The following is a 72089-nucleotide window of genomic DNA, read 5'->3' as shown; positions in this document are numbered from 1 at the left end:
TCATTTTCAACATTGTTTCAAAAGAATTTAAAATTAAAAAAAAATTCAACACATCCATTTTAAAATCATTGATTAATTTTTCTTATCGAATCGACATTGCCAGAAAATATTATCTCATCAGTACAATATCAACATTATAAAAAGCCAAAGAACTTACATGGGGTTCTTTCTTTCTTAAATCCCCTATTTTTATCGAATGCCTCTTGCTCCATTGTTTTTCGTTATGATCCTCTATGATCCATACTTCCATGAAATTACTTTCTCTATCAATGCAGATCATGACAAGCTTTTCTTCATATTTAACAAGTCTGATTTCTTTGTTATCATTGCCCTCAGAGGCTAGTAGGGGAAGTGGAAACAAATAATGACTCTCCATTTTCACATCAAATGCAAAGATGTTTTTCTTCCAAGTGAGCCATTCACGGATACTTTTGTCATGCGATGAAGGGACTCTTCATGAGGTAACTTCACTTCATCCAACAACTTTCATTTTCAAGTTGCTGATTCAAACAACTCAACTCTAATACAGTGGTACATATAGAATTTTTTTTATCATATAAGCGAAACTTGGGATTCAAGAATTTCACAATCTTGTAATGTAAAGGCTTTGACCTTTCAATCATTAGGCCAGATTTTATAGTATCATATCGTGTTTTTAGAATCAGGATCTTCTACCATTGTTTGATAGAAGGGTTACACATATAATAACATGGTCCATTGCATGTATGGCAAAGTAAAACTCTTTGATTTGTTAATGACACAATTTCTATATGGTCAAGAAGAAAATCAAATGATATTTTAGGATGGTTCTTCAAAGTGTCAGTCCAAACAAAGGAAACATGATATTGATTATACTTTGGATAAGGAAACCAGAGAGAATGTTAGTTCTTTACCTGTGTAACTTTGTGAAAGTAGACTCATAGGTTAACTTGTTGTATTCCTTATAAAGAAGCCTACATTTCCCCATAGTCTCTTTTAATGAACGTGTCAAAACTTCATAGATTACGTCCCAGTATAGGTCACAAGCTGAGTCCATGGTAAAGCAAAGACTTTTATTACTACAAGCTATGTTTCTTGATTGGAAGTTTGAGCAAATCCTTAATACCATCAGATGTCGGCAACTCTAGACTTTGGAGAGGAAAACAGAATTAGGGGAATTTTATTTCAAACTTCAAGCATGCATGTTTAAACGTATGAGCATGTTTTATATGATGAACTCATCTTTCAAGGGGTGACATATGGTCGTGACTCTTGCATGATGAAACAAGAATTTTGATTCTTGATCAAACTCTACAACAACAATTTCCTGAGTGATGACCATTGTGTCACTCGTAAATCTTGATTTCAAGATGCTTCAAAAAGGGCTTGTCTTAATGCAAAATAAAGATAGCACATATAATCTAAGGACATGTTTTATTCATTAAGTGAGCATGGGTAGGTTTTCTACCTGGTTTCAAAAGGATCTCATATTTTCCTAGTGATAATCTTTGTAAAGACAGTATAGGAGCGTTGCAAGAAATGATTAAGGCACGTGTTGCTACCCAATTTTTGATCCATATTTTGATAAATTTTCAAATAAAAAAAATTAATAATAAGGGTTTACATGTGGCGATAACATAAAGCATCAAGGCTAATATCAAGGAAGCAATATGTCAAGGAGATAATTATTGAATCATATATAATTACTGCAATATAAAATACCATATATATATGATTTGATTCGTGCTGGTTATGGAAAATAATCATACCATAGATATATGATTTGATTTGTGCTGGTTATGGAAAATAATCATACCATAGATATATGATTTGATTCGTGCTGGTTATAGAAAATAATCACTGCAATATAAAATACCATATATATAGTATTTGTTGGTGCTGGTTATAGAAGACAATCTCTGCAATAATTATTGCAATATTTCCTTGAATAGCACGTGTAGAGATTTTCTATATAAATGAACCTCCAACCATAATAATGAAGGAAAAAAAAATATTGACGAGGGGGTAATTTTCTAGAATGAGAAAAAACACAAAGAAAAACCTAAACCTATCCTCTCTAGCAAAGAAGTCGTAGCCCTTCCCCCCTCTCATCTTTTTAAAAAACAAAGCAGCCACCCCCCTTATTTTAAAAAAGAAAACAGAGATCTCTCTCTGGCCACACACTGTCCTCTTCAGCTCTCATCAACACAAACCTTTTTCCCTCACTGGAATCGGCTCCCTCTTTGGTTCACCCGTTGCTCTCCCTCTCAGCCACAAGACAGCCACCACATACTCCTTTCTCCTGTCACAGCCCCATCTCTCTTTCCATAGACCTTCCCCTTCCCTCAGCAAAGTTTTCCCTTCCCGTCAGTCTAAAAAAACAGCCCATAGCCGCTCATCAACACAAACTTTCAGACTCTCTCTTGACCACCCACCTTCAGCAGCACACTGCCCTTTCCATCTCCATTCTCAAAACTGAAACACATCTTCCCTCTATCACCCGAACAGCAAGAAAACCAAAGCCTTGTCCTCTCCTTCTTTCTTTTTGGCTTCTCCCCATCACCACCAGATTCTCCCCCCACGGTCCAACAACCTCTCTTAAGATCAGCCAAAACCGTGAGCCACAAGCAGCGTCAGGAGCTTTGCTTCACATTCCAAACAAACAGTTCTTCTCTGAGTCCTGCACCAGAACGCAGCCGTCTCCAGCTTCAACAGCAACATCGTCTTCAGCCCCGGCAGCCATCTCTGACTCGCAGCCAGCAGCAGCAAAGGGGATTTTCACTTCTGCCATAGTTTGCTCCTCCAGCAGAATCCTTCTCTTCCCTGCAGAGGCTGCACTGGTCGTAGTAACACTGAAGGGCCACCATTGAGACAATCATCTTTCAGCCAGCAAACCTGTCTCCACCGAGAACAGCGAGGAGGGTCGTCCTTCGTGAGCAGCGCCCGACCGTCTCCCTCCACTTCTCCTCTAGCCGCTGCCTCGCCAGGTAAGCCGTCTCTCTTCTCTTTCAGTTTTTTTTTTTTTTAAGTAAAGGATTTGGCACTGTGTGAAGGTAAATTAATTACCTTCGCACTGTGCAATGCTGCAAGCTGCAACAGTGCCCAGCCGGGTCACTGTTTTGGGCCAATGACCCGGCTAGGCTTGCTGGGTTCAACCCAGCCACATGGGCCGAGCTGGACCCAGCCCAAAAAAAACGAGTAATATTGTTGGTTTTCTCGTGTATTTATTTTATGGTTTTGTTATTTTTTTATATTGTGGAAATACAAATCTGGTATTAAAATACCCGGTTTTTCCATGAAATGTTGCAAATATATATATGTCTGAAAAACAAAAAATATTTTTTTGTGTGTTGCATACGGCCAATACTCTAACATGTTTTGAACGTTTTTATATATATATATAAAAGAAACATTTGAAGCTTTGAAAATGTGTTTTCGCATGGATTTCTTAAACACAACAAAAAAATTTATTTTCTTTCATTTCTGGATTTTACAACATGTTTGTAAAATTCCAAAGGGTATTGGCCGATATTCTAAAAAATACAAAAATCTTATTTTGAGGGAATTCATCTATTATTCACCGTTAATGTTTGGATAAAGAAATCTTAAAGGGATGAATATCCAAAATATTATTGGGACTAACTTGTTATTATTCACCGAAAGGGATGAATATCCAAAATATTATTGGGAATAACTTGTTATTATTCGCTGTTAATGTTTGGATAAAGAAACCCTAAGTGGTTAAATATCCAAAATAATTCTCTAAGAATAATAAGTCATCACACATCCTTAAAAGAAGCCTCGATTAGAATCGAAGACATTTCAATTTTTGACTCCACGGTTTACGAGCCACGAGTATGAAACACTAAGGCAAAAATAGGCTTTTAAAGCGCTCTGAATTTCCTTAGATTTCTAAATTTTTGTCCCTCCACCTTGCAATTTACGAGTCGCAAACTCTTGAAATACTAATGGGAAAATGAGCTTTTAAAGCACATGGAACCTCTTTGGATTTCTATCTTAATCAATTTAATTTGAATCAAACCTAGGAAAACTGATGGGACCAGAAAACACCAACATCATAGCAATTAAAGCAAACCAAACACCAAACAGCTTATCTTAGGTAGGGCGTAGTAGGGGTGCTAATACCTTCCCTTTACGCAACCAGTCCCTTGCCTTAGAATCTCTGAAATACCAGTTAGGGTTCCTAGTGACTAAATACTAGGTGGCGACTCCCTTATTCAAAAATAAAACAAAAGACCCCGAAACCAATCGAGGATCGCCGCGACGCCGCGCTCCGCTCGCGAGGGTGCGACAGCACGTATGCCCACCATGTGCGACGACACAACGAACGTCCTCCTGGTATAATCTAAGTGTATATGGTGTGTATTGAATGGATAGGACAATGAATTCTTGTCTTTTATCAGTGGAAAGAGGGAATAAGAGTCACCACCTAGTATTTGATCACTAGGAACCCTAACTAGTCTTAGAGATTGGGCACGGGGACTAATTGCATAAAGGAAAGGTATTAACACCTCTAATACATCTTACCTGAGGTAAACTACATTGTTTAATTATCTAATTAAACTACTTGTCTGATTGTTGGGTTATCTAAGGTTGAAGACAAATCCTCCTCAATAAGGAGATCCTTATCTTATCAGGTAAAAACCTAACCGTTCTAATGTCAATAAAAAAACAACTTTTTTAATATTGGGAATACGTCTTACATATAAGTTTGTAATCTACTAGAAGAAAACAAAATATTTTTTTTGGTATTTTTGAAATATGGGCCTAATTCTTATGGTTTTAATAAACTGGTTATTAAAGCCCAAAATGCATGCTAACACACATTTGTTTTTGAATTTTTATTTTGTATGAAAATACGATATGAAATTTCATATATTCTTGAGAAACTTTATCGTATGCATGAAAACAAGATATTTTTTTGTTGTTTTTTCTATATAATGTTTTTGCAACATTTCGGAGAAAACTAAGTATTTTAATACTGAATTTGTATCTTTATAGTATAAAATTACAAACCAATATTAATCAAAATTGGTAGAAAAATACGCGAGAAAATCACAAATTTTTTGAAAGGATGTTTGGAATTTTTTTGTTTGTTTTTTTATATATATAATGTTATATATAATTATAATTATATATTAAAATATATTAGGATGGGCGTGTCCCAGTTATGCGGGTTGAGCCCACCCTAGTTGGGTCGAGATTGGCCTAATAGTAATTGGGTCGAGGTCAGCCCAAAAAAGCCAATATCGGCCCAACAGACTCTATACTAAAGGGGACGGAGTCGGGCCCAGCCTAGACGTTTCGGTTTGGGCCAACATTAGTCTGGTCTAGGAACAATGGATTTCCACTGTTCACGTGAATAGTGGAGAGTGAATTAATCCACTGTCCACTATTCACATGCTACGTGAACAGTGGAGAGTGAATTATAATTCACTCTCCAGTGTTCACGTAGCATGTGAATAGTGGACAGTGGATTAATTCACTCTCCACTATTCACGTGAACAGTGAGAGTGAATTAATCCACTGTCCACCATTCGCATGCTACGTGAACACTGGAGAGTGAATTATAATTCACTCTCCACTGTTCATTAGCAAAACAATGGAGATGGGGCGAAGAAGAAGAAAAAGAAAAAGGAGAGGTTGACTTAGTGATGGTGGTATTGTAGTTGACGGTGGCTTATGGTGGTGATGTTGTGGCAGTAAGGAGGAAAAGCTGGTGGTGGTTGCTGTTGTTTTTCTTCCATATACAGAGGCACAAGTTTCTTCTTTTTCTTTCTTTTTTTCTGTTTTTGTTTCTGTTTTTCCTCCTCTCTTGTTTCTTTTTTAGTTTATTTTCTTTATCCCCGGTCTTTTTTCTTGTTCTTGCCTCTGTTTTTTTCCTTCCTCTCCTTCTTTCCCTCTTTGTTTTCCCCTATTTTTTCTTCTTTTTTTCACTTTTGTTTCGTTCCTTTTTTTTTTTGCCCCTCTGTTTGTTCTTTCTTTCTTTTTCATTCTCACTTCTTGTCTTTCTTTCTTCATCTTCTCGTCCCCCAAAAGGGGGTATTTATAAGGGGGAAGGGGGAGAGAGCCATTCTACCCCTGTCCAATCGCGCTGAACGGGTAGGGTGGCTGGACAGCTGCCCCAAAGCTGTCTACAGGGCTTATCCCCTCTGTTTTTTCCTCTCGATGGTAGACCATGAGAGGGGTGTGGGTCGTGTTGGTTTTTAGGTTTCTAGAGAGAGAGAGAGACAAGTGTTGCAAAGGAGGGGAAAAAAAGCTTTCTTCCCCTGCCTTTACGCGTCCAGGGAAGAAGATGATGGCAAACAGTGCCATTAAAACGACATTGTTTGCAGCTCTTTTTTATTATTATTGAATAGCAAGTGAAACAACGTCTTTTTGTACAAAACATGTCGTTTCATATAAAAGAAAAGGGTGCTAAAAAGTGTATTTTTCAAATCAGTCCTCAATGTTTTATTTGTGCAATCCAATCCTCAATTAATATTTTGATTTTAACAATCAATTCAATTGCATCCCTGTCAAATTCAATTGTCAGCCCTGAAGTTGGCCGCCTTTTTTTTATTTTGGTCATTGGTTTTGAATTTGTGCATTTTGACCCTCAATTGTTCAACAAACTTTCAATTTCTTCAATTTGGCTCCTGATTCGATCAATTTCAACCTTTATATTTACGTGTCTTTTCCAGTTTGGTCCTTGGTTTTGGATTTCTTCAATCAAGTCCTTAATTGTCCATCAAACTTCAATATTTATGCAATTAAGCCATTAATTTGACCGAATTAACTCTTAAAATTGTAATTCGACCTCTAAACTTTAATTTATTCCAATTAAAGCCTAAATTGACTTAAAAATTAATTTTTCTTGCAGTCAAACCCTTTATAAACTCAATTAACCTTTCAACAAAATCTAATTATGTCCTTAAACATCTGATTTTGGACTTTTCTTTCTCAAATTGAATTTTCTTTGTTAATAGGGCCTTCATCAGTTAAAAATATACTATCAAATTTCAATCTTTATATTTTTAAACTTTCTCAACCAATCTTGGGCCATTTTTTGGGCGTTCTTGTGTTCTCTTCTCACTACTATATATTTTTTTGTTTTCTTCCGACAATTTTTTTTCTTTTTTTCTTTTCTTCTTCTTCTTCTTTTTTTTTTTTTGTGTGTGGGGACTCAAAAATAGGTAACAACAAAGATGGTCTGAGATAAGGTTCAAGAACAAATGACTGGAATGAAAGCACAACTAAAAGAAAAAATAAGACTAGATGTCAAAAAAAAATAGAAAATTGGAGGAAATACGTGATTATTTAGCTTTATATTTTCCTCCCCCTCTAGAAGTTTTTGATTCAAGATGTTTTCCTCCCCTTCCATCTTTTTATAAATTTTAATCTATTTAAAATCTTTTTTGTATGGAATTCATTTTAATATAATTTTTGTTTATGATTTTTTTTAATATAATTATTGTCGAACAAGTTTTTTGTTGCTGATGTTGGTGTTGTTGTTTTGAGTTTTTAGAATTATAATCTCAAATGAATTTTGGAATTATAACAAAAAAAAAAAAGTAATCATTGGTGTTTTTGTTGGCAATGTTAGGTCACTTTTCATCAAAATGTTACAAAATGTGTTTGAATTTCTAGTGAAATCATCTTTAAAAATATTTCATCGATGATTCTATAAAAAATAATTGCTCAAAATCTAAATAGGTGACAAAAAAAATTTGATGGAGTATGTGTCATAAAATTTTCCATCAGCAATTAAAGTGCATTTCTAATGGAATATGTGATGGAATATTTTGTCGATAATTAATTTTGCTGAAAGAGTTCTTGATAAAAAATGAGTGGTAAAATCTTGTTTTTTGGTGCTAATATTCCATTGATGGTGCTGTTAAAAAATAATTGTCAAATTGATGACAAAAAGCAAATTCCCTACGACGACATGTTTTCATCAGCTATTTAATCAGTATAGTAATTTTCTATTGAAGTTTTTCTTAATGCCAATAAGATACTTCGTTGATTTTGTTTTCAATTTTCTGGTGGTGTAGCAAAGGTATTTCGGCTTTTAGAATTGGGTATGAAAAAAGAGTTATTGCCATCTTTCGTTAGTTAAATTATAGCATGGGAGCTCGTAGAACTGGAATCCACATGACAAGTTCACGTAGGAATAATACAATCATCCAAATTAAATTTGATTGGGGAAATATAAGAAATTTAAGTTTGAAGCTACAATATTAAAATAATTTTGATCAATTATGAGAAATAAGAAGAAAAAAAAGAGTTGGAGGATTAATTTATTCAAATTAAATTAAGGCAAATTTTAAGTAAGGAAATAAAAATAAAGGCTAAATTATCAAGAAATACCCTGAACTTGGTTAAATTAAACTTGGCATTTGAACTTAAATATGTTTTATTTGAGTATTTTTTTCTGTTAATTTTAACCACAAATGATAATTTAGAAATGCATCACCCATTGTGAAAACATGCAATTTTTTAAATAAAAAAAATAGGAAGGAAAAAAACCTGGAAAAAGGAGCCTGTGTTTTACCCAAAACTCAAATAAAAAATTTAAAATTCAGAGGCTAAATTTCGTATCACCAAACATTTAGGATAATTTTAGATAAATTAATCATAAATAATTCCAAAGTTTAAAAGAAAGAAAAAATCTAGTGAAAAAAAAGTTGCATTGGTTGGGTACATTTACGACGAATGAATGTAGATCTGGAATATAAAACCTAGGTCGCTAGTATCATGATAGAAAGCGGAATCATCCTTACCTTTAGAGTTGCCAATCTCAAGTAGACAAGCTCTTCTTCTGGTTCCAATCGAAATCTAGGTCCATTATTGTCTGTCTTTTCTCGGTGGGACCAATGATCGATCTTCTTGGTAATGAATATTCTTGATGTGTGCAGACCAACGAGCCCACCATGAGGGTCCTTGTCTGGTTTGGTCTATTATTAAGTTCATGCACCTGCTAACTTTAGAAAAAAAGGTTCGGCATATCTCCAGACCACCTGGTTTCGTCTACTAAGACATAAATCCAATGACGCTCCCTATCATCATAGTAAAAGATCAAAAGGTTTATTATGGCCGCTAGCTAGCTCTCTAATCAATGCTTAGTACATAACTAGTTTACTTTAATGGAGAGAGAGGAAGGAATGAAACAAAAGTTAATGATAAGTAATAAAGTACTCAATTGCAAAATAAGTTTTCGATAGATAAAAACTATATTCAATTAGCCATGTAATAGAAATTGTTTGGTTATGTTGATTATTTGCAAATATAAAAGTTTTCCTATCTCATCTTTGATCTTACTACTATGTATTGTGACAGCCAGAATTCTATTTAAATTGCTCACAACTTGATTTTTCATAAACAAATTAAGTATATTGAGATCGATTTGGACAAGCTAATTTACATGTGTTCTCTGACCTTATATAATCTCATACATAAGAAAATTATGTTTCCTTGGTACATCATATGTTAAAGCTCCGACTAACCATAACTGATTTAACTCATCAATTAACGGTAAAAAACAAACTATATTCTCACCTCGAATGTAAGGACTAGGTATGACCATATATAAGAACACGAATTCTGGTTTTATACAAATCTCTGGGGCAAATTATATATTGTTAGCATGACTAACGAACAAGAATAAAGTGTAGCAAAGGATCTAAGTGGATTAAATTCATTTATACACAAGCTAATATGTATGTTCTGTGATTCCATTAAAAACTGAAGATGCACCTCATTAAATTGCTTCCAAGCTTCACCATTGAAAATGTATCTCATGACTCCATCCACCTCATCATGTGATTGGTGTCATGTCATCTGCTCAATAGTCTTTGGAGATGTAAATAACCTTTGCAGTCTAGGAATGATTGAGAAGTATCTTATTTTTTTTGTATATAATAAGTGTCCTTCCTCTACCATTATTAGGTTTATACTGAGCATGTTGACAAGTTTTGCACTCGATAAAAGTTGCATATTCACCATGGTACAACACTCAAAAGTTTGGATACATATTAATTTTTTGGTATCCTAAGCCAAGAGGTTTCATCATGGATTTTATAGTATAAAAGTTATCTTGCATCCTATTCCTTTTAGGTAACATGCTTTTATTCCAGAATCCTATCATAAATAGCCTTATTCAACCCATAATTTGACTTGATGGTAAACATTTGTGCAATGATTGACAATTTATTATGAGTTGTACATCTATCTCATAATGGTTTATTAGAATATTTCAAAAATTCAAAAAAATGTAGATGCATCTATATTTGTTTCTTCATCTAAAGAGATGTTAAATGAACCTTCGACTAAATAATCATGATTCATTCTCATTTCATCTATCATCATACTCCTATAATAATTACTATTATCATCCGTAAACCCATATATGTTGCTAAAACTAGAAGTTGAGTTAATCATTCTTTCTAACATGGTTTTGTAAGGAACATAGGGTTATTTGTTTGCAAGCCAACATAAGTATTTTTCAACAAACTTTTTTTTTTATTAGATGCATCATCACAATATTCTTAGTGAAACTTTTTATTCATACACTTCACACATAGACATCTAATTTCACTTTCATTAATATTATTTAGATTAGAAAGTAAGAAATTAATAAAACCTTCAACCCCTTTAAGATAATCTTGTCTATACAACCTTTTAGAAAAATCTCGATACATCCAAGGATGATCATCCATTACTTATAAAACCTATATAGAATAACGATGACCAAATGTATTAATAATATAACTATCAATTCAAAATTCATCTTTTAATTCAAAATAAATTCACAATCCAATAACTAATTATCATTTCTACACAAATTCAATTTTGCATCAAATTATAAACTAAACAATAAAATTAACAACAAATAATTGGTACCCAACTAATTATCCATTATCTATAAAGTTCAATTCAAACTTATTTAACATAAATTATTACCTTTTAATTATTTTCAATTTCATAAAAAAAATCAATTTCCCTAAATTTTCAACTTGGTCCCCTTTAAATAACTCATCTTTTCTTCAATTAAAACATATTTAAGTTACAAAATATAACTCAATTTCATCAAATGAAAAATGAAATCAATTTCACCTAAATTTTGAACAAACCCTAACATACAAATCATACATTAAAGCTATAAAACACTTAAATATAAAAAAAAACTACAAATGATACAAAGAAAACTCAATAAATCACCCTACAACATAAATGGGTTACAAAAACAATTGGTAGGTTTGCTGACTAGGTGTAGCAAATCTTCACAAGAAATTAAACCAAGAGAAGAATGTTGACACTGTTAATAGATTTAGATCGACACCAACAATTTAAGGTTGATGAATTTGTGAAAATGGTGGCTGGATTTAGGAGCAAATAGTTAGACGGGCTGTAATATTTTTAGGTAGGAAGAAGAAAAAGAAAGTCGAGGGGAATAAAGAACTATCAATAAGAAGAAAAAAGAATGTCTATCGAAAATTTTGTTAGAAAATACAAACGTGTCATATTTTCGATGAAATTTTTATTTTTATTTTTTATTTTCTCCATTCCATTGAAATTTATGTCAGAACATATTATGTCACAATTTACATCAGCAATTATTGACGAAACATATTTCTTCACAATTTACATCACTAATTACCGACAAAAAGTTTTCATCGCTATTTATATTAGAAAGTGTTGATGAAATGTTTTTCATCATCGTTTCTGTTGCTATTTGCTAATTTTCTGGTTGTGCTACTTTACCACTTCAGTAAGGCAGATTTCATCATCATATATATGTGAAGAAGAGTAAGGCTTTTGCATGAAAACAAATTAGAGTTTTTTTCGAGTTTTATGGCTTATACTATATCATACACTTTCATAATGTTGTTTTAAAACATAGTATATCACTATGTTTGAGGATAAACAATCCTTTGTGTAAGGAAAATACTTGTCTAAGTATCTTGGGCATACCACCCTAACTAGTCACGCAGGCAAGAAGGCTAATAAGGTTCACAGGAAGGCTACATTAGTAGTGAAAAAAAAGGTAGGCATGGAGTATACGAAGTGAAAACTAGATCACCTAAAAAGGCATCCTTGACTAGTAGCCCTTGTTTCAGTATGAAAAGAAAATTAGAATGCATAAAAGTGAGAAAAATCAATGCATGTAATTTTTATTTGTATGGAATGTAATTTTGCTTATATTTTCTTTATTCTTTATTATTTATTGATATGAATTGTTGCAGGGACTCCTAAACAAATTAAGGGCACAAATGTAAAATAGGAGTTTATGATAACTAGGAATCCTAACTGATCTTCAAATATTTTTGGGTAAGAAGGTGGTTATGCTAAAGAAAAGATTTTAGTCATCCTAAAACATTCTACATCTAAAGTAAGTTGCATTGTTGTTTGTTTTATGATACAAGTATCTATTATGCTCTTCCTAAAAACTTGCCTAAACTGGTATATGTAGATGTTTATGTTAAAGGGTTAACCTAAGATAATGATTTGAGACCTAATCTTGACAATAAGACTCAATCTTGACTTTCAAAATACTTGCATTCGACCCGAAAAAAGATGGTAAATTGTAAATTGGTCTTCACTCCCATTTTCTTTTATTATTTCTAAAATGAGCCTATAGGCCTCCATTCACAGTCAATAGGTATTGATAGGGTCAAACCAACCCAACCCAAATCTTCTTCTCATAACAAATGAAATATTCCTAAACAAGTATTCCAATAAAATAATTACAAATAAAAACCAAATAATTACTTGATATATATAAAGACACACACACACACATAAGAAAAAAGGAAAATAAAAGGGTATTGTCAAAGGCACCTTTAACTCACAAATCCATATTCATATGAAAATGATTTTTTTTGTATATATATATAAATATATAATATATTTACAATAACACAAACACATTTTTATTATTTTTTTACATATTTTATTTAATAATGTATCAACATTTAAATGGTAGAACCTTCTTTTTTTTATTATTATACTAGATATTGATTGATCCTTTGATAAAAAATCAAAATTCACAAAACTAATTTTTTTTATGTTAAATAAAAATATTCCTACCATGTTATCAAAATTTTAAAAAAATATTAAAAATATTCCAAACTCACATTTACACAAATTACATCCCCACATGAAAATTTAAAATCCACTCACCATAATCATATATGAAATTAAGCACAACAATACAATAAAAAAAAAAATTAAACACTAACAATACATAAAAATTAAACATGTACATATGCTAAATTAAACATGACCTCAAAACAAACATCATAAACTTGTTCACACATGAAATCAAACCAATAACATACTAAATCAAACCATACATATGCAAAACAAAACCAAACACATTATATGCCAAAAAGAATTTATTCAAGATAAAATAAATAAAATAAAATAAAAACCTTAGAAGCTACAAAACCTAACCAAAACATGCTGAAAAATAGGAGGTAATGTTGGCACGTGGCTCACGCGTGTTGGCAATTTGATAGCATCTAGGTCAGGCGGCATGTTAATACACACCAGAGGTTAAACTTGAAAAAAAAAAAAAGGAGTAAAATCAGGACTTTTCTTGATTGTGATGTCTAGTTCATTTTGGAGGGGAAAAGTTATAGTTTCTAAATGGTTTTGAGTTGGGGTTGGTTTGAAAAGGGAAAAAGTGTTGTGATTTTTCCTAGGTTTTGGGCAGAGTCAGGTTGGTTTTGGAAGAGATTTGTGGCTAGAAAGAGGGGTTTTGTTGTGCTGGTGAATGAGAGAAAGAAAGGGCAGTAAGGCAAATCAAATTATGATGGCTTTCAAGTTAAAAAAGGCTTGATAATGTGTGAGTTTTAGGTGTTTTTTGGCTAGGATTTTGGGTGTTTCTTTGGAGGATTAAAGCTGTGATTTCTATAGAACATAAGAAGGAAAGAGAGGCTATAGGTCTTTGCGGTAGAAATTCAGGGAGGTTAGGATTTGTTTGGTCATGGTGGGATTGGTTGTTGTTATTGGCAGTATGGAGAAGAACAATAAAAAAGGAAGCTAATTGGTAGGTTTATGTTTTGGATGTGACTAGTGAAAGAGAATGGAAGACGGGTTGGTGGTCAGACTTATAAGAGGAGAAGATTGAGGGTTATGTACACTGGCAGTTTTTAGCTGTTAGAGGTAGGAGGCTCGATAAACAGTAGCGGCTAGGGTTTTTTTATGAGAAAAAAAGAGATTTCTTATGGCTTTTTTCTTTGGTGTTTTCACTCTAATCACCCATGAGACTTTTTTTTGTGTATGGACTGATTTCTTAATTTATAATGTTTATTTTCCATGTCAAATTTTAATTTCTTAATCCCTTCCTTATCTCATTCTATTTATTAAATTTTGGATTCCTTTTATATTTTGTCTTTTCATCTTTTATCTTGAATTTTCAATTCCTTCATATCTTTTATCCTTTAAGTTTAAAAATTCATAAATGTTTTTTTAAGATTTCAAATTTCTTTTATTTCTCCTAATAAATTGAAAATGGGTCTAAACTTTACTTTTGTCCTTTTTTCTTTCATCCCTATTATCTTACTCCCTTCTTTTCCTTTTTTTTTTAATTTTCTTTCAAATTTTTGTTTTTTTAAAATATGCTAAAGAGGGTAAAAACAATTATAACAAATGCCCTCTCTTCACAATACTTATGGTACAAAAACATTAAAAATTTATTTTTCTTTGATTTTGTATAGTAAATTTGTAAAGAAATTAAAGATATTATCGAAAAGCAAGATTTTCTCTCTTTTATAGAAAATAAGACATGGCGTTAAATAACACCACGATCATAGCAAAAATAAATGAAATGATCAACTTGGGATCCATCTTGCTTGTGAATGGAAGGATTAGCTTAGGATCCACACAAATGAAAAATGAAAGGATTAACTTGGAATATATGTAAATAAAGGGATTAACTTGAGATCCAAATAAATAACATGATTAACTTGGGATCTGTTCGATAAAAATAGAAGGATTAACTTGGGATCCATTTAAATGATATTATCAACTATAAATTTGTGTGATAAAAAATAAATGGATCAACTTGGGATCCATTTAAAAATGTATCAACTAAGGATCCATGCATTTAAAAATAACAGGATCAACTTGGGATCCATATAAAAAAGGATCAACTTAGGACCCACACAAATAAAAATGATAGGATCAACTTAGGATATGTCATAATAAAATGAAAGGATCAACTTAGGACCTACACAAATAAAAATGATAGGATCAACTTAGGATATGTCATAATAAAATGAAAGGATCAACTTGAGATCCATGTAAAAATGGATCAACTTAGGATTATCACAAAATAAAGGATCAAATTGGGATCCATGAAAATAAGAAAGAACTGATCAATTTAGGATCCATACAAATGAAAAATAAAAGGGTCTCATTATAAGGTAACCAACCTCAAAATTAAAACAATTTTTCATGAAATGTATGAACTTCCCTACATCACCTTATACTCTTAACTTTATCAACATATCTTTTTATCATGATATCAGGCTCACTTAGTTGTTTAAGTTTGATTTCTAAATAGATGTCCTAGTTTTGAACTTTTATATCATGGTCTTTATCTCCTATCCATGAAGGCTTCATTTATGCCTAAAATTGCCCCCAAGGTTACCTTACACAATTCTATATATTTTTATCAAACCATCTAACTCTAGTTTCTTGACTATGTATCATTCTACAATTCAATCCTTTGACATAAATCCTTTAACATAAATCCTTTTGATACCTTGACATAACTTCTTTCATTGTTAAACATTTATTTTTTTCCTCAAGTCCATAATTGTTTTTGGTATCCATGTTGTTTATTAATTTTAGAAATAAAATGTATCCCTTTGTTTTTTTTTTTTTGTTCTTTTTTATTTAATTTTTGCAATTAATATCAATATTGATTATATAGTGGACCAAAAAAATATGATTTATTTTTTAAAAAATATAAACGGTCGAGTCAAGGAGAAAGGATGACCATGACTAAATAACACTTTGATTAGAATCTGGCCAAATTTTATTTTTAATGTGTTGGAAAAACAAAATACAACTTTAAGCATAATATTTCTTCACAACATCTAAATTCAAAGGTTTTGACAAAACTCCTCCATCTATATCTGATAAAATGAGGGCTCCTCCTGAAAATTCTTTATTTACTATGCAAGGACCTCAATAATTAGGCACTCATTTACTTTGATATATATTTTTCAGGAATTCGCAAAATCTTTTTCAATACCTTCTTATCATAAGTCTAGCTACTCTTTTCTAATACAATTACCCATGACAAATCACAGCTAATCTTCTCATTAATCAAGTTTAACAATTGATACTAGACCTTAGCCCATTCAGACTCTTTTAGCTCCGATTTGTTTAGTACTCTTAGATAAGGTATCTCCACTTTGAGAGGTATCATCACCTCCATTACATAACTAAAGAGTAAGGGGTTGCACTTTTATATGTTCTTATAGTAGTTCTTGCAACCATTTTTTGTAAAATTTTATTTATATTTTTATTTGTCTCTTCTACAACTTTGTTCATTTTAGGTCGATAAGATAAGGAGTTAAGATGTTTGATCTTCCATTTTACTGAATAATATTTCCATTAAAGTTTTAAGAATTTTTTATCACTATTAATTCTAGCAAATTGTATTGATAAATTATGTCTTTCTCAATAAATCTCTGGACCACTTTTTGAGTGACATAAGTGTAGGAAGCCATTTTAGTCCATTTTGTGAAATAGTAAATTCCTACCAAAATGAATCAATTTTCATTTCTTACCCTTAGATTTATTGGGCCAATCACATCCAATCCTCACATTACAAATGACCAAGGTATTGTCATTTTATGGAGAGAAACTAACATTTCATATATCTTATCAACAAAAACTTGACATTTTCACTCATAATTATTGCAATTGTTCTCTATTATGGTCCAAAAGTATCCACTCATTTGCATTTGTCATGTCAGCATGTTCCTATTGTTGTGTGTGGCACATAAGATTTCATGCATTTTTTTCATGACCTTTTTCGCTTCTTTTTCATCTAAACATCTTAGTAGCATCCCATTAAATCCTCTATTGTATAGTATTTCTCCCATCTTAGTAGTACTTTTACTATAAATTTACTTTCTCATCCTTTGTTTGTTATTCTTCTTTCACATAATAAATTATCAATAAAGAATCCCCATATACATCAAGCCTTTCAACTTTTCTTTCCAAAGTAGTCTCAAGCCTATGGATACATGGTTTATATTTTGTTATGTTATTGGTGCATTTAAATTGTAACCTAATCACCATAGAATATTGCTCATCAGTTGGTGAAATAAGCACTACTCCTACATCATTACCACAAACATTAACTACTTCATCAAAGTATTGTATGTGTCCATATATCTTCGTTTAGTTCTTCTTCATTTTATACCACCACAATGTCTTCATCTAGAAATCTGAATCATAAGGGCTCGTTGTCATAAATTGTATTGTCTACCAAATGATTTGTTATGGCACTATCTTTCACTGACTTTTTAGTCATATAAATAATATAATATTCTACCAACATGACTTGCCACCATACGATTTTGTTAGAAAATTTAGGCTTTTTAAAGATATACTCATTTAGATCTATTTTGGATATCAATCAATTTGTATAATAAAGTATGTTCTACCTAAGTATTCATGCACACCATACCAAACCATAATAGATCTTTTCTAGAAAGGTCTTATGAGACTTGAAATTAGAAAACGACATGTCATTTTCTTTTAGAATTATAATGTTGACCCAAGACACAACCCATAACAACTTATCTTACAATTAAACACAATGTCACTGGCCTTTTAGAAACTAGCAGGATAACAAGTGGTGGATTCTATAAATACTATTTTATTTTATCAAAAACTCTTTGATAATTCTAATTCCATACTCCCAGGTTCTTTTTACGAAGCAAACAAAAGATTGGTTCGCAAGTTGTTGTTAATTGGAAGATAAATCGGGTTGTGTAGTTCATTTATCCATTTTAGAGGGGTTTCTAAAGAAATTTGGAGAAGAAATGAAGAAGAGAATCTTTTAGCTATTTTTCATGCCTTTTTCTCATCAGCCCAACTACAATACAATACAAGGGAAGCAATTTTGCTTCTTAACCATTTTGCTCGTTATAATGCTTTTATGTATTATTATTTTTAGATAACATACCTGGATTTTGACCTTATTGTAAGGTCTTTTAGAACAATGTTTCAGAAGACTCCTCGTAAGATTTCAGCTCGATCCAACAGTCAAATTGAAAGTTATACACGATAGCATAAAACTAATCAGTAGGTAATCTTACGTCAAAATCTGGATTATCTTGTTCAATCATTCCTTAAATCATATCAGTTATTTTACTAAGTCCTTAAGACCATTTTCTTTTTACCATGCTAATTCCTTTGGATAATTTTTCTCATTTTCTCTTATTTTTTTATCCATCAAAACCCATTACCAGTTTCGTCGACGTTATGAATTTTAACCTAAAATTCATAATCCTCATTTCACATTTAACAATGCCTTTACATTTATTTATAGAGATCATCCTCTCCATTACACATCATATTTATTAGTATTTTCTCTCCTGAAATTCTTTACCATTCTGGATAAAATTTCATACATTTTAAAACAAAGGTCAACTTTTTCTTACTTATTGATCATGTATTTAAACTCATTTTAATGTTTATTTACTTATTTTCTATTTATTATATTTTCAAGATTCCAGGGTTTATAGTTAAATTGCCTAGGAACAAGTTTCTGCACATGATAATAGGGTCATAGGGCCTATAAGATTATATGTTTACAAGGCAATTAGTGAATTAGGGGCTATCACGGCTAAGTTAGGTTGTTATTACTTTTTCTAATACATTGGCATTCATCTCATTGCATGAGGCATAGTAGTTTCAACCACTCTTAGTGGAGTACTTGTTGTTATAGAATCTTCTAGGACTTGCCCTCTAGGTGTATAAGTCCATAGAACTCTAAATATACTTTGTCGTAGTTCATTTGGGATTTGATTCATTTTGATCATATATGGCCTATATAGTTCAATTGACTACTACAATATTGTTGTGGCAAGTCATGTTTGTTGTGCTCTCCATCTTTGTCTAAATGACCCTTATATCAACATTAGAGAGATTTAAATGTGGAAGAAAGACACTTCTTAAAAAACAATTATGATTATCTAGCTGGCACTTGTTATAGCTACTGGTTATGACCACCTTATACTGCCATCTAGCTCTTAGAAGGGATATGTGCATGGTTATGTTTGAGGAATAGATATACCTAAATGCTTATTTATGTTTGTGGTGATTACATGGTTGGAGGAAATAGAAATGTGAGTGATTAAATAGGGACAATACGGTTATATAAATATACAGTTCTATATTATACAGGTGAGTTAGATAATAAAGATCCTTCTTGTGTCACGTTTGACACTGGTTGATCCATAGGAGGTGATGAAGGAATATTAGGTTCCTCACAACCAAGAAATCAGGTCCTCTCTATTGCTTGTATTAATTGCTCATCAAGTGCAACAGCAACAAGTTTACTTGTATTCTTCTTTAGTGGCATATTTACTAGTAAATGAAACAAATATTGAATTTATCACATCTAGCATGCTAATTTGTTCATTTAGTGCAGTAGCAACAAGTTTACTTTTTTCTTTTAACAATAAGAAACTACAGCTAGAAACTTAATTATAGATGGAGACATGTAACAACCTCACAAAATAAAATGAAATTGTGGATACTAGACCTCGAATCTTGAAAAAAAAAATCAACCTCACAAAATCAAATGAAATTGTGAATACTAGACCCAAATCTTGAAAAACAATGTTTTTTCTATCTACTACTAAGCATAAAAGAAAACGAGTGTAGAAGAAGAGAAAGTAAAAGATGTTGGAATTGAAAGAAAGCAAGTAAATAAAGCTTGTAAAAGAAAGAAAGTAAAAAAAAAAAAAAGTAAACGAGTTTTTATCTGAAACTTTGCATTCATAGGAAACAAATTTTATTATATTAGTTAATAAGTTAAGTTGATGAAAAATTAGAATGTGTGGCTCATTGAGAAACGAAAAGGATGTTTTTATAGAAATCAGAGGAGTAAAACTGGAATATCTAGTAAACCATAACGGGAATGTTGTACTTTGTTACCATGTTAGTGTGTTTGGTATTTTGGTAGCTTTTGTGGTTGTAGTTTGAAAAAAATTGTTTTATAAAAAGTACTTTTAGTTGAGGTTGGTTTGTTAAAATATATGTTTAGTTAAAACTGTTGTTAAAATTGAGGTTGAACAAAAGTTGTTTAATGTGTTTGATTAAGAATGCTTTTAAAATTGAGGTTATAAAATAACTAAAAATGATATATATTAATATTGATGGTTTTTAATTTCAATATTGTAAACTTAACTACTGCTATTACATCATGAAATAAACAATACTTTATATAAAATATTTTTTATTATTCAATTAAATTATCTGTAATTCCATCACATACGAAATCTATCCGACAAGGACTACAGTTTCCATGGCTTCCTGAGCATGCAACATCAGGTAAAATATCATCAGAACAAAATTAGGATTGCAATCAAATTCTGCAAATGCTACGTCATCATGCGATCTCCTTCTAATGTAATTATGTAGTGTCATTGATTAATGTTAAACACTAGTTTTTTTAATAAAACACAATATCTGAGAATTGTTTTTTGGATTTTTTTTATTTTACTGAGTCGAACCGGTCCAACACATTTAGGTTTGGGTCAGACCCGATCCGGCCATGAACAGTGGAGACACTCTCCACTGTTCACTTTGTAGAACAGTGGAGAGCAGCCCAAACAAAGGGGAAGAGGAAGGGGAAGAGCAGCGCGACAGTGATGGATTGAGGGACAGTGGAAAGTGGAAACGCTAGAGGCCGGTCACTCTCCACTGTTCACGTCCACTGTTCACTTTGCAGAATAGTGAAGAGCAGCCCAAACAAAAGAGAAGGGGAAGGGAAAGGGGAAGAGTAGCACGGCGGTGATGGACTGAAGGACGGTGGAAAAGCCGGAGGCCGGTCACTCTTCACTATTCACGTTGCAAAACAGTGGAGAATGCAGAAGACAGACAAAGGAGAAGGAGAAGGGGAAGAGTAGCGCGGCAGTGGGAACGACGGAGGCTAGTGGTGAAAGGGAGCTGCTCTCCACTGATGGACGGCGATCCTTCTTTTTTTCCTCTGTTTTTGCTCTTCTCTTTCGCTCTTTCTTATGGCCTCCTGTCTACAAAAATAAACAGAATAGAAACATAGCATTGTGAAAAGCATGTAGAAATAGCTTTTACAAAACTGAGTTTTGAACACATTTTATGGTGGGGGCCATGCATGAAAATTATGTTCTGTTTTGTAACCAAATAAGATGAAATCACGGTTACATAAAAAAGCTACCGCAAATGCATAGCCAAACAGGCTCAAAAATGACAACTCTGATGCTGGTAGTTTTACAATTTGCTTGGATTTTTATTTTATTTTTTTATCTATCGTGAAAATATTTTATGTAGTGAAAATAAATAGATTTGGAATTTTATTTTATTTTGTAAATTGACAAATATTTAATGATATTTAATGAAAAGTAAAAATAAATTATGATATATTGTTTCTCAAAAGAAATTTTAATTTTCCTCCTTTACATGCCCCTTCCAAATTTTAACTTTTCAGTCGAGTTTTTGGGGGGATTTACAATGCTAAAAGAATTAAAATTACCCAATCAAATTGAAAAGAAAAGAAAAGAAAAAAACCCATTCTGCTAACCAAATACCATGCAATTGCTTTCGATACAAACCAATAGCTTAGAGAAAATGCACAGTTTTATTAAACATTTTGTAAATGATCAAGTTACAGAATTATTGGCATTGCTAACTGTGGTTCCAAATACCAAGACTACCCCTAAACATGGTGCTACGAACTGTTAATTTACGATTACTAACATCAGATCAGTCCTAAATCTTTTTACAAAATGTGCAGGCATATACTGTAATCTGCTACAAGCAGGTTCATCTCATGCAGTTCACACAATTTGGACATTCAAGGTTCAACCATGTCATGGTACGCTGGAGCACAAAACTGAACTTCAAAAGATTTACCAACGGCGGCGCATAGAGATCTGGAGCTACACAAGTCTACAATTACAACTGAATGAACAGCTCACGCTACGGACTCACCATCCTGCCTGAGTAACTCCTACAAAAGATCAACTCGTATAAGCATCAATCCAATACTTTAGTCTAGCATCACGGACAAATGGATGTGCACATATGGCAAATTGAAAAACAAAAACCTTTCTCGGTTTTGAGAGTCTCTTCTAGTTGCTATGGTGATTTTCATCACCAGCAGACCAAAATACCCCAAGTAACTTCCGAAAAAACAAGTCACCTCTTGAATGGATAATGCCTATTTCTTTAGAGGCCCCGGGATTAGAAATGTCATAGTCAAATTGATGCTATTCCCTCTTATGTTATGTCCAAGGAAAAGTATTTTAGCTGTTATGCATGGATTACATATTTTTATAACCTCCCTGACCTCTGGAATTGAACATAGAAATTGCAGAAATGAAATAATTTCAAGACTAAAATTACCGATTTAGTGGCAGCAATGAATGCTCGCTGCCTTCCCTTCTTTTCTCGTGCGCACTCTCCACACCAACTCGAGAAATCTTTTTGATATTTCCTGATCTCTCTGAAGACCGAACTGTACAGAGACAACACAGTGCATTTTGAGGATATAAAATGCCTTATGATTGCAAGTAAAAGTAAAGTTCAACGTGAGAAGCCTATTACTCCTTCAATCTCTCATATTGAAGTGCAACCAAGTTATTTTTTTTCCTGATGTCATGCGATATAAGATTTACATGCAAAAAAAGGAACTACCTTCTGCACCACAGGAGTAAATTGATCCTATGACCAGATGTTGTGGCCCTAACACCATGCCTATGACGACCAAGATGAAGCACAGCTCCACCAGGAACATGAGAATAATCAAAAATTTCCTGCTTCCAATGAAAATGCTCCATAAAAAATACAGAAAAATATAAAACTCCGAAGAAAAATTAGAGCTATTAACAATACAGAATTGCACAAATTCTGCACTAAGAAACCATCTAGCCTGGTCGTGAATAATAGAAAGGGAAATACTGGTTTTTAAGGGATCAGAATATAAATACCAGATGACACATTCTAATTTCAAAATTCAAGTGAATGTTAGCAATTTAATTAGCTTAGCCATCTGCATGCCAAATGATTCTAAATGATCAAGTGAAATAGAAGTGACCACAAATCTAGTTTTCAATTTTCCAGATGAAAAGAAGTTAGAAAAAATCGAAGGCACATCTTTTTCCATCTTCCTGACAAATTGTGATAGAGAGTTTCCGGGTGCATAAAGATTCAACAATTACCCCCCCACCCAACAAGAATAAAAATTGGAGGGGGGAGGGAAAAATAAATTCAAAATGGGAAAACCCTGTTCAGCAATCTCAGCTGACTCTATCCTAGGTCTTTCAAGTTGGCAAGCATATAAATTCGAAAGATTAAACATAATAAAAAAACTCTTCGGTGTAACTGAGAAATACGACGTCGTATACAGTCACAAAATCAGTCAAAAGTGACATCAACCAATTTGACATGCTGGGTGTACCGAACTGATGGTATCTACTTTTCTCATCCTGATTAGAAATCAAAGCCTTGATGTAGAGAAGTCATAATGATAATAATAATAATAATAGGCATGAATGACAAGAGCTACAATCTGGAACAGCTGCAAATCTTTCAACAATCTGCTGATTAAGGAATAGTCTTATGATTGACAACTTATACATGCAAACAAACAAAATTATTTAGAAGGAACAGCGTACAAACATGGAGAATTAAAAACAGAATCCAATGGCTGTCTGGTCGCAAGCATAAATCTAAGGAAAGTTTTCCTTCTAAAGATAGATATGTTCAAGTCTTAGCTTTGTATTGTGCCAACCCACTTAAAAAAGTATTCCACATTAAAGACTAGCATACCTCTGGCTGACTTCCAGTATTTACATGTTTATCACATCGTGTGCCCCGGAAAAACAATTCTCCTCCAGAAAATTGCTTGCCCAAGCAAACATTCAAAGTTACTTCAGAGTCATCCACGTGAAAGCCTACAAATATAAAATTATACAGAGTTTGACAGGTTGTGCAATCAAATACAAGTGCATCTATGTTGTCTTTTCTAATTTTTCCTTTCTTTTTGTTTGTCTGCGTGTATAATTACTCATTAATGAAGTTAATATAGAGACTTTGACAAGAAGGATATATCTATCTACGTGAAGCTATGAATAAAAGAGTACAGAAAAAGTGAACTTAAGAAAACTCATACACCTCATTTACCAGGCTGGTGACAGTCGTAAACCTCATGGTTGGTGGACTTAAGAAAATTAAACAACAAAATACAATCACTTTCTAAATTATTCAACACCACCAAGGAGAGTGGCATGACAATCTTTATGCCAACCAATGTCTAACACACAAGTGCAAATGCATCAGCTAAGATCTGATATAAGCACCTTTACAACACAAACCAAATGGCCATGAAAATGGCCACGAATGACCACAGCATGGTTCACAGATGGACTAGATGAAGACAATACAAGCACATTATTAATAAAAAAAAATATACAAGCATACACGGTACACCTATTGATGCAAGCACATACGCAGATTCAAGAACAGATTCTGGCTAGACCACGTAGTAGAATACAGATTGCAGCTAATATAGCTACACTACAGCCCACGTAGTAGAAAATGTTTGACCAACCTACAAGCCACAAACCAATTGGTGATGCATCGTGCAAAAAAAAATCTAAAAAGAAAGCAATAGAAAACCTTCACAAATATTAGTTGACAAAGGAATACAGCGAATAAGGCACGCACCCAAGTCAACATCCCAATCTTTGCCATATTCAACAACAAAACCATGATGAGAATCCAGAGTTGCCCCACCAACTTCACGAAAAAAAACTGCACAGGAGAGGGAGGCAGGGAAAATGATCATATAATCTGTGTTATTTTGACGAATTAGAATACAGAAAAAGATTAAACTTCCAGAGAACATATGATGCAGCTTATCTGGTATCAGCACATACGCATCACCTTTAGATATAGGACGGATAAAACCATCCATAAGCTTGTCAAGCATTGTTTCAAGGCCAAAATCATCAAGAACAGCTCCATATTTGTTCATCGTATTTGGTCGCATGACTCGAAATTTTGTATCATTAACCCATGCCTCAAAATTTTCAACCTGGAAAATCACGTTAAATAAGAGAACGCAAGAGAGTAGATGGCGAACAAGGCATTTTTCTTTCCGTTTTTTTTTTTTTTTTTTTTGGGGGGGGGGGGGGATTTCAAGTGTGCAATTACATGTTGTGCTATTCACCTCTGCTACTAGTAATTCGCAAAAGCGTGGCTGAAGCATCTCAAATGTGAGCACGCCAGGAGAGGGTTCTGATATGATGCTTCTAAGGCTTTCTTCTGTGTTATCATTGATTGCTTTCATAAAGGACGGGACAAAGAAAGTTACAGGGTGCATTGAGTATAACTCTCTTTTCAAAGGCTGCACAAATATGACAGAGGATATGAGTAAGGCAGACAGATTTTTACTTGATGGCAGCATTCATGAAGTATAAACATAAAAATCAACTCCTAGGTCCCCAACTTCATTTCTTCAAAAGGCTCAGAATTTGCATCTTAGACAGAGAAAAAAAAGATTGTATATACAATACAAAATATCTCAGTCTATTCACCTCACTACCATCTTCAGATAGACCTAACCTCTCAGCATTTTCTCGCTCTTTGACCACTTTCAAGAGATGAATGCTCTGAAAAATGCCTTTTTCCCTATGCTATATAATCTTCATAACAAGCAATCTACAAATTGTCAAGAGGTAGTCGCAAAACAATTCATATCAGTTATTAAAATGAAAAGAATCACAAGAATCGGTATTGCTGATAACCAGTAGCATTCTACATGGCAGAAAGGACTAATTTGAGTAAGCAGAAATCTCAATTTTCATAAGAAAGGCTTCTCTTATTTTCCTAGAAAGGTGATGGACAACGCGGCAGGTTATAAAAGGGGTATACCACATAATGACCATTTAAAAACTTCTTGCAGCTCTGCCTCCAGCCAATGAGCACATAACTTCAGTGAGGAGAAACAGGGGAAAACAAACTTAAAACCCTACAGTCCTCCACCTCCACACTAGTAGAGTAGGAAAAGGTAAACAAGTGCTCTCATGTCTCATACCTTATAATGTGATATTATCTTCTGCCTGTATTCTCCATGTTTCTGTGCCTGATAAAGACATCAGAATAAATAAATAAAAAGTTATCTGGTATTTCATAAGCAGCTATTTACCTCATCTTTATAAAATATAACTACAGTGGACCACAACCGGAAATATCAAGCCATAAAAATGCATAATGCAATCTTCCCACATCAATGCCCCAGAAGAGATGAACCCTTCCCAGCCTTGGAGTAAAAGATATTCTCAAACACTCATCCCAATCCCCAAGGAATTCTGGAATTATAAATACTAATCCCAACTAATTTTTCTTTCTGAACTGAAACTCAAACAGTTCGGAATTGGGATTTGATTGAGTCATTACTTGATCTCATCATGTTATCAGTATTCCTAATTTGGAGGTTTTTTTACTTGCAAGACAAATTTAATCTTCTATACGTAATCCCTGTAATTCCAGAGTGAAAATTAGTTTCAGAAATTACAAAAGTTTCTTCCTCCGGAATCTAAGGGCATTATCGTCATTTCCAAAGCCATATGCCCGTTAGAAAATTGAAAATTGAAATGAAGAGAAAGCAAAACCCTAGCAATGCAGTTTCACTTTCCTTTATCTTCCAAAGGAAAGAGAAATCAAACAGGATTTTCAAAAAAGAATAAAATCAGAAAATCAAACTACTTGAAGCTGTGTTAATTCGAACATTACTCTGGTTCGCTCTCCATGAGGCAAATACTTCAATAGAATATCTCTCATGAACTTCACTTTCTCTTCTCTGCTATCACTAAGCATATTAGGCGGCAAGTATTTCTCCAGCGACCTAAAAACCGAAGGACTGAAGTCCAGTTGTAGATCTTCATAGCTCTCTGGCATATGATCCTTGTTAGGGTGTAATCTCAGCCTCTGACTCGGCACCATCACTGGAGCTGTTTTTTTATCCTGTAACACCACTCCGTTTCCTCCTGCGGTCACCGGAGGCGATTCCCGGCGATCTCCTGACATGCTGAAGGTCAGACTGTGGAGGTTTGGAGAGGGTGAGCGCTTTCCTTCACTGCATGGAGGGTGAAACGGTAATTTCGAAGATAAACGGTGTTTGTTTGTTGGTGCCGGTTATGAACGTGAAATGAGAGTTTTTGTTGTTGCTGTTAGGGTTTGGTAAGGGGGTTACTGTATTTTTATCATTTTGAGAGCACTGGTGCTGATACGCGCTATTCTCGGAGCGTAAATTGAACGAAATTGGGTTGGGGGCAAGGATGTCAAAATCGCGAGTTTACAACGATTTTACGAGTTTTGAATTTGATACTATAGAGACCTGCTCTCTTTGATTTGCTTGCTTGCTTGCCAGCTGTTTCTTTTGATGCTTTCTAATCCCAGTAAAAACAAATTTCATTTGTTTTTATACCTTTTTTTTTTTTCTTCTTCCTCCTCTTAATTTCTCTTCATGCTTCTTTTATTCTCCTGATGTTGCAAAAATATTTAATGTTCCGAATTATGTGTTTGTTTTTCTAAAATATTATTTTTATTCTACATTTTTCATTGTTTAAAGAGTTGTAAAATGTTATTATTTAATGGAAAATAGTTTTCCAATCAACCTAAAAGTATAATTCATTTGAGGAAAATATACTTCTCTCATGAAGATGAAAATTAAAATGCATATATATAGAGAGAGAGAAAGAGAGAGAATTAATTGCCTATAATCTTTAAGAAATATCATAAATTAACTACTCATCTACATCATCTCATTGTTACGAGATGGCATGCCTGCGCGCTGCCGCGGGCTTATAAAATAAATGTACTTGATAGTGTTATAATTGTGAACCAGCACTAGATAAGTAATAAAAACTAAAGGTATGATGAAGCCAATATTTCATGACGGAAAAAAAAAGTTGTGTTAGTGATCAAAAACTTAGAGACTAAACAAAATAATTTGTAGCAATCCACAATGTTTTGTGAGGAAAGATACAGTATTTTCACCACACGATTTAGCTTTTCTATTAATAAAAAGCAAAAAAAATTACAAAGCTAAATTTTCTACCAATTTAATACTAAAAAAAAACCAACAAAGATAATTTTGGAAGGAAAAAAACCCATGAGAAAAAACGTTGTAGCAATTGATAATGTTTGGTGAGGAAAACTACTGTGCTTTCCCCAATAAAATAAAATAAAAAATCATTTAGAGAAATATTGTAGCAATCCACAGTATTTTGTGAGAAAAATTACAAGGCTTCCCCCCATATGATTTAGCTTTATTGTAATTATAATTCTTAACCAACTCAATATTCAAAAAAAAATCGACAAAGATAATTTTAGAAAAAATCATAAAAAAATCATATGGGAAAACACTGCAACAATTCACAGTGTTTTAAAGAAAAAAATTACAAAGCTAAATTCGTAATCAGTTTAATATTAAAAAAATAAATCGACAGAGACAATTTTAGAAAAAAAATAACAAAAAAAAGGGAAAAAATCATGTTGGAAACACTGTAGCAATTCACAGTGTTTTGTGATGAAAGGTAAAGTGCTTCCCCACATGATTTAGCCTTATTTGTAATGACTTGTAATTGTAATTCTCAACCAGCTTAATATTAAAAAGATAAAATTGACAAAGATAATTTTGAAAAAATCATAAGAAAAAAAAACCATGTGGAGAGACATTGTAGCAATCCACAATGTTTTGTGAGGAAAGTTACAGTTCTTTCCCCACATGATTAAACTTTATTACAAAGTTAAATTATAACCAACTCAATATTAAAAAAATAAAATCGATGAAGATAATTTTGAAAAAAAGTATTACAAAAAAGAAAACACAAAAAAAACTGGAAAAAAATCCATGTTAGAAAAAACTTGTATTTACTTGTAATTACAATTTTTAACCAGCTTAATATTTAAAAAATAAAATTGACAAAGACAATTTCAGGAAAAAACATAACAAAACAGAAAAAACCATGTGGGAAAAAACATTGTAGCAATCCACAGTAATTTGCAAGGAAAGTTACAGTGTTTTCCTCACATATTGTAACTGTAATTTTTAACCAGCTTAATATTAAAAAATAAAATAAAAAAAGATAATTTCGGAGAAAAAAAAACCGTGCGGAGAAACACTATAGCAATCAATAATGTTTTAAAGAAAAAAGATTACAAAACTAAATTCTCAATCCACTCAATATAAAACAAAAATTGACAAATATAATTTTAAAAAATAAAAAAATAAAATAGAAAAACTATGTGGAAAAACATCGTAGCAATCCACAGTATTTTAAAGGAAATAAATTACGAAGCAAAATTCTAAATCATCTCAATATTTAAAAAGTAAAATCAAGAAAGATAATTTTGGGAAAAAAATGAAAAAAAAAGACAAAAGAGGAAAGTTGAAAAAAAAAGAGGAAAGTAATTTTAGAAAAAAAAAAGATAGAAGGGGCAAGTTGGAAAAAAGTGCAAAAATACAAAAGAAAAGGTTAAAAAAAAGAGAGGAAAGCACTGTGAATTACTATTGTAATCCACAATGCATTTAGGTGTGGGGAAACAGTGATTTCCCCACACCCTTTAGTTTTATGTATAATTGTTTAGGAATTTTTAAGTTAAATTATATATTTTTATTTGAATTATGTATTTTTAAGTTACTTGAATTTTTGTATTATTTATTTCACTTTTATCTTAATTATGTTATACTCTAATTTACAATTTGGTTGAAATTGTCTATATAATTAGTTAAAAATTTTACTTATAATTTTATGATTTTACAATCCGATTTTACAATATGAATTTACATTGTATTTTCTATGTCATGTCAAAAAAATATTTTTAACAACCTTGGTTGGGGTTACTTATCCTCCATCATCCCTGTTATAACCCATTTTTAGGTTTCCCCCCAAAATTTACCTTTTTTTCTTTTAAAAATAAATAATAATAATAATAATAACAAAGACTAACAACTTGGAAAAAGCAAGCTAAGAATGATTTCAAATGTATAGAGGGATCAAGCTGGAGTTTTGGACAAATATAGGAGCCCAATCGTACCCCATTGTACTCAAGACTGAAAAGACAATCCAGATTCAATGTCAAATTAAGTGATTATTCGATGAATATGCATAAAAATTAAGTTCATAGAATTAATTTGATTTTTAATATGTCAATTTGAATTAATCATGAGGCAAATTAAAGGTTTAATTATGTTTAAGAACTAATTTGGGTTAAATTAAAATATTTAATTTGGTGCAAGAACTTATTTATACTTTTAATGGGTCAAATTAATTTTATTAGGGACTTAATTGATGAAAAATTAAGTTTGGAAGCCCAATTTGAACTTAATCGAGGACATTGAAATTTTAGAGGACTAAACTTAATTTTTACAAAGTCAATTGATTGAAATCAATGACAAAATTATAAGAAAATCAAAGTTTATGGTTAATTAAGGGTCAAATTAAAGAAATTCACAACCAATAACCTTTTGAAAAAAGACGTTAAACTTTGAGGACTCAATTTGGTTGCATACATGAGTGAAATTGAAGCAAATTAAAAGTTGAATGGTCAATTGAAGATCAATTTACATAAATTCAAAATCAATGATCAAAATGAAAAGGCGTTGAACTTTAGGGTTGATATTTGAGTTTGGCAAGAGTAAAATCGCATAAAATTAAAAGTTTGAAGTATATTAGGGATGCAATTAAAAAAATTAAAATACAAAGGACTAATTTGGGTTTTAGTCAAATCCCACATTAAAATCCTAAGGATGTCAAAATGGCGTCGTTTCATTTAAATGAAACGGTGTGTTTTGACCAAAACAATTTGTTTTGGTACAAAACAACATCGTTTTGACCAACACCAAAAACAAGAGGAGTGCCCAATGACTTGTCATCTAGCAACTGTTCATCATCTTCAACCTTTTGTACCCAAAAAGATGCTCAGGTGACTACTTTTCAAAGTCATTTAATGTTTCATCTCTCCACCAAACAAGACAAACAAAACATCACTCTCATGGCCCGACACCGTTCTACACCCCCAGTGTGATTCTTGCTGGTTAGTCGCCTATATAGCTGCCATGACGCCGCCTCAAAGAGGCTGGTCCGATTAGCCTTTGTAGCTAAATTTCACAGTTGGTTCAATTAGCCTTTGCAGCTCAATTTCACAGCTTCTGACGATGACTTTTGACCAACGGTTGAGATCCCTCTTGTTTGAATCAAGAGACAGGATTTATTCCCAATAAAAACCATATGTGTCTCTTTCAACCCTATAAATAGGGGAGAATTTCATACAAAAGAGAATGACAAATCCGAAGGGAAAGTAAGTTAAAAATCAGCCTGTTCACACCTTTTTTTTAGTTGCTTAATGAACCACCTTTCTATTTGTCGTACCCTCTTAGCGAGAGCACAACGTCGCGACGATAATTCAAGGGCGATGTCTTTCATTTATATTTGCTATCCTTATGTTAAAAGTAAATAATATTTTCTTGCAAAAAAAATAATAAAACATTTTTAAAATATAGACCAAAGTTCTTTGGAATTTTACAAACTTGTTGTAAAATTCAAAGCAATATTTTCTAAAAACAATGCCAAAAATGTTTTAATTTTCTTAAGAAAAAGGATGCTCGAAATATGAAGCCTATGCAAAATAACAAAATATGCAAAACATTTTTTACCATATGAAAAATAAAAGATATATATATATATTTTTTTTGGGCTTTGTTTGGTAAAAGAAGAAATTGTGACATAACATAACAAAATAAACCTAAAGAGTGTTTTACCAAACACAACCTTAGAATAAAATCGAACAAAACAATTCTAGTTTGACCTAAAAATAGACCAAAAACGAAACCAAAGAAAAAAATGGATTAAACTTGCCAAAAACACAAAAAACAAAAACTTGAACAAAATGGATCAAACACATAAAAAATGAAGAAAAACAAAGAACAATATCAAGAGCCAAAGGCTTGAATTCAGACCAGATTTGGTCACATCAAAAGCACATACTTGTTGGAAATCATTCAAGGAACAAGAATCTAACATTCAATCTCTTCCATTTTCACTAAAAATTAATGCACGATTTTAGCGAAATAGGTTTTGGTTCAAAACCGAAACCCAAGGTTTAAAATCTGTTTTAAACGTGTTACTTATGCAAATAAATATTAGATTGCTTGTTAATAATGCCTAGCGAAGTGTTATGAGAAAAGAAAATGACCAAAACTTGTCGAAATCATGTAACTAAGGCAATGTTAGTGGGGAGAACACAAAGAAACCCAAAATTGAAACCTAGCAGCCGAGATTTTCAAATCAGACCCAAAATGGACAAACCAAAGGCATAAACATGTTTGAAATCATGCAAGATTCAATAATCAAGCGTCCATTTACTTTAATTTTTAATGAATCAACACGATTTAGCAAAAAAAAAAAATTGTCAGCACTGAAACCAAACCAACAAATTTATACATATTAAAATGTGTTATTGATGTGAATGGATTGTAGATTATTGCCTATCAAGTCAAAAAAAAATAGTTCTAGGCAAAGAAATGGAATGAAATTGGTCCAAATCATGTAGCTAAGGCAATGTTCTTCGCAAGAACACGAAGAACATTGCAACCAAAACCCAACCACATGCCCAAAACCCAAAATGCAGCGACTGACAATCCTTTAAAACCAACATTTTTTTTCTTATAAAACATGCTTCTTTTTATCCCAACAAGTCACACTAACATGCACAAACATATTCGAACCAAAAACAATAACAAAAAAAATATCAAAACACCAAAATCAAGCTTGAGGTACCAAATCCAAAACAACAATAACTTAACATAACCTGTATATTCATGCAACATGGATTCAAAATCAGCTTTTTGAACCCATTTTCTGCATGAACATGCATAACAAAGCTATGGTAAACACCTTTGCATCAACAAGCATAAGCTAGGTCAAAACACAAACTAAAACAACATTATGTACCAAAACAAACTTAAAACAGTAACAAATATGAATCAAAACATCAAAAAAATTAGAAAATAACAATATTGAAATGAACATCATAGCAATAAAAAAAGTGAATGGAACATCATTTGTTAAGCATTCCAAACCTTTTTGCTATGCTTTCTAAACATAAATATAGAACAAAAACAAATTAAAAACAATTAAAGCAGGATAAGCTAGGCCATAAGGGCTTGCTTTTGGATTGAAAAGATACCTAGAATAACTACTTTTCCTCCTTTTTTCAGCCCCTATCCTTTGATTTTAAAGGGGTATTTATAAGGTTTTTGGGAGAATTTTGAATCTATTTTTGACCCTCAATCTTATGGGAAAGGTTGTGAACCCTTGATAAGAACTCATGAGAAGCCTTTGAGTATGAACACAAGAAAAGAAAGCTGGTTTTTTACACAATTGGATTTGAACTCTAGATGACTAAGTTGCTCACTATCGAGGCTTTGTTAGAGAAATTCTGATGTCATTATCACATGAGACCACCTGAAGTTGGTAGAGGGGATGCACATATTTCATTTGAATCCAACCTTGCTCTATTTGGAAGTCTATAGCTCCACATTCATTCGTTTGAAGTTGTCAACTCGACCAGCCATGTGAAACCTTGGAAATTTATAATTTAAATATGCGGATGTGTAAACTCTCATGTAAACATAAGACTGAAAGTGGTATGATCTCAATGAGTGATGGAAACCAAGATAAGAAATAATAGATAAATAATGATATATAACGAAGGGGATGACCTCCATAAAATGAATTTTGGTTTAGAATTCATAAGGACAGAGAAACTGGTAACACGTTTGATGGATAAAATGTTTCTAAGGAATAAGTGAGGTAATAAAGAATAAATTATAATAAAGGATAGTGCAATGGAAAAGGCCGGATTGAAGGTGCAAACACCGATTAAAAATCAGTGATGTTACTTTGAAACAATAATAAGCCCGATAAATAAATAAAGGTGGAAATTTTAAAATGAATATATTCCAAAATAATAAAATAACCTTAAAGGTTTAGAAGGATAATTGATATGATTTTATGTGAAGATTATACAAGAAAATTTTGATTTTTGACGAAAAGTCATGAACTGACCAATTTTACATTTGAAGGCAGAGCACTCAATCCAATCGTCGGATCGGGATGCAATTTTACATGAAGTCTATTGATATGTTTTCCTACCTTGGTTAAAGATCTCATCCCAATCAAAGTTTGGTAAGGACTAACAATTTAAGCAAACAAACCGGATAGTTTATGTGAAAAATAAAATAAAATATATAAAGGCATAAATGAGGGATAAAATTGTAATTAATGGAAAATATGTCTTTAAAACAGCAAAGAGGCCACCAGTCCAAAAACAAAAGTGAGAGACAATAGAGAAAATTCAACTAGAGAGAGAAGTGCAGAATTTGAAGGAGCAAATGATGCTCCGGTGGCCATATCTCTGGCAGCCATCATTGGATCGTTTTGGTTTTTGGATATATTGTTTTGCTCACACTCCTCTACCACCTGACCGGAGGGATTTGAAAGAACATAATTTTTTTATAGAAATCATCATCAGACATTTCTTGGAAAACAAAAGGAAATACACTTGCAGGGTAGCTTTGGTCGCCAGCCGAGTTTTCTCTTTTCCACCGTTGGAGCATGTTTATTTTTGGATATGTGGTGCGCCTAGATGTTGTCTTCATTCTGGATGGTGGAGATCGGAAACACACTCTCCGGCAAGGTGTCGTTCATGTTGAACAATAGCTCGTTAAGTTTCAGGTTAGCTCAGTTTTATTCAGATCTAGGGAGATCTAAGTGTTGGATCATTCCGATTTTGAGATATATTGTGCACAACTCTAGGCTCTATATTCTAACCATTGGGTTCAAAAATAAAATCTGAGGTAGAGGACTTATTGCCTTTTGAACTATTGCTAGTTTTGGCAAAATTTAGGAAACTTGATTAAATACATGTTCTGATGAAATTAGAATTGTATGGGTGTTAAGGTGTATGGAAGATGTAATGGTAAAATATATTCTTATTATTAATATTATTATAGATTAATTATGTATTCTTTATATGAGAGAAAGAATGATTATGATGTAAGAATATGAAGGAATATTGCTATATGAATGTTGGTTGAATAAAAGGCTAACTTGTTGGTTGTATGGATATGAATGGGATGGAACCATGAAGAAATTGAAATGAAAGAAATTTGGAGAATAAAACATATTTAAGGCTAGTCATAAGTATATTTTTGGCAAATTGATTAGTTAATGAAGATTGTCATGGATTCTAATTAGTAGGGTGAAATTATTGTTATGATAATGATGTAAGAATACTAATTGTTAAGGTTTGTTGCATATGTTTAATCTCATGAGGAGAATGTTGCTACTCAATTTTTGACCCATGTTTTAATAATTTTTCAAAAATAAAAAATAAAAAATAAAAAATAAAAATAGAAATAAAAAATAAGGGTTTGCATGTGGCGATAACATAGAGCATCAGGGCTAATATTAAAGAAGCAATATGTCAAGGAGATAATTATTGAATCATATATAATTATTGCAATATAAAATACCATAGATATATGATTTGATTCGTGCTGGTTATGGAAAATAATCACTGCAATATAAAATATCATATATATAGGATTTGTTGGTGCTGGTTATAGAAAACAATCTCTGCAATAATTATTGCAATATTTCCTTGAATAGCACGTGTAGAGATTTTCTATATAAGTGAACCTCAAGGGGGGAGAAAAAGGAAAAAAAAAAGTTTAAAAGAGAGAAATTTTGGGCACCCAAAAAAGAAAACTTAAAGGTAATATTTTTTTTTCCGACCGAAACCAGCCGCGCCCCCACCCTTGGCCTTTGATTTTTTACACGGAGACCAGCCCCTCTCCTTCATCTGGGTTACTCTCCCTCACGGGATCTCCTCCTTTTAGCCAAACCAGAGAAACCCCTGCTTTGGTCTTTGAGAATTCTCGGTTTCCCTCTTCAGCCGGCCATAGATCAGCAGTCTTCTCTCTCAGCCGGCCAAAACCTGATCTCCTCCCTCACCTCTCCTTCCCCTGTAAACACCAGCCCTCACTCCCCTTTCTTACCGTGAGCATGCACCAGCCATAGCAGCAGCAACCATCTCTTCGCAGTAGATACAAGACGTACGGACGTGAATGAGAGGAAGGACGAACAGAAAAACAAAAGGGAGAATAGAGAGAGAGAGAGAGAGAGAGGGAGGAAGACAGAAAATACAGAGGGAGAAACAGGGGAAGCACGGGAAAGAAAATCATAGAAACAAACGGACGAAAAAGAGCACAACAGGGACGAGCAGAAGGAAAGAACATAAGCAGAAGAAAACACAGAGGGACCAACCAGCATGCCCTCGCCATCGCCTTCATCCCTTCGTTTCCGTCTCCAGTTTTCTTCTCCTCCAGCGGTGCAACGTTTTCTTTCATAGGTATTAGCCGAGGCAGCAGCTCACAAGAAAACAGAGAAGGAGCAAGAAAACACAGAGGGAAGAACATCCATTTCGCCAGCACATCACACCTTCATCATCGTCTTCGCTGTCTCCAGAGAAAGCGTCGGCAAGAAGAGATAGACAGAGACCAACACCAGTTACCAGCGGTCGTCATTGTCTTCAGAATCAGTGATGACCGGTTGTGCGCAAGAAATTGCAGCATCATCTTCGCCCGTCAGCTACCAGGTAAGCGCCCTGCACTCTTGTCACTTTTGCAAATTTAATTACCAAGCCATTGTAGCATGCATATGCATGCAACAGTGGCAGGACCGGTTACTGGTTTGGGCCAGTAACCGGGTTGGGTTCGAAGAGTCATCTTTGTTTTTTTCTTTTTGAGTTTGCAGGGGGGGTCACGGTTCATGTTGTAATTTTTTGTTAGCTTCAGGACTTTGTTTTTTTTTTTTAATGTTTTGTGCACACTGACTTGTGTTTTAAATTGGTGTGTCGAACCTTGTTTATTTGAGACTAATTGTTTTAAGCTTCTTGCGAATTTTGGAATAGGTGAATATTTTGCTTGATGTTTGCGTTTGGACAAAAAAATATAAAAAAAATGTTTTCTTGTGTGCTGCATACGACCAATATCCTAACATGTTTTGAATGCTTTTTTTATATATACAAAAAATATTGGAAGTTTTGAAAATGTGTTTTCGCATGGATTTCTTAAACACAAAAAAATTTGTTTTCTTGCATTTTTGAATTTTACAACATGTTTGTAAAACTCCAAAGGGTATTGGCCAACATTTCAAAAAATATAAAAATCTTATTTTGGGGGAATTCATCTATTATTCACCGCTAATGTTTGGATAAAGAAATCCTTAAAGGACGAATATCCAAAATATTATTGGGAATAATTTGTTATTATTCACTGTTAATATTTGGATAAAGAAACCCGGAGTGGTAAATATCCGAAATAATTTTCTAAGAATAATAAATCCACACACATCCTTGAAAGAAGCCTTGATTATAATCGAGGACATTTCAATTTTTCTACTCCACGGTTTACGAGCCGTGAGAGTATAAAACACTAAGGCAAAAATAGGCTTTTAAAGTGCCCTAGATTTCTAAATTTTTGTCCCTCCTCCTTGCGATTTACGAGTCGCAAACTCTTGAAATACCAAGGGAAAAATGAGCTTGTAAAGCACATGGAATCTCCTTGGATTTCTATCTTAATAAATTTAGTTAGAATCAAACCGAGAAAAACTAATGGGATTAGAAAACACCAACACCATAACAATTATAAGACGAACCAAACACCAAGCAGCTTACCTTAGGTAGGGCGTACTAGGGGTGCTAACACCTTCCCTTTACGCAACCAGTCCCTTGCCTTAGAATCTCTGAAAGACCAGTCAAGGTTCCTAGTGACCATAATACTAGGTGGCGACTCCCTTATTCACAATAAAACAAAGACCCCGAAACCAATCGAGGATCGTCGCGACGCCACGCTCCGCTCACGAGGGTGCGACAGAGAAAGTGAAAGAAAATGAATGGTTCATTGTTTTGTTGTATTAATAATGCTAAACAAGGATAATAACATATGTAGTGTGTGTAAAAATAAATAATAATAATAATATGAGAAATCCCAAAGGGATGAGTTTCCCTATTTTGGCTGAATCTTGCTATATTGTAGAGGAAGAGAAATTGTTTGAATGTTTTGTTTTAGAATTGGTTTAAATTTGTGACTTAATGATTTCAAATGACCTTGGATAATATTGTTGTTTATGCATGAAAATAAGTTGGAAGTTGAAAAGGATTTTCAAAGGATAAAAATCCTCTATAAAGGAGGGGCTATTGTGATTGTTGATTTTGAGCCTTAAAACAAAATAATTTGGAGTTGATTTCTTCATAAAAGTTGTATTTCTATGTTTTAGCCTTTCATGGAGACAAATCACGCCCAAACCTGAGTTTTACAAAAATTATGATTAAAACACTAGATAGTGTTCTGGGTTGGTTAAGCTAAATTGATTGGAATTAGATAATTTTTAATCTTTGCTTGGAATTGTTGTTAAGTGATGGTTTTAATAACAAGTATAAGAATGAATATGAACATGAAAATGGATAAGAGTATGAGATTCTAAGGAAATTCCTTGTGATTAGTTTGAGAATACTAGTTGTATGAGAATTAAATGAAGTTGTGATGTTGGTTGTGTTGTGATAAAAACTGAATCCCTTGTGGTACAGGGAAGCTGTGGGGACTGGATAATTACATAGAGTGGCAGCACATGCACATACTCTAGGTAGGTGCATCGCGTCTTGTCTTATTAAATTATGTAAAATTATTGATAAATTTCTGAATTTATTTTTTTATTGCTTCGATAATATTGGAATGAACATGAGTACCTTGCGTGCTTTGACGTGTATCGACTAGTTATGATATAATTGAAATGGATATGAGTACCTTACGTACATTGATATGTATCAAACTTGTGATGATATTATTGGAATGAATAAGAGTACCTTGCGTACAACGGTATACCTCCATTAGTTAGGATAATGTTTGAACGAATACGAGTATCTTATGTGCATTGTTATGTATCAAATTAATTATGTTATTATTAGGACGTATACAATTACCTTACATTGATAGGTATGGAATTAGCCATGCTAACTTTAGAATAGATGTAATTATCTTACATACCTTAGTATGGATTGGGTATACACAATGACTTGGAGATTGAAGGAGAAATGATAGATAATTGGTCACCATAATGTCGATGTCTAAAGATACATTACAATGCTACTTAGCACCATGATGAGGGTGGCTAAGGGCATAAATTGATACTTGACATTATGATTAGGGTGACTAAGGTTATGTGAATGATGCTTAGTGACTATAGTGTCGATAACTAAGAATATGTGTGAATGATACTTGGCAACCGTGGTTACAATGTATATGATGTTAATAAGAAAAATGAAAGGGGATCGGTATGAATGAAGGATTCAGATGACATTGATTAGTTATCCGGGTTTGGATAGCTAATGGTATCAATGAGGTTCCATTGGTACCAGTATTTTCAGATAACATTGATTAGCTATCCAGGTTTGGATAGTTAATGGTATCGATGGGGTTTCATCGGTGCCGACATTTCTTTAATTGATTAGTCGATCCCGAGCAATTGGGTGACTTATGATGTTAGTAAAGATTACTAACATTGGCATGGTTACTCCTGGTTCAGTGAAAAAGATAAGTTGATTAACTATTCTAGGCCGAGAATAGTTAATGATATCAATGGATTACATTGGTATCGACAATCATTTCTGGTGTGATTAGCTACTCCAGGTAAGGAGGTTAATGATGTCAAGAGTTCTTGACATTGACAACTTTGATGGTAAATCAGATATGAATAAGATGTCATTAACTATTCTGGGAAAGGAATAGTTAATGATACGAATCAGCGGTATTGATATCGGCACGTGAATGTAATTGATTAGTCTAACCCAATATTGGGAGACTAATGGTACTAATAAGATTATTAGTGTCAGCAATTACCTTCCAGAAAATGGGAGGGGATATTGATTAGTTATTACAAAAGAATAAGATGAGCTAATGATACCAAGAGAGGAATATATTGGTATCAAGTGAGGATTGATTTATAAGGAGATGACGTTCGAAAAATCGTTAAGTTGTGTTGAGATTTTCAAGATGAAATTATTCTCGGTAAATGGAATAGGATATTGATGGATATTGGTAATAGATGGAAAATGTATATTATAAAAGAGGTTTATGCCTAATTTTATGTATCAAAAGAAATTCTACGGAGATTATTACTTGTCATTATTATTGTTTGTTACTACCTTTTTATATTTATATGTACACGTTAAATTCTATTTTTAGGTCCATCAAGGTCGCGTCAGGAGTGATATTAGTTTAGTTATCTTTTGCTTTTGACCATGTAAATTATTTGTAAATTAAGGAACTTATCTTTTAAAACTTGAAATGTAATATTAATTCGTAAATTTGAATGTATGACTTTAATCTAATGTGTGTAACTCTAAATACCTATTTAATCATGCATGTTTATAGTTGAAATCGAATATTTCACTTGAATTACATTATATGATGTTATTGAATAAGATGTGTTGTGTTGATGATGATGAGTTGGGTTGAGATCCAGGACGATTGGATCGTGATGTGAAATAAAATTGGAAGTGTAATATGATTTTGTCGATAACTTGGAACCTCCTAGTATAAGGGAGACTCTGCTGAAATTTTGATAGAAATTTTGGTGGAACCTATATGTTATCTGAAATTTTTCAATGTATCGCGAAAAAAGATGTAGGAAATCGGGGTTGTTACAAGCCAAAACTGTCAAAGTCGATTGAGTTGCCTAATTTCAAAGCTTCGTCGGAGAAATTCTGATGTTATTGTCACTTGAGACCACTTGAAGTTGGTAGGGGGGTGCACACCTTTTATTTGAATCCAACTTTGCTCAATTTGGAAGTCTGTAGCTTCACATTTATTCGTTTGAGGTTGCCAACTCAACTAGACAAAATTGTCAGAGCCGACTGAATTGCCCAATTGTAAGGCTTTTTTAAAGAAATTATGACGTCATTGTTACCTTATGTCGCACCTGAAATTGCGACAACCTTTAAAAATTTCATACGAAAAGAACAGATATATGACATCTTGTTCTTAGAGGGGAAATGTCTTGTTTAAGAAATCACCATCTAGTATTAAGATCGCTAGAAACCCTAACAGGTCAACATAGATTCTATGGTCCGAGATTGATTACGCAAAAAGAAAGATATTATCATCCCTTAAGCGTTCTACCTAAGGTAGATTGCATTGCTGGTTTTGTCTTGAATTGCTAAGGATTTGTTGTATTATGCTTTTAATGGTTTGCCTATAATATTCCTGAATTTGGCGTCAATAAATATTTAACTACGAATATTTTCAACTCTAACGTTGGTAAATATTACGTGAAAGAAATAAAATGGTATTGCTAACTTTGGCGTCCATGAACATTGGGGATCAAAATAATTCTCAATTCTAGTATTGATATTCCTAACTCTAACATTAGTGAATACCAAGAGTATTCCTAATTTTAGCATTAGTGAATATGAATATTCCTGATTCTGATGCTAGTGAATAAATTTGTAAAATTTGAATTGAAAGCAAAAAATATATATAGTTTTTTATTTTTTTAGAAAAGAAAAAAGAAAAGACAGATATGTATTGCATACTAGATTTACATTTCACGGTATAAGTCCGTAATCCAATACTAAGTGTCATAACCCAATTTTTGACCTTTTTATTTTAATTATTTTATTTACTAAAAAAATGATGAAAAAATAATAAAAAACAAGTAAAAATAAAATAAATGAAGAATGAATTAAAATTTGGGTTAAGGACAACATGATTGGAAGTTTAAAGATTTAATTAAACTCTTGACTAGTTTAATTAATTAAATCAAGGGCTTAATTGGAGAATTGATAAGTTTTGAGACTTAATTGAGCTTGGAATTAATTTAATTAATCAAATCAAAGGGTTTAATTGGAGAGTTAATAAGTTTGAGACCTAATTGGACTTGGATTTAATTTAATTAATGAAATCAGGGACTTAATTGTAGAAATAGCAAAGTTTGGGGTTAATTGGGGGCACAATTGCAAACAAATTAAAGTCCAAGGACTAACTTGTAAAAGATGTTGAAATGCAGGGGTCCAATTATAATTTAACTGGGGGTTTAATTACAAAACTTTCCAACATTCAAGGTCCAAAATGAAAGTTGCCGTTTCCAGTTGTGAATGGCACCGTTTCTGAATCAAATGCCCCACCTTCTTCGTCGCTCAAGACCGTTTCAGCAGGAGATCTGTAACTGCAAATCATGGGACGCATGGACGAACGTGGCTCACCCTGATTACCACGTTCAGAGAAAAAAGGAAAAAAGGCAGACGAAAAGGACGGGGAAGAAACAGAACCCCAATTGAAAAGCACAGACCAAAAGCTTTCTTCCCAAACACAATCTCAAAGAAAAAAACCACAGGAGGACGAAACAGATACCGAAACCAGAGGGAACAGGGGCCGAGAACCGGAGACAAAAACGGAGAGGCAGGTAACGAAACAGGGAGAACGAACAGGGGGAAGCGCACTGGACTGGGAAACCCAGGAGACACAAAAAAAACACAAGCAGAGGAAAGTCACCGAGACCGTTGCTACTGCCCTCGGCGTTTCCAGAACCAAGAGAGAAAGCAAAGGAAAGCAGAAGAAGGAGCAGAGGAGAGGAGGCAGTGTCGGCCAGCCAGAGCTTCGCCATCGTCTCCATCGACTCCAGCAGACCAGGTGAGCACATTCTTCTTCTCGCATTATTTCAGGTGGCATTTACACTGTGCAAGTGAATTAAAATTCACTTGCACAGTGTAGCAACACGCGTGCGTTAGAGCACGCGTGTTGCTTCGCCCAGCCAGGCCACTGGCTTGGGTCAGTGGCCAGGCCGGGCTGGCTGGGCTTAGCCCAGCCCATATGGGCTGAGCTGGGCCCAGCCCAAAAAATAGAAAAATAAAAAAATAAAAAAAATTAAATGTGTATGCATGAATAAAAATAATATAAATTTATTGGTTTATTCACTGACGCCAGAGTCAGGAATAAAAATACCGGTTTAAATTTATATTATTCATTGTATTTTATTTTTATTTAGCTAGAAAAATAAAAAATATGTGCATGCATAAAATAAATTTATTTCATTTGTTTATTCACTAATGCTAGAGTCGAGAATAAAAATATTGATATAAATTTATTTTATAGCTACGTAATATTTACCAACGCCAGAGTTGAAAGTATCCGTAGTTGAATATTCACTGGCGCCAGAGCTAGAAATATTATAAGCAAATTATCATAGCCTAAACTAATAAACGTTTAGCAATTTAAGACAAAATCAGCAATGCAATCTGGCTCAAGCAGAACGTTTAAGGGGTGATAATATCTTTCTTTTTACATAACCAGTCCCGAACCATAGAATCTCTGTTGACCAGTTATGGTTCCTAGTGACCATAATACTAGGTGGCGACTCCTTAAACAAGACTGTTCCCCATCAAAGAATAGGATACTAGAAATCCATTCTTTCCATTATTATTTAATTTTTAAGGCCGCCGCGATGTCGAGTGTGACACTAAGTAAAGGAAAAAAAAAAAAAAGCAAGGGAGGCCCACAAATAAAAACAATAGAATCCATGGTTTTTTTTGAAATATTTTAATATCTAAAAAAATCCGTTTGACTAGATATGAAAATAAAAAAAAAATTAAAAGAAAAGAGTGGAGGTGTTTTGCCAAAGAAATTGGGCCGGCTTTCTCTTCCTCTGGTCGAACGGACATCCTCTCCTCTGTTTCTTCTTGTTTTTCTCTTCCTCTGGTCCTTTTCTTCTAGCCACATGCTTTTACCCCAAAGATTATCGGGCATTAAGGCCAGAATATCAATGAGCCTGGCACTACACGTCTACAACATTAATATGCTTCTTTAATTGTTTTTTCTTTTCATTTAATTTTATAATTAATTGCCTTTCCATATTGATGTGTCTTATAACTATGGATTTGTACTAGCACTTCCTTGTTTCAAAACAATTTCACACCTTTTCCATTATTCGTTGGCTACAGTTCCTCTTTCAAATCAGATTGTGTACATTATTCTTCTTACCATACATTTAAAGTTGAGTTGATAAGTTTAAATACTTCTGACCTCCAATTTACTAGATTTGTTTATTTCTCTTGCTGGTCAGGCGACTGCTAAATGTCACTGTTCGGGCTGCTTAAAGAAACTCTTTGAAGCTTAAAAAGTCTAAATCGTGATGAGGCATTGCAAAGATCAATATATAGTGGATAATCCATCTGTAGATTACCACCAGCAAAACTAGATCTTTTAGGAGCTACAGAATTGAACATTCAAGTTTACATGTGAATACTTGAGCTGGGCGTGCTCTACAGAGAGACAACGAAAAGCTTCCTATCAACCTGCTTATACCATCTCAAAAAAGCTTGAAAATTGAGCTAGCAAGTTACATTTAGTACTAGGTTTTACAATTTACACAAACATAAACTGCCGCAAAGATTGCCATCCAAGTTGATATAATCTCAATAAGAAGAGATGCTCAACTAGAATAATCTATTCAGCAACACACCTGATGCAATATGCAAATTAAATGCGATGATCTATTTAGATCAAAAGTCAGGAAAGCTAGATGCAGGGGACAAAAAAGACTAAAAAAATCTCCAAATAAAGTATCCCAAAACAAATCAAATGTCAACCAACGAAATTCTTTAACCATAACTCATCACTAAGATTGTTCCTGAGGAAAATTAAAAACTAGAGGAAAAACAGCCCTATTCCTAAGAGGCTCAAACCACAAATTCATGACAGCCTAGCGACTAAACACGGATAGCCTAACACATTTCATCTTCAATTTCAATCTACCTGACAGTAACAATGTCATCGATCTTCAATAACATCCGGACACACTCTGTTGCCAGTGTCATGGCACTTGTACTGACAAGCAGAGGCTGCACCACGTTCTCCTCCAAAATATTCGTGATCTGCCCCTTCCTCACATTGATTCCTGTATTGATCTCTCCTTGAGCATGCCTATTCCTCAGTTCAGTCACAATAGTAATTGGGTTCAATCCTGCATTCTCTGCTAAAGTATATGGAATGACCTCAAGTGCCTCTGCAAATGACTTCACACAGTATCCTTCCATCCCGTGAAGCACCTTTGACCATGCCCCAAGCTGCCGTGACAGCTCAATCTCCGGAGCCCCACCACCAGCAATCAAAAAACGCTTACTCACCAAACACCTAACGACACACAATGCATCGTGCAAACTCCGCTCTGCCTCATCAAGAACCAAATGATTAGACCCACGTACAAGTACCGTGGTAGTCCTTCCCATATCCTTAATCCCAGTAATCTTCACAATCTTCCCATCTCCAAGTGAAACCTCCTCAACAAGATTGGCATAACCCAGCTTTTCCTCTTTGAAATGCTCAATATTTGCAATAGGCAAACAGTTCAAAGTCTTAGTAATGAACTCAATCTCATCCCTCTCCACATCCTTGATCACCAGAATCTTCGCTTTTGCCAAATAATGCAAAGACAAATCTGTCACCGCATCCCTCAAAATACTCTTCTGAATCAACAACACATTACACCCAGTAGCCTTAATCTTCTTAATCATTCCCAAAATATAATTTCTCTCTTCCTTCAGAATCCTGTCCATTTGTGCATAATCAGAAACCACAATACTCTGCTCAATATCAGTCTTTGGTGGGGAAATCTGAAACTGGATAACTGCAATCTTCGCATTCTCAACACGTGTAGGCCCACCTGCAGCATGACTCACTTTCTTATCAAAAACCAAACCCCTAACCATCTCCGTATCATCCACGGTTCCACCAAGCTTTTTCACTATCTTAATATCCCTAAGATCAACTAAATCAGGCTTCGCAGGATCCACAACAGACAAAACAGCATCAACGGCTAAGGGAGCTAGCAATGATGAATACTGGCTAACTACTTTACTGTTTAATGACGTACTAGCGGATTTAATTAACGAGTCACGGTCCGTTAACTCTAACGGCACAGCCATTGCAGTTAAAACATCGACAGCTTTAATTGAAGCTTTATGCAATGAATCCGAGATAACAGTAGGGTGGATACCAGAGGAGAGGAGAGTAAGGCACTGCTTAAGCAACGATCCGGCGATGACAACGACGGTGGTGGTGCCGTCACCAGCAGCGGTGTCCTGAGATTTAGATAGTTCAACGAGCATCTTCGCAGCAGGTTGAAGAACCTCCATCTTGTTAACAATCGTGGCGCCGTCGTTGGTGATGATGACTTCGCCGCTCGCCGTTGAAATCATTTTGTCCATTCCTTTAGGACCAAGACTGGTTCTGATGGCGTCAGCCACCGCGCACGCCGCCTTGATGTTGGCATGGCGTATGTCTTCTTTCCGCTTGTTGTCGATGTAGGACTCAGTTTTGGAAGATCTAGGAGCGGAGACAGCTGCCATTGAATGGTTTGTTTGAAACCCTAACCCTAATTCAGTGGTGTGAGAGTGTAAAATAAGTAGGGAGGTAGGGGTAAAAGTGGAAGAGAGAAAACCTAGGGAGTGAGGGAGAGTGTGGTTCTGTGGAAAAATTATATGAAAAGTTGGGGTTTTGAGATGGCCAAGCGAGTAATCGACGGTTTTTTTTTAAAAAAAGAAAATGGAGAAATGTTTTTTCTTTTTCTTTTTTAATGAAACGGTGGTGTTTCGTTTTACGGATGGATTTCAAGTCATTTTTATTTTAATTTTTTTTATTGAAAATTAAGTAAAATGTTTTTTTTGTTCTTATAAAATAAAAAATTACACAATGATAAATATTAAAGAAAATAAATGATAAAAAAACTAAGAATGTACATTAATCACTGGATCATAGTATTAAAGTGAGATTCATTTTGCAGGACTCACTCATCCAAGATTTACATGTATTTTTAGACCTTTCTTATGGTATATTTTTAATATTTAATATTATTTAAAAATTATTAGAAAAAAAATTATAGTTTTAAATATAGCGATGGGTTACTTAACTTACTTGCAAGTAGAAGAATTATTTACTTGGAGATATTATAATTATATTGCCTTGAAACTTATGGCATGATAAAATAAAGTTTAGATTATTTAAAAATATTTTTTTTAAATAACTTTTTAGGATTCATTGAATGATTATACTTGACAATTTGAAATCACTTATATTTAAAAGGTGATAATATATCTTTTGAGCAACGATTTGTTGCCATATTAGTAACTAGCATAATTATGATGTAATTCGTTAAGTTACATAGCAGTAAGATTAGATATGTTATACACGCGTTATCACGAGCCAAACAATTGTTTTTTAATATAAAAGAAATAATGGGTTAAAAAAATTTAAATTCTAAGTCATTAGTTAAATTAACAATTTAAATATTTATGAAAAAAACACACAATAGTAAATAATTAAAAAAAAACAATGAAAAGAAATAAAGAATCACATCCGAGCTTATCCGGATTATCAAACAACTCAATACTAACCTAATTGAAGGAAAATCAAGAAAAAAAAGTCAAACTTAAAAAAAAAAAAACCAGCTTAAAAAAGAGGAAAAAAAACCAAGCAAACCTAAACAAACCTCCTAAATCTGGTTCAATCTAAAAAAATTGCAACTTGTTAATTATGAACTCGAGTTCAATCAAGAAGTTTAAATGTCAACCAATTTAATTTTAATGGATGAAATCATTAAAAAAACTATTAATAAAAAAAACTTACATAAGAAAAAGAACAACAAAAAGTAAGGCTAAAATCTAATAGGAAAAAAACCCAATGAGGATGAAATCCAATAAAAAAACATTATCACAAACAAAAAAATTATAATTAAAAAAATTAGGACCAAACCTGAAAGATTAAAAAATTATAGGGGTGAAATTAAAAATTATTTGTAATATGTAGATTATTTATAAATAAAAAAAATGATGAGGGTGAAATAAAAAAAAGCAATTGTTAAGGGCTAACCTAATAGAATCAAACAAAAAAACAAAAAGAAAACAAAAGTTAAAAAAAAATAATAAAAAATAAGACAACAACAATTTAGAAAAAAAAAACAAGGCAAACCTCTTAAACCTGGTCTAATATTTAAATGTCGCATCCCGTGAAATATTTTACCCATATTCAATCAGAAAACATAATTCTCAACCAATTTAATTTTGAAGGATGAGATCGTTAGAAAGGTATTAATAAAAAAAACCTTGCAAAAACAACAAAAAATAAAAGGATAAAATTTAATAGGAAAAACCTAAGGATGATGCAATTTAATGAAAAAAATAAAAAATAATCCCAAATAAAAATAAATATCAATTAAAAAAATACCGACCAAATTCTAAAAATTAAAAAAAAATCATAGGGGATGAAATTGAAAACATCCATAAAAAGCATGCAAACCCAAACAAACACCCTAAACATGGCTAAATCTTAAAAAACTTGTAACCTATGAAACCCTGGATCCGGGTCCTATCAAGAAGTTTATTATAAGCCAATTTAAAAATATAAATTTAAAAAACTTGCGAAAAAAATATAACAAAAAAAACCTTGAGCGAACTCGACAGCCAACCTAGGTCGACAAGTCAAACACATGACCTACGACATGAAATTGGAATGTCCTTATAAATAGAAAAGCAAAACAAACACTAGCAAAAAACATATTATAAAAATGCTTAAAAAAACAGAAGTTGACTCGAGCTAAACCTTTAGATCTATTACTCAAGTCATGAGACTGGGGTGACCTCCAATAAAAGCAAACAAAAAAAAAATAAAGAAGCAAGATTCTTAATCAAGCAAATATTGAGAGATGAAATTGAGAAAAAAAATCAATAAAAAAAAACAATGCAAAAAATACAAATTAAAAGAATTAGGACTAAATTTAACATAAAAATTAAATGAAATTAAAGTCTAGGGAAAAATTAAATAAAATTCCATGTTCAGGGATGGAATTGTACAAAACAAATCCATTAAAAAAATGATTAAAAAATAGCAATTAAAAGAATTAGGACCAAATTTGACATAAAAATTAAATGAAAATAAATGCCTAAGGGTGAAATTGAAAAAAAAAAACAAATTCATCAAGAAAATGATTTAAAACAAAACAAATAGAAATTAAAAGAATAAAGATGAAATTTGAAAACAAATAAAAAAAATCAAATGAGTAGGGATGAAATTGAAAATAAAATCCAATTAGAAACAATCAATGTAAATAAAATAATTGCAAATAAGAGAAGAAGGACTGAATCAAAAGAAAAAAAATAAATTGATGGGCTCGAATGAATTTTTGCATGGCCAACACGTAATCTGAGGAAGAAAGAGAAGGAAAAGAAAGAAAGAAAAGAAAAATAATTTTGGGTCAAACCATGCTGAATCACCATACACACGCCAACCATCGAGGAAGTGGACGCCAAGACGAATCAAATGATACGGCGGAATCACGGTTATAACTGCTGGAGCTAGTTGCACATGGCGGCGTAGCAGCTAACGCATGCGAGGCACGCGTCATCTGCTTTTTTTTTTGGGTGCAAAACCCAAAAATTCTCTTAAGACTAAACAATATCAACAAACAGAACCATGGTAAAATTACAATCAAACCCCTGAATCCAAGACTAAAAAATTTGAATTGTAAAGGTAATGTAGTTATTCAATTGTTCTATAAAAATTGAAAATATAAAAACACCCTTGTGCAGAAGACATTAGATTATTTTATTAAAGGGTTACATTAATAATTTTACTATGCATTTAAAAATTCAATTACCAAAATAACTTCATACAATCCTCAAAAGACATTTATGGCATGGTGAAAAGATCATCCTACCCCCAAAACCAAGACAAAAGACAAAATAATCAAGGGATAAAAAAGTCATGATACTATTGTAATAAATAGTGTTTTGTGTTTGGGACACATTAAAAACCCTAGGAGAATTAGTGTTTTGGATAATAAACTATAATGATATAATAAATAAAAGTTTTTGATAATATTATAACTTGAAGACACTATAATTACAATGATTTTAAATATTATTAATAGTATAGTTAGTTTACCATTTTTTTCCCAACTAAACTCAAGGCATTGATAGTTCAAATTTCATCAAAAGATAAAACTTATTTTATTAAAAGAAAAAAAAAGAAATTAAGATTTTCTTAATTGATTTAAGTTAATTTTTAACTTTTAACTCATAGAAAAATAATAAATATATTTGGTTAGAAATAAATTTGAACTTAAATAAGAAATTTGTTATAAATTTTTTTATTTAATGAAATGTTAAAACTTTCAACTTTTCATGTATAAATTCTAACTAATAGAGGAGAGTCTTACAAGTGTTAAGCAACTTAGTCTTATTAGCCTTTGTAATGTCGTTTGCAAACTCATTACAAAAGTGCTAGTGAATAGGTTGCGGCCACACTTAGATGAACTAATTGGCCCTCTTTAGAGCAGTTTTATTCCTGGACGCAACAATACTCATAATACATTGGTGGTTCAAGAAGCGATGCACTATATGCATTAGTCCAAAATCAAGTGTGGTACCTTAGCTGTGAAAATTGACTTAGAGAAGGTTTATGATAGGGTGAACTGGGATTTCTTGCAGACCACTTTAGAGGACTTCGGTTTCCCTCTTGGTACTATGACTCTGATCATGTTTTGTGTTCGTTCCTCCTCTTTAACTCTCATTTGGAATGGATCTAAGCTTCCCTCTTTTTCTCTGACATGTCGTCTCAAGCAAAGGGATTTAATTCCTTTATACTTGTTTGTGCTTTGTATGGAGAAATTGGCTTGTTTAATAACGAAGAAAGTCTCGGAGAAGACTTGGCAACTAATTCATATTTTAAGAGGAGGTCCAGGTATCTCTCATTTTTGTGGATGATCTCCTGTTATTTTCTAAAGCCAATACAACTCAGATACAGACTATGACTAGTGTGCTAGCATATTTTTGTAATGCTTCTTGTCTAAAGGCTAACCTTGAGAAGTTGAGGGTGATGTGTTAAAAAAATATCCAGAGACAAGTAAAACATGAGATCCCCCAATTATCGACAATTAAATTTGCAATCAAACTTGGCAAGTATCTCGGATTTCCATTAATCTAGAAGAGAGTTAAATGGTCTAATTTTAGTTTCATTTTGGACAGGATTCGATAGAAGTTTTTGGATTGGAAGAGAAGGTTGCTAAACAAGGCGAGGAGAGTTATCTTAGCTAGAGTAGTATTATCATTTATCCCCACTTATGTTGTATAGATTTTTTAGCTCTCTCAATCTATATGTAATGGTATTAATAGGCTAATTAAGAGGTTTAATTGAGGAAGAACAAATGGAGATAAATGTGTACACCTGGTTAAATGGGAGTCTGTTTCATGCCTAAGGAAATTTAATGGTCTGGGAACTAGAGAGAGAATAGCTACTCGCATTGCTCTTTTAGGGAAACAAGCTTATAATGTTTTTTTTTTTTTTTTTTAATTGTAGGAATAAGGTGTGGGTTAATATTTATTGTCATAAAGAATTTATTTAAGGAAAATGCTTCCCCAAATTCTTCCTTTATATGGTGATCCATTCTTAAAGCCTTCTCCCACCTACATGAAGGCTTCATTTATAATCTGAACAAAGAGGACCTTTCGATTTGGTATGAGTTGTTGCCGGAAGAAAGGCCATTATGAAACTTAATTGATTATATAAATGTCATGGATGGTGATCTTAAAGTTAAAGATCTTTGGTTCAATGGAACTTGGGACTTTAGTAAGGTGGTCACACATATTCTCGAGCTTATCAAGCAATGCATTATGGCAATCCCCATCCTTCTGTTTCATGTTATTTATGAAATGAAGCAGTTGTTCTCATAAGCTGAGATATAAGGATACCTTGAACTAATATGTAGGTACTTGTCATAAGACATGTACATTGAACTGACCCGCATGAAAATTCTATATGGAAAGATCACCTATTTTTATGGAAAGACTCACGTGACAGTTGTGTAAGTAATATTTAGACTTGAGATCATTAAGTTATGTTATATAGAGAATATTATGCTTTGATCCTGTTACATATTATCTTAATCGAGGTAATGAAAGAGCAAATATTAGGTATAACATGAACTATATGAAGGTATTTGATTGATTAAGGGAGCATTCATCACCCTAGGTGAATTAGAAAAAATATTTCATCTGTTCTTAAATAGTATTGACTGAGAAATCCTTGGATAAGGTGAAATGACTTTTGAAAAGAATTTCAAATCTTATTTAAACGATCAATGACTATTATGTAAAAAACAAACATGATTTAACATGGAAGACATACTCCATGCTTTAATGTTAAATCAGAACATTATTAACATAATGATATTAATTACACTAAGAAAACGGTCACTGAGAGGTTAAGTCAAATTACTAATGACTTTTCTAATATTTGGGGGATCATGACACTTTGCTAGATGATGCACTTGATCTTCAAATATAAATTAATCAACTACTGAATTGATAATAAATTGAATTGTTTAATTTATTTAATTCTATTTAACTAGAATTATAATTTATATTTGGACTATCATATTAGAAACCTAATGGGTCACACACATTAAGAATCATTAGTCAGAAATTAAACTGGGATGATTTAATTAAGTATGACTTGATTAAAATATATTTTAGAAATTAAGAAGTAGAATATAATTAATACAAAGATTATATTTTTAGACCTAGAAAAATCAAGCAAGGAATTGATTGAGTTAATTTCTAAAATTATCTTGAATTAATATATGTATATTATTCAAGAGGAAAATTAATATTTTGTCAATTTATGAGGTTTTTTAGATTTTTCTATAAATAATAAGCCATACCTTTTATTTTTTAGTTGTTGTATGTTAGAAAGAAAAACTACAAAAATCACAAAATAGATAACTAAGACTCTAGGCATAACAACCACTCTCTTTTAAATAGGAATTTAGGAGATTTCTCATTGTTAGTTCGTGTGGATTATCGTTGGAAGCCAGACAATTAGACAATTTATGGTTTACGATAACCTAGCTTTAAGAATTAATCAAAACCAATAAAGATCGAATCTTCAAATAATAAATTTCTATATAACTCTAGATCTATCTAAAAAAATTTAAATACTCTTAAACAATTTTATTTTATTATTTCTACTCCATATATAATATTAGTAACCCACCACAAACCACAAAGATATCGCATCTATCGTTATATATTGCTGAATTGAAGGGCCACTGTCACTCTCCTTCAGACTACTGTCAGAAGGACATAATCATACTTAACAAAAGAAGAGCAACTGAGGATTCGTTTGTAAACAAAAAATGTACACTAAATTCATCCATCTATTTTCCCTCAATTTTTGGTAACTGATGTCATAATTAAATGGTAGAGCTTCAGCAGCAGAACCTTCGCCTACCTTTTGGCATTGGATGGTGTGGTCAACTTTCACAGCTTCGGAGATGGAAAGCTGTGCTGTGAGATCTTATGAGTTTCTCAGAATAGTTGCAGAGTCTTGTAGGGAAACACAATTGTCATCCATTGTTCAACAAACCATATTGATTAAGATATAAATGATTTCTATTCTTGGTCCTAGATATAAAAGGTATTTCCAAGCATGGCTATATTTTCCTTTTTATATATATATATATATATATATATATATATATTATTTTTCATTGTTATTTTATTTTTGATCGAGTTAAATATATGTTGCTAGGATTGGATATCATGATCTTGTGATTTTCATTTCACGGTTGAATTTATAAAAAAATGTGGAATATATTAAATTAACAATTCAATGTTCATGGTAACCAAATTGATGACTGCTTAAAATTGAATATTTTATTTTTTGGGGATAAAATTGCCATCTTTCAAATTAAAATGAAGAGAATAGCATGGTTTTTTCATGGATTGTCATTAATTTTAAAATGTAAAATCAAGCTAAGTAGCTGTCACGTTGAACACCTGATAATGAATGTAATCAAAGCAACTACTCGTAGCTATTAAATGACAAATAGCCAACGAACACAGTAGACAAAGCATGCTAAGCCCGCCCTCGTGTATGTCACTATGTCCTATACCTGATTCCTATCTAGGCTGTAGTGGAAGTCTTAACATTCTTGTCTGCTAGAATGTTTATGTAATGACAGTTGCTACCATATATATAGCCTAGCAGCTCTTCTTGGCATGAGCTCACTAGGTACCAAGTGCACAGTCTAGAGTTTTCTTCTCCAAATGGTTCGACCTCGAACAATCTCTTCACTTTCCTTATCTCCTGTAATCTGTAGAAGATGGGTGTATGCTTTGAATGATTTGCTGTGGTTACCATCCTGAAATAAAGCTGACGCTAGTGAATCTCCATTGTCAACATTTCTGTCTTGATGTCTTTCTTCAAATCTCTCTTCTTCAGGTTTGCATAGTGATTCAACCACGTCTGAACTGCTGCATTCCCTTCTATACTCCAGAGTCATCCTGGTTAGCTGATAGTTCTCCAAAAACTTGTGTGGGATGGTCTGTATAGAAAGCGAGGATTAGAATTCTCATGTTCGGCTATCCAGATTTTGTAATGAGATTGGTTTGCCAGGGTGATTATGTCTTTACCTCCAGCATCCAATTAACGTACTTAACATTGTTCACATGGTGATTCATATCCAAGTCACTTCTCTTGGGCTACATAGACAGCAGGCAACCTATCAGCATGCATATTCCTGAGCCTAGAATTTAGATTGAGGGCAAAAGCAGGATCGCTTCGTTGTTTGATTGTGCTTATATTAATGTTTTCTAGACCGAGAAAATTGTATGGCTATGATGTCCGAAGTCTATTTTTGATATTGAAGGTAGTAATATACTAGATCACCTTCAAGTTGCTGTTTGTAAATTTGGCATTCGTATCCAGCTTGTATATTTTTTCAGGAATTTCTTCTTCAAATGCTTTATTTTCTATAAACCAAGGTGAAATCTCAGCTCTGACTACTTCTGGCATCTTTGAAAGCCGTCTAGTTTGTTGGTTCATCATCACCCAAGTACTGTTTCAGATTTGCAACGCCTTAGTAGAGAAACCAAGGGAACCATGAAAGAAAGAATGAGGATGTTCAGAGTCATACCTTGTAGCCCGAACTAAGACTTCTCCGGTGACATCACTTCTGATAAGCCAATCTCGCCGCATTCCATTTTTCCCTGATGCCCCGACCCATGTGTCAACCTCCATTACTTCACCCCTGCAAAAAACAGTTAGCTTCTCAAGTATCCACGTTTTTAACTCACCAAAATGTGACTAGACCTATGCGATTTAATGCATCAATAATCTTCTTCCGTACAAGTGACGGCTTACCAGATGGGATATTCATCAACTTGAACTTGCATCCTTGTTACAACCCATATGAGGTTATTCCTTACCATGCCATGCGTGGCACCAAATCCATCACCTAGTAGTCCAGATACCCACACATGGTTCAAAGCTGTTTCCTGCATCCTCACGAGAATTTCAAAGTGAAATGTTTTAGAATGCTCTCAGTAATCTTCACAAAGACACAAAATGTTTCTGTCAAGTAGTTAACCTGAAGAAGGTTGAGAATGCTTTCCAATGTTGCAGTTTTATCTGCACCGACTTCATATGACCTTATAACAACAGTCTGTCTGTACCGAACACCCCCTTCAGTGATGATCCCTTGACGAAATGGATCAACCAACTGTTTCTCGGTTGGGATATTTTGTCGACCTTTTGTTTCACTGACACGAGTCAATTCTGTAACAGATGCAGCTGAGACAATTCTTCTTTGCTTGCCAGTTACAGAACTTGCTCTGGACAATGCCTTTCCCTTGAGAGCCACTGTTGCAGTCCCATTCACTTCAGTTTTCCACTTTGTGTTATGTTTTGGAGTGCTATGAGAGCATGAAGTTGGACATAGAGCTAGATTATAGAGGGCATTCATTTCTTTCTTTCTTTCTTTCTTTTGTTTCTTTCTTGATTTGGACTACGTACAACGGCTTTTATAGCTAGAGCTGGAAGAAAGTAACAAAGAGATGCACCTAGTATTTTGGAATGTTTGGTTTTTTCTTATGCCTTTTGCTGTCCTAAAGCAAAATTGCGTGCATGCTTACATGTAGAATAAATTAGAGATGTGGATTTCCTAGCACAAATACTCTTTTTATGGGCTGTACATTGTGGTTGGTAGTTGAGAGGAAGGAAATGCTTACATTCATATTAGTTCTGTGATTTTGAAGTAAGTAATCTTTGAATCGATCGATAAAGAGAGTGGCAACATTGCGGCTTTCTTTCGGGAATTTGGAACCATTCTATGAGAGATATGAGAATTTTCTTGCGTGTTTTTGAGGAATCGAGATAGGATGGTATTGTTAGCTGTAAACGGAGCAATCGACAAAAGTTTTTGGGTTTGGATCTGTGGTAAGGGCCAAACTATGTAATGTTTGCATGTTTTGACCTTTTCCATGTTGGATACTACGTCTCGAGGAGGAAAATAATACAAGAAGAAAGAATATGCTTGCGTTTCTATAATTGCCAAATAATTAAATTATGATATGATGTTTTAGCCTTGAGGATCTTTACATTGATAATAACATCTAAATGAAATTTTAAAAATGTTTTTTTTTTTTTGAAAATATATTAGAATAATATTTTTTTATATTTTTTAAAATTTATTTTTAACATTAACACATAAAATAATTTAAAAAAATAAAAAATTTCAAAATTTTTTAAAAGCATGTTTCGACAGCATTCCCAAACAGAGTCAATTATGTCTTGAAGATAGTGTGGATGGTAAAGTTCATAACAACATAGTTTTAAAACACGGTTTAGGATAAAACTTAAGTTATAGATTAGGAGGTTCGACTTAGGTCACCCGGGTCAACCCCAAAATAATAATAAAAAAAAACGATGTTATTTTGACTATTTTTTTTTAAAAATCAATGAGTTGATGCATATCAAGTTTTAATTGGGTCAATCAAATTTTTTTCTTATCTTATTTATTTTTTAATTTAAACTAATTTAGATCCAAAATCAACTGAGTTATCCAATCCAGATTTTAAGACAATGGATGACAGCACGGGCTGATTCCAAACTAGCTAGTACGAGGGGCAAAACATGTGCACCTTTGGCGTAAGAGTTCCTGATTTCATATTTTTCTAGTTCCTTTCAATTCTACTACTACTAGATTCAGTAGTGTAGTTAAAAAAATAAAAAAATTCACATGGTCTTAAAGTATTCACGTATTTAAAAAAATTAAATTCAAAATAAAATAAAAATACAAAAAGTATTATGTATTAATTCAGTTGTGGATTTATAATAATATGTACGTAAATATTGTGTGCGTAAATAATGCAATAATATACATAATTTTCATTATGAAAAAACAAAATGATTTAATTACTTTAGTTTTACTCTAATGTTACTCCCAATTTAGTATTGATTTCGATGTTTGAAAATTAAAAAACTTTATAAGACACTGCAAGTATTTATTGAAATACAAATTAGATAATGTATATAATATAATTTAAATTTATAATAGGGAGTCCAACACACACGAGTGTTAAATTCATAAGACATAAAGAGTATCTATTCATTATTTAACAAACATATATTTTGCTACTCATGTTATAAATCCGATGATTTTATTTTAATTAAAAAATAAATAAAAAAATAATGATAATAAATAATCAAATAAAAAAATAATAACGATAAATTGAATTTTTTTTCCCAAAAAAACAATATAACTCATTCCAAAAAGTGATCACAAAAAAATAAAATTGAATAAAAAAAAGAAAAAAACTCGGCTTGAGTCAATTCGAATTAACATGACAAACCTATAATCTAGGCAATAAAGACAAGATAATCTAATAGAAAGCAAATGAAAAAAAAAATTAAAAAAGCTTGATTCTTAACAAACCAACTGTAGAAGTATGAAATCGAAAAACAAATCAACAAACAAAATTAACTTAAAAAAATTTAAAACCAGGTAAGACAAACCTCGCGATCCAAATTATGCAAATCGGATAACCCAACAAAACCCAAAACATAAAAAATGATGAAGATTAATAAAAAAAAAACCAAGTTTTAAAAGGCGGAATTGAAAAAAAAATTACAATTCCTTTTTTAAAAATTGACTCCATAAAAAGAGCTGAGCCAACCTAAGTTATCCTGCCAAAATCGTAACCCAGGTCATAAGATGGGATAACCCGATTGAAAAAAAAATAAAAAAAATCACAAAGCCTATTTTAAAAAAAACCAATGTGGAATGATGATGAAATCATAAAAGAAAATAAATAAATAAAATGATGTCAACCCGTGTTAATTTTTCAAACTCGTGACTTGGGTTACTAGGTTGGAAGCATCCTATTTGAAAAAACCATAAAGTCCAATTCCCAATTATTCAAATATTAAAGAATGAAAGTGAAAAAAAAAAAACAACTATACAAAAGGATTCAAAACAAGAAATATCAATTAAAGGAATATTGAGGATCAAAACTACAATAAAAACAAAATTAGAGGAAAACTATAAAAAATTTATTGAATGGTAAAATTAAAAAATGACAAAAAAATAAAAAAAAACAAGGACCGAATTGAAAAATAAAAAGGATGAAATTGAAAACAAATTAAAATTTTACAAAAAGACCAAGAACAAAAATTAGAATAAAAAAATAAGGACCGAAGTTGAAATCTCAATAAATAAGAGAACAACTTTGAAATTTTGAATGGTCAACACACTTTTTAAGGGGAGGGGAGAGAAAAGAAGAAAAGAAAGAAAGAAAGCACCATTGGCGACAAACCACCCCACCACCGACACCATACACATCCCTAACAGGAAGAAGATGCCGTGATGGTTCTAATGACATACTGGAAGGAAATTTTTTATGCGGGAGATGCTGTAAGTATTGCCAGAAGACCACGAGCATCTCTCACACACTGGCACGGTACTGCATGACACGATCAAATGATTGATGCCTTCTTATAAGTGTAGGGGTGTCAAAGTAATAAATAACCCAACAAAGTTGAGGTCGATCCACATGGATGTTAATTATACAAAACCACAAATAATAAAAGAAATAAAGTTAAAGAGAACATTGAGATGTGATATTAATGTAAAGATTAAACGAAGATAAAACAATTGCCAAGGTCAGAGGATTCACTAATGGTATTTCAAATAAGTACAGTCTAAACTCTTTTTATTACTCTTTTGGAAACTAAACATAAAGGAGGTTCCAATCGAATGATTTATCATTAATGACTCATTTTAATTTATTAACATAATCATATTAATTGCCTTATTTGAGTAACGTCAATGCTTGTAAATTTTATCAAGTATTCATAATACTAACTTATGTTAACAACAAATCGAGTTCCTTTTATAGCATAAGTGTCGATTATCCATACAGTAGGCTATGAAAGAATCAAGTATTTGTTGTGCCAAAGGTTGTACACCATGAAATCTAGACTCACCACTTAACAAGTAAGGTATTAAGAATGAGGAAAATAACAATTATAAAACATGTTAATAGCAAACTTTCTTGAATATAAACATTAAAGTCCATATTAAGTTTGTACTATACTTATTCTTACACCATTAATGTAACCTTTTCACCTTGACAAAAATAAACTTAACTAAACATAATGAAGAAGAAAAACATATATAAACAAGATAAGAACATAGCTATGACAGAAACTAACTAAGTATTGTAAAAGAAATGATAAACATAAATAAGATATTAATGAGAATATAACATTAAATAAAATTTGAACATTACAAAAATATAAAGAAAGAAAGCAAGAGCAAGATCTTGCTCTGAAAACCAAGATGTCTAAATATATGACAAATACCTCCTTTATAAGCTAAAATTTAGAACTATTGATTTGGTAGTTAACTATTGCTTTGGTGGCTAACTATTGATTTAATGGTTGAACAACACATCATTGATAACAATGAAATTTGAACAGATGGTCTTCATGAAAGTTGTGGGTATTTGTCTCAGTTTCCCAACAAAAAAAAATAATGGGCTTATTTTGACTTCTATAACTTGAGATATGGGTTGAACATCGAACATTGTTTGGGTTGCATGATAAATTCAGACTTCTTTTGTATTTATTAAGATTGGAACTTCAAAACGGTAGTGTTGAATCTTAGACTCTTCATGAATGTTTTAGGCACATGCCTTATATTTTCATTAATCTAAACCATACCTAAATCTAAGGTAACTCTAGTTATGACCCAAAAATCGAATGGTGTTCCAGTTTGAATTGAATCAGCCCAACTATAATTTCTTCTCTAAGCTTAGACCTGTCTTTGTCTCCTCAATTTCAATAGTTAAACACATCAAACAATTCTCTGAATTGTGAGACATGTTTATTTTCAAAACTTGCATTTAAAATGAATATTTACCATAAATTAAAAATATATTATATTATCAGACTTATTAGTACAAAACATGCTTAAGTTAAGGAATTTAATAATACTTCAAGTGCAATATAATGATATAAAACCTTAATAAAAATGCACTTTTAAGTACTTATCACAGCAAGCCCTATACATTTTTTTTATATTTTATATTTATTAAAATACCAAGTTACCCTTAGTGAACTTGATTATAACTAAAAAAACTAGGCTGAAAGTACGAAAAAGCTTCTGTATGCTAATTTTAAATTTTTTTCTTTTGTAGGTAATTTACTATGCTTTCGAGATGTAAAAAAACATAGTTTTCCTTAATTAATCTAATAATGACTAATGAGTCTTGTGAAAAGATCGAATTACCTCTAATATCTAGTTCAATGATTTTTTTTATGTGAAGGACAAAATCATCATTACTGTTGGGTTTCCTGAAGCACATAAACGTAGTGGAAATGATATATTTAAAACTTTTTCAGCAATCCCAAGCTCTCATTAGACATATCTAGAGTTGTTTAAAGTTTATACAAAGATTACTTAAATATCATATATTTTTTTTAGCTTTGAGTAATTGCTTTAATGTTGAGTTGTCGCAAATCAAAAGTCATAGAAGTGTCCAATTTCTAACAATAATCCACACAAACCACTAGTGAGAAATCTTTTAAACCCTTTAAGAAGAGAGGGATTGCTATACTTTTGAGTACTAGCTTTTTTTCTTTTGTGTTTTTCAAGTGTTCTGTACTGTTTTGTGTGCTGTCTGTAAAATTAGAGACATACGATTCTATTTATAGGGAAACCTGAAAACCTATAAAAAACAAAATATCAATTTACCCTCTGAATAATATCACATATATTGTTTTAGAAAAATTATATAAATTTATTTAATCAAGTCCCTACTTGATTTTTCTTGGTTTAGAATTTTAATTCTCTGTATAAATTACATTTCAGTCCTCAATTTTTAAAACTTATTTATAATCAAGTCACAATTGATTAATCATCCCAGTTTAATTTTTGACAAATGATTCTTATATGTGTGACCTATTTGGTTCCGTAATAAGTTTCCTCAAATATAAAGCACAATTCTAAATAAAATAAGATTAAATAAATTAAACAAATTAATTTATTATCAATTCAACAATTGATTGATTTATATTTGAATATCATGTATAATTTCTAGCAACTTGACATGATTTCTTAAATACTTGCAAAGTTATAAATGATTTGAATTAAAATTTTAGTCACTATTTTCTCAGTATAATTATTATAATTTTAACAACAATATTCTGATTTAGACATTATAGCATGAAGTGTTGTCTACCTTATCAAATCATGTTTGTTCTCAACATCATAGTCATTGATTGTTTGAATAAGATTTGAAATTCTTTTCAAATTTTATTCCACCTTGTGCAAGGATTTACAATTAATACAATTTATGAATAGATGAAATATTTTCTCTAATTCACCTAGGGTGATGAACCTCTCTTGATTACTCAAATATACTCATATAGTTCATGTTGTACCCAATATTTGCCCGCTTGTTACTCTTAATTAGGATAACCTGTAGCAGGATTAAAGCATAATATTTTTTATATAAAATAACTTAGTGATCTCAAGTGTAATTATCACTTACACAACCGTCATGTGAGTCTTTTCATAGACATATATTATATCTCCTTGTGAAATTCTCATACAGGTTAGTTCAATGTACATATCATTTGATAAACACCTACATATTAGTTTTAGGTATCTTTCATACCTCAACTTGTGAGAACATCTGCTTCATTTCAAGAAAGAACAAAATATACATAAGTCTTAACAACTCTAATTAATATTCAGTTTTAATAAAATATTGACCAGGAACATTTAGGAAAAATACTTAATTTAATGTAATAAAAATATCATAATTATAACAACTTTATAATTTTATTTGCAAAATATTTTTTATCTCTATGACTCTATTTTTACTTTAAATTTATTAATTAAATATTTGATGAATATTAAATATAAATAAATATTTATTAATAAATTAAATATATTTATATGAAAAAAGAGATATGTAACCAATCAATTTATTCCAAGACATATATACGCACACTAACAATTACACTGTTCAGTAAACATTAACTTTCTCTGGATGAGGTGTTTTTTTCCAAGTAGAACTAGTTTTTGTTAATCTAAGGCAATCGCTATAATTTACAATCCAACGTACATTGGTTTGACCTTTGATTGCCTTTTTCTCACTTTCATTTTGTATGCGCGTGAGAGGGGTTGGGGTAGGTGTTCATCTTTTCAGAGTTTGATAACCAACCACATGCATATATAGGAGTTTATTCACCTATCGCCCAAAGGGCTGTTAATTGCCCATCAATTAAAGATGTTTTAGGTGTCAATTGACCATCATTCTCCAATCCCCATGTCTCATAATCCTCCTCAATCTTGCTAATGCATGAGTGGATTTTACCACCTTCTTTTTGCACAAGAAGAGCCCGGCTTGCGGGGATGCTGTAATGCCATGATGACTGATGATTAAGCAACCCAAACTGTCTGTAAGATTAATCATTCTAATCTTGGAGACTTTATGTTACGAAATGCGCCTTGGTATGTATGTATATCCTTGAGGACAGCTAACTAAAATATGCTTCAGGTCAACATGGCCGTGGAGGAGCAGTGTCTTTCTTCCTTTAATCTCACGGTTGACGGCGGGATTAGGTCAGGCACATGTATAAGTATTCCATGCCAAGTTGTCTATACAAAGTCTCCCTCTTGAATTCCTTGCTGTCATTTTCTTCATTTGCTTGGTAAGAGCAGTTACTTGTAAACGAATGAGGATTGTGTTACACCAACAACCAGCATGATCGATTTCGTGGGATTTATCAGTGGGGTTTTAAAATGATTGTAGGCCTTCTGAAGATAGACTAATTCAAAATTAATCTCATAATTGTTTTTGAATCCTATAACAGTAATGGTTACTAGCCAGCGCAGGTCTACTGAAATTACGATATCATTGCCGAATGCGTGTCACAGTATTTATCTGTGGGCAAAATCCTGTATGTCCCGCAATGATAACCCAGGTCTCGAAGGTTTTGCTTTAAGAATAAAATTGAAAATTGTGGTGATGAGGCAAAGAAAATATCATGAGAAAAATCGTGGTGTATTCACTGATGCAAAAGCTCCAAGGCTTTTACCAAAGTGGGTCTAAACCTATTCACATCTATCGTTACATTTTGCTTCTGTAAATATATTGACTGAAATGCAAGCCAACCCTGTTTCCCAATTACAGAGGGATCCCTCAAAACTGCATGGTCAGCTGGGTATTGCTGTATCAAAGTGCTCTCTTCTACCCTGATTTTATAGTCCAAGTACCTTATGTTCATGTCCTTTGCAGGCTCTTCAAAGAAAGTTTTTGAAAGCCATTCTGCTCCTCCAAAGGGAATTACTTGGATTAAGACAGCCTTTTCAGGAAGGAAAACAATGTTGGTTAGCCCAGCACCATGAACTCCCATCACCACATCACAGGAATTAATGATCTGAGAAAATCCTGATACATCCATGCCAGGTTCTGCAACAACTACTCTGAAACCCAATCTCTCAGCCATGTTAACAATTTCACCAACATTTGTAAATGCTCGCGATCTTTTTCTTGAAATGATTAGAAGCCTCGGCCTTTTCTTCATCCCATCCCTGATTTTAATTGCCCTTGTTTTCTTTAAAGAATAGGAACTTCTCAGGAACTGCCTGAAGTCTTTGATTGAATATGGAGACTTTGAAGGATCAATACTGAGCTCTTTGTAGGATGGACGTTTAAGGCCGACTGTCATGCTACCAAAGCAATGTATATCTTTTCTATTATCAATATTGATGAGCTCATATCTAGACAGTGCTTTCAGTATTGTTTTGAACTTTGCGATCCACGCAGACCAACCGTTGGTGATAATAAACTGTACTTCTCCATTATAGGGTCGAGCAGTCGAGAATAGGGGAACAATTATGTCAGTGAAGGCATGAAAATGGTTTCCCGCATATCCACCAGCCGAAAAAAGGATCCCCGGAACACTATGATTCTGAGTGCATTGAGGGATATCTGAACCACCAGCCACAAGTTTTAGTGTCCATTCCCTAACCGCGCCCATTGCCGTCTGGTCACCTTTTCGCGCATAAGGTCTAATCCTCCATGAAGTATTCTCTGCTGCCAGGATATCAGTCTCAGATGAAACAATAAAGACAGTGTAGGAACTTCCATCAATCCTGATGTCCCCTTTTATCTCGCAGAAATCTGATCTACCCATGATAGTGCATAGAGGCTCCATTTTGTTGTTCTTTGTTACAGCATCTGCATCTTCAAAAAAAGTAATCATGGTTATCAGACTTAAGCCTGAGATTCATGAACTTTCATCATCATGCGATGTTCACTCTCTTCACATCCTCAATTGTTCAATTTTTTAGACTAATCAGTAATGATTTCTAAGAAATGAACTTGAGCACTCACCTGTTGCTTTTGGAAGAGAGATGTTTGTATTGTTGACCATGAAATCATCCTTGCTTGTAATTTCTGCAACATCAATTGACTCATGTCACAATAAACCAACATTCTTGAACTCATCATTGCACAGCTAACCATGCTGCATTGACATAATTATCAGTGTCACTTTTCTTTTTCTTCTCTTCGAAGTAAACATTTATGAAAACTTGCCTTTGACTTTTTGTGGAGAGCTACTAATTGTATCAATGGTCCTCACATTCTGTGTAACACTTTCTGCATTAAAATCAAGAATAAATTATTCTAAGTTGGATTCCTTAAGAGATTAAACACAAGCTGAACTATAGAAATGATCCTTTACCGGCTGATTTTATATATATAAAGAAAAACTTACCCCTAAATACCTCTTGAGAGTTGCTCGTACCATTGACAATTGAAGAAATATTCATTATACTTTCTGCAACTTCAACAATCAATTAAATTGATTTTATGTTAGACAAGTATTCTACAAACCAATTATAATAAAAATAATTAAACAAGTACAGATCATACCGTAAACATTATTTGGCATAATTTGTGTGTGTGTGTGTGTAGATGATTTTCTTGAAAGGAAAATACATAAATGGAGAATTTACCACTACTTTCTGCTTCTTCATGAGTTCTATCTGTATCATTGACAATTAATGCCCCACTCATAATTTCTGCTTCTTCTTGGGAGCTTCTTTTATCATTGACAATCAAAGTACTGTCTATAGTTTCTGCACCATCAGAAATCAACAATATATGGATATAAGCTAAGATATAACAAAAAACTATCAAAACAAGAAAGTTAGATATATATACACTAAAAATATCATATGGATATAATATAATATCATATGGATATATAGTCCATATATAGCTCTCGACACACTCTTGTTGATCAAAACTTACCTTCTTTGGCTATCAGCCTGGAGCTGGTTGTATCATTATAAAGATGAAGTTTCTCGTCTTCTCCCATTGATAACCTCAAATTCACTGCAAAACCAATTGGAGTTAAGATGGCGAACTCCGCGAATAGCATACTGAATAAATCTAAAACTTTCAACTAAATGTGGAGAAATTGATATTCTAAGCTTCGACTGCAGAAGTGCAAGAATAATGGAGGACTTACAAACTTGTAGAGGGCCCAAGTAAGGTTTAAAGATGGTGAAGAAACTCAACACAATGAACAAGCAAGCAATCAATGCCCAGTATCCCAACCTCTTTTGCTCATGCTTGCTGAAGCTTCTAGCAAGCACGGTATCATAAATCATCCTCACTAGCCTAAGCAAAACCCTACAAAGTATGATCTCTCGCACAACTAAAACATTGTTCTGTTATGGCTAAGAACAGGCTTTAAAATCTTTGGTCAGAGAAGAAGCTGCGCATATTAAGCTTCTAATCTAGTTGTCAAGCACTCTATGTTCAATAATAGGTGTGGTAAAGCAAAATCTTGAGGCCATTAAAGTATCTCAATAAGAGGACGTTGAGGTTTATTATTATTATTATTGGAAAACTATTCCAACCTCACGTATATTCTGTTAGCTCTAGGAAGATTGTCCAAATGAATGAAATTATGGGCACTTGAAAGGGACATTGTGGTTGACTGTAATGACAAACATCTCCTATCATGATTATAATTAAGTGGTTAGGTATTATATTTCTTGCATATTCTGAAAATAATTTGAATGCCGTTCTTGGATTCCAGCTTTTGAAAGGTATAAACAAAATAAACAATATATTAGAGCCTTCGCTGTAGTTAATTAGTCTGCCTCAAGAAATATTTTTCTATATAATCGTGGTACCTAGAGCTTGCACAACATGAACACGACTTAAAAGGTGAAGTGCATTCAACGCTATATATTGGATTTACTGTAATAAATTTATGCTTTTATTGCTGTGTTTTTTGCTTTAGTGATGAATTCTACTGCTAAAAACAAATACAACGACAAAATCAAACATACACTTCGCTTAGCTAGTTTACGAGCAATGCCAATGTAGTCTAAGACGTCTTAACCTGCGAGGTTTGTTTATAACAAATAAGCTCATTCTTCGACCGACAATGTGAGTCAACTCACTGCGTTAATTTGAACTAGAGGGTGAAGGTTAAGACATCCAAGTTAAGAACAAGTCTGGTAGATTAGACTAAGACATGCTAACAATCTACATTTCTCAATATGCATGGTGGGTTGCATGATGATGAGGCAAGTTCTTGTCTGCTTCGATGGAATACGTGTGCCCCATATATATATATATATATATATATATAGAAACACACACACACACGATTAATTAACTAATCAGTCTTCTCAAATCAAATGAATTAAATAAATAATAATAATGTAGTTAGCTTCCCACGATAATACAACCACCCTTGGCTCTATATCACCCTAGATATAGCTAGCTCTTCCATTACACGCGTAGAAATGTACATGATACCTAATTATATATAAAAGATTATATATATAGTTATTTAAATCAGTGGTTTTCTTAATCACTTAATCTAATGAGTAAACCAAAAAGATTAATGGATTATTTGTACATTAACCATCTTCATCAAAAAAAAAATTTCTGGGAGCAAAAGGTGAAATAATTAAAAGTCCGAAGAAACTAACTCCCATTTTATCAGTTGACATAATTTGATTGTATGAAATAGGGAATTTTAATTTTTTTTTAATATTATCATTGATTTGCATAAAGAAACTTTAGGATTCTTTTCCACGTTATGCAGTGCATTACTCAATTCTATTTTTAAGATGCCGATTTTCAAGAAAGTTGACAAATATAAAAGCCTAATAAATAAATATTGTTTTGTAATTGGTTAAATATGGCCCTAATCAAATTATTCTCGGAGATTATTACATGCTTTTTTATTCGTAGAGATTCATATGGAATGAGTTTCAGCTTGAAGAGTACATAAATTATTACCAGAAAAAAAAAGTAAATAAAGTCTTTCCATAAATTTACACTCCTCCTTAGGCTACCCTGTAACGATCAAGTCAATATATTTCTTAGAAATACAATTGGGGGGGGGGGGGGGGGGGGGGGGGGTCCTCGAGACATTTTAATTTTTTTAGATATTTTAATTAGAGTGACTTTACTTTTGATTTTCAATTTACTCTTGATATACGTCTTGATATACGTGGAAGAAAAAAAATATAAAAACATTGCTTTGTGAAATAAAAAACAGAATCACATCAATTTACCCTAATATAAATCTTGCGGTCGATCAAACAGAGAAATAAAAACATAAATTATGAGCAAAATTTTTCTACAAAAAAGATTGAAGCAGAGTTATCAAATAATTTATCTTTCATCAAACAAAATAAGGTAATTTAAATTTAAAATCTATTTTTATTTTATTTTGAAATGTTTGTTAATAATTTGATTAGGTTTTTTTTATAATTCTATCATTTTTGCTCCTTTTTTTTCTCAGATCTGCTAGTTCTATCAATTTTTTTTTGAATTCTTGTTATAGTGATTTTTTTCCTAATTAATTAGATATATTTTATTGGTTTATTTTGATTATGCTTGGATTTCTTTTATGTTTTGTTTTTAGCAGAGCCATCAAAATTATCAATTTTTTCTTACGATATATGTTTTGATTTTAGGTTGAACCATGAACAAAATAAAAAGAATTGATTCTTTTTTGAAAAAAAAATATATTGATGACTCGCAGCCTAGTGAACCAATTCTAATGTGTAATGTTGAAGTTATGGTCGAACAGCCACAATATGCTTTAATTTATAAAGAATCTGCGTTGATTAGTGAGCAACCTCTTGCCAGAATTGACATTGCTTATTTAATTAGAGATCCAAGTAATCGTCCTTAAATTTAGGAATACCCGGTTAATCAACAAGATGAAATTCGAAGAACATATATTAATCTGAGATCATATCAACCTTTGATGTCTGAATATCTGTTGACTGGTAAAAAACATCCTCGTTGATTTCAGTTTTATTGGTTCAAAAGTTATCCATGACTTGAATATTCAGAAAAACAAATATTATATCTTATTATATTAATTTTGGTCTCTTCTAATAAATAATTCTAACTTTGTCAGTGTGTGTAAGTATTTTCTTTTCCTTACATATTAACTTTTTTGAGATACTTATTTCGAGACTTGTTCGCCAAACTTTTCTCTCATATCTGAGGCGTTTCTTTCTTTTTCTCAAAAGTGAAGGTATGAGCCTATCAAAATCAAGTAATAAATAGCAGTTAATGATTGTGAAATAGCTCCATTTTCACATAATTACAAACCCTACAACTCTTATAATTGCAGTCATTTTAATTAATCACATAATTAGCATGTGCATCCTTTGATGCTTGACGGTAATGGAGGAATATTGAGTAATCTCGTTCAAATTATAAGGTTTGCATGTTACCTAATATCTTCTTATATTTACATATAAATTATATTTTAAAATCTCATCTAAAAGCTTAAATTTGAATTGAGATGATTCTTTAATATAATATCAGAGCCTTACTGACCAAGCAGTCACGAGTTTAAATCTCACTATCTCCTTTTATTTGATAAAAATTAAGCACAAGATAATGTGAGACTGTGCAAGTTTCAAGCTCAAAAGACTTTTACTTGATGGAGTGTGTTAAAGAATAATATAAATCATATTTTGAAACCTCATCTAAAAGGTTAAACTTTTAGGTTAAGATGATTCTTTGACAACTACTTAACTGCTTATAATAGTAATTAATTATACATGAGCAATTACCTCCTTAATTCTGTAATATTATCATGGTAGAAACATAGCCTAAACCTCCATTGCTACTGTATACTATTTTGTCAAATGGATTATTTTGCCACATTAGATCAATGTCAATGAATAAGACTAACTTTACTGATTTTTTTTCCTGTTTTTTGCCACACAAAACTCAGTTTTCATTATTCAAATTATTTCTTTAATTTTTAATTATTATTTGCTATTTTTCAAATTAATTCCACATGTCGCAATGACAACATGAAATATAATTGTCATATATTACATAAATAAATACTCATGAAAAAATAAATTCTACATTAATCTAACAAACACATGTGATTATCTAATCAATCCATAAAAACCAAGGTTCCAATTGATGTTATTCAATAACTTCAAACCAAGAAAAAAATGCAGAAACTTTATGATATGTACTTGATTCTTTATATTCACTTTTCTTTGATTAATACTTACATGTTATTATTATTGTTTTTTTACTTTTTTTTATTATATTGTGAGTATGAGCATATAATTTTCATGTGTTATCTATTTCATGTACCTTTTACTTGAATATTCAATTAAAAAATAACCCATAAATATAAATAAGAAAAAGTAGTTAATAATAAATAAAACAATTAGGCAGGATGAACCAACTTTAACATCGGTACAGTAGAATCAAATTCATACCTAAAATATAATTATTAATTAATACACAAGTTTGTGGAATAATATATATATATATATATATATATATATATATATATATATAGAGAGAGAGAGAGAGAGAGAGAGAGCTCTTCATTTAATAATAATTGAAAACTTGGGTTAAATAATTAATCGTCACAGATGTCTACTCTCTAATATAAAATCTGCGTCTTTGACATGTTCAGCTTGTTCTAGTCGTCAACATGTCTTCTTCTACCAAATATATGTTGGTTTGATTTACCTGCCTAATTAGATAATAATAATAATAATAATAATAATAATAATAATAATAGAGATTAATTAAACAAAATCGCCAGCATTTTTTGGTTCAATAACTTCAAACCAAGAAAAACTTAATGCAGAAACTTTATGATATGTACTTGATTCTTTATATTCACTTTTCTATGATTAATATTTACATGTTATTATTATTATTATTTTACTTTTTTTATTATATTGTGAATATGAGCATATAATTTTCATGTGCTATCTATTTCATATATCTTTTACTTGAATATTCAATTAAAAAATAACCCATAAATAAAAATTAAAGAAATAATTTGAATAATGAAAAGTGAATCATGTGTCATAAAAAATGGAAAAATTATACTAGTAATTAGCTTGATCTAATTGTCATTAATTTGATGCAGTGAATGTTAAAATGTGTAGAATTAGGTGAGTTTATGTGCTTATTATTTTTACTCGTCCAATAATTAGGTATCATGGGATAAAATCACAATATAGAACAAAACCAGGGTACTTTCAACACTACATTGTGGACCAGATAAAATTATTTTTAAATATAAAAAAAATATTCTGGATATGAAAAACTCATTGATATTATTATTAAACCAAGTTTAGTAAAGGGATGCAGTTATTGGATAAAATCACAATATATATAGAACAAAACTAGGTTATTTCTGGTGTTAGATTGTGAATCAGACAAAATTATTTTTAAATATATAAAAATAGAATGTTTTGGCTATGAAAAACTCTTTCATATTGTTATTAAACCAAGTTTAATTGGTTAAATTTAAAAACTTTTTACCCGACTACGTGTTTTTTGAAATTATATTTTATTTAATAATAAAAAATAAACACTTACAAAACCTAAGATCAACCTAAAATCAAGACGTTTTGTAAAATGTAAGCGTCCTTTCCTAAGAAAAAATCCATTATGATATTAAAATAAAATTTAAAATATCAAGATATTTTGTATATTTGAAGAAAACATATTGATAAATGTTATAAAATTATATTAAAATATATATATATATATTAAAAATCTTAAAAACACATTAATAGAAAAAAAATAAAGTTAAAATTTCCATAAAAACTTATAATATTATTTGTGAAAGATAAAACAATTTTTTATAGTGCATTAAAATCTAAGGTCATAAAAAACTAAAAAGAAAAAAAAAGAATCTAAATAAAAAAAGCAAGGCACGGGCTTGGCCTAGCGCGTTTGAGCATCTAAAAAACAAAGTTTAGGCATCCCATCTTAGAACC

General features: G+C 32.3%; 4 protein-coding genes and 1 long non-coding RNA gene across 12 annotated transcripts; 1 reads left to right on the top strand and 4 right to left on the bottom strand.

Annotated features, from left to right (window-relative positions):
* Nucleotides 1–21837: 21837 nt before the first annotated feature.
* Nucleotides 21838–27678, bottom strand: LOC7486749 (2-oxoglutarate and iron-dependent oxygenase domain-containing protein CP2). Of its 6 annotated transcripts, none has more exons than XM_024581886.2 (10): nucleotides 27016–27665; nucleotides 26318–26365; nucleotides 25818–25892; nucleotides 25451–25627; nucleotides 25165–25315; nucleotides 24946–25032; nucleotides 24049–24173; nucleotides 22915–23033; nucleotides 22624–22735; nucleotides 21838–22228 (listed from the first exon to the last, which is right to left on the bottom strand). In XM_024581886.2, the coding sequence occupies exons 1-10, from the start codon at nucleotides 27307–27309 to the stop codon at nucleotides 22193–22195; spliced, it is 1224 nt and encodes a 407-aa protein (XP_024437654.1). In that variant the 5' UTR covers nucleotides 27310–27665; the 3' UTR covers nucleotides 21838–22192. The 6 variants fall into 6 exon arrangements, with proteins under 6 accessions (XP_024437654.1, XP_024437655.1, XP_024437656.1 ...); XM_024581887.2 differs by lacking the exon at nucleotides 25818–25892 and adding an exon at nucleotides 26155–26187 and having other exon boundaries at nucleotides 27016–27664; XM_024581888.2 differs by lacking the exon at nucleotides 25818–25892 and having other exon boundaries at nucleotides 27016–27662.
* A 14848-nt stretch (nucleotides 27679–42526) lies between these two features.
* LOC112323635 (uncharacterized) lies at nucleotides 42527–44699 on the top strand. The gene is made up of 2 exons (XR_002977121.2): nucleotides 42527–43039; nucleotides 44469–44699. It is a non-coding gene; the product is annotated as an uncharacterized LOC112323635 (long non-coding RNA).
* A 248-nt stretch (nucleotides 44700–44947) lies between these two features.
* LOC7486748 (T-complex protein 1 subunit delta) lies at nucleotides 44948–46891 on the bottom strand. Its single transcript, XM_002317859.4, has one exon. It carries the CDS (start codon nucleotides 46750–46752, stop codon nucleotides 45157–45159), a length of 1596 nt encoding a protein of 531 aa, XP_002317895.1. The 5' UTR covers nucleotides 46753–46891; the 3' UTR covers nucleotides 44948–45156.
* Nucleotides 46892–55742: 8851 nt separating this feature from the next.
* LOC7486747 (oleoyl-acyl carrier protein thioesterase 1, chloroplastic) lies at nucleotides 55743–56286 on the bottom strand. The gene has a single exon (XM_024581913.2). The coding sequence runs from the start codon at nucleotides 56199–56201 to the stop codon at nucleotides 55743–55745; it is 459 nt and encodes a 152-aa protein (XP_024437681.2). The 5' UTR covers nucleotides 56202–56286.
* A 7506-nt stretch (nucleotides 56287–63792) lies between these two features.
* LOC7486746 (beta-1,2-xylosyltransferase XYXT1) lies at nucleotides 63793–66738 on the bottom strand. 3 transcript variants are annotated; one of them, XM_052445786.1, is made up of 7 exons: nucleotides 66293–66738; nucleotides 66073–66156; nucleotides 65775–65897; nucleotides 65534–65602; nucleotides 65353–65415; nucleotides 65149–65211; nucleotides 63793–64992 (listed from the first exon to the last, which is right to left on the bottom strand). In XM_052445786.1, exons 1-7 carry the CDS (start codon nucleotides 66432–66434, stop codon nucleotides 63818–63820), a joined length of 1719 nt encoding a protein of 572 aa, XP_052301746.1. In that variant the 5' UTR covers nucleotides 66435–66738; the 3' UTR covers nucleotides 63793–63817. The 3 variants fall into 3 exon arrangements, with proteins under 3 accessions (XP_052301746.1, XP_024437947.2, XP_024437945.2); XM_024582179.2 differs by having other exon boundaries at nucleotides 63793–64998; nucleotides 65534–65596; XM_024582177.2 differs by having other exon boundaries at nucleotides 63793–64998; nucleotides 66293–66737.
* Nucleotides 66739–72089: the final 5351 nt, after the last annotated feature.

The sequence above is a fragment of the Populus trichocarpa genome, chromosome 12 (assembly GCF_000002775.5).
Source record: "Populus trichocarpa isolate Nisqually-1 chromosome 12, P.trichocarpa_v4.1, whole genome shotgun sequence".
NCBI lineage: Eukaryota > Viridiplantae > Streptophyta > Magnoliopsida > Malpighiales > Salicaceae > Populus > Populus trichocarpa.
The sequence above is the reverse complement of the archived record's forward strand: the minus strand, read 5'-3'. Positions and strand labels throughout refer to the sequence as shown.

What these genes read in the sequence shown, in the direction of transcription:
- LOC7486749 (XM_024581886.2), bottom strand. Translation starts at nt 27,309, where the DNA reads ATGTCAGGAGATCGCCGGGAATCGCCTCCGGTGACCGCAGGAGGAAAC. An exon ending in AGATAATATCACATTATAAG is followed by an intron (nt 25,893 to 26,317) that starts GTATGAGACATG and finishes GGCATTTTTCAG; the next exon opens with AGCATTCATCTCTTGAAAGT. An exon ending in ATACTGGAAGTCAGCCAGAG is followed by an intron (nt 23,034 to 24,048) that starts GTATGCTAGTCT and finishes CATTGGAAGCAG; the next exon opens with GAAATTTTTGATTATTCTCA.
- LOC7486748 (XM_002317859.4), bottom strand. Translation starts at nt 46,752, where the DNA reads ATGGCAGCTGTCTCCGCTCCTAGATCTTCCAAAACTGAGTCCTACATC.
- LOC7486747 (XM_024581913.2), bottom strand. Translation starts at nt 56,201, where the DNA reads ATGAATGCCCTCTATAATCTAGCTCTATGTCCAACTTCATGCTCTCAT.
- LOC7486746 (XM_024582177.2), bottom strand. Translation starts at nt 66,434, where the DNA reads ATGATTTATGATACCGTGCTTGCTAGAAGCTTCAGCAAGCATGAGCAA. An exon ending in CAGGCTGATAGCCAAAGAAG is followed by an intron (nt 65,898 to 66,072) that starts GTAAGTTTTGAT and finishes CTGATGGTGCAG; the next exon opens with AAACTATAGACAGTACTTTG. An exon ending in TGAAGAAGCAGAAAGTAGTG is followed by an intron (nt 65,603 to 65,774) that starts GTAAATTCTCCA and finishes TGATTGTTGAAG; the next exon opens with TTGCAGAAAGTATAATGAAT.